Source organism: the organism of the source record quoted next, unplaced genomic scaffold (assembly GCF_019419815.1).
Source record: "Pyrus x bretschneideri cultivar Hongxiangsu unplaced genomic scaffold, Pyrus_bretschneideri_v1 Contig27, whole genome shotgun sequence".
Taxonomy (NCBI): domain Eukaryota; kingdom Viridiplantae; phylum Streptophyta; class Magnoliopsida; order Rosales; family Rosaceae; genus Pyrus; species Pyrus x bretschneideri.
Window position 1 is genome coordinate 5,513,398 of NW_025999579.1, and position 54,020 is coordinate 5,567,417.

At 37.6% G+C, this 54,020-nt stretch overlaps 7 protein-coding genes across 9 annotated transcripts; 3 read left to right on the forward strand and 4 right to left on the reverse strand.

Moving 5' to 3' along the window:
• Positions 1–3,727: 3,727 nt before the first annotated feature.
• Positions 3,728–7,367, reverse strand: LOC103950109 (lysine histidine transporter 1-like). Its single transcript, XM_009361259.3, has 7 exons — positions 6,760–7,367; positions 5,741–6,124; positions 4,639–5,032; positions 4,440–4,545; positions 4,218–4,309; positions 4,069–4,137; positions 3,728–3,973 (listed from the first exon to the last, which is right to left on the reverse strand). The coding sequence occupies exons 1-7, from the start codon at positions 6,939–6,941 to the stop codon at positions 3,875–3,877; spliced, it is 1,326 nt and encodes a 441-aa protein (XP_009359534.2). The 5' UTR covers positions 6,942–7,367; the 3' UTR covers positions 3,728–3,874.
• A 242-nt stretch (positions 7,368–7,609) lies between these two features.
• Positions 7,610–11,813, reverse strand: LOC103950050. 3 transcript variants are annotated; one of them, XM_009361202.3, is made up of 9 exons: positions 11,677–11,813; positions 10,967–11,484; positions 9,609–9,773; positions 9,391–9,489; positions 9,153–9,254; positions 8,915–9,031; positions 8,589–8,729; positions 8,191–8,478; positions 7,610–8,000 (listed from the first exon to the last, which is right to left on the reverse strand). In XM_009361202.3, the coding sequence occupies exons 2-9, from the start codon at positions 11,480–11,482 to the stop codon at positions 7,710–7,712; spliced, it is 1,719 nt and encodes a 572-aa protein (XP_009359477.2). In that variant the 5' UTR covers positions 11,483–11,484; positions 11,677–11,813; the 3' UTR covers positions 7,610–7,709. The 3 variants fall into 3 exon arrangements, with proteins under 3 accessions (XP_009359477.2, XP_048444032.1, XP_048444033.1); XM_048588075.1 differs by having other exon boundaries at positions 10,967–11,781; XM_048588076.1 differs by lacking the exon at positions 9,609–9,773 and having other exon boundaries at positions 10,967–11,784.
• A 3,601-nt stretch (positions 11,814–15,414) lies between these two features.
• On the forward strand, positions 15,415–19,565 carry LOC103950047 (protein PLASTID TRANSCRIPTIONALLY ACTIVE 10). The gene is made up of 12 exons (XM_048587688.1): positions 15,415–16,217; positions 16,481–16,540; positions 16,639–16,668; positions 16,931–17,004; positions 17,106–17,187; positions 17,281–17,354; positions 17,478–17,544; positions 17,781–17,873; positions 18,039–18,215; positions 18,301–18,351; positions 18,513–18,664; positions 18,872–19,565. Exons 1-12 carry the CDS (start codon positions 15,471–15,473, stop codon positions 19,305–19,307), a joined length of 2,043 nt encoding a protein of 680 aa, XP_048443645.1. The 5' UTR covers positions 15,415–15,470; the 3' UTR covers positions 19,308–19,565.
• Positions 19,521–22,115, reverse strand: LOC103950049 (3-oxoacyl-[acyl-carrier-protein] reductase 4). The gene is made up of 11 exons (XM_009361201.3): positions 21,831–22,115; positions 21,592–21,740; positions 21,425–21,478; positions 21,119–21,199; positions 20,980–21,025; positions 20,794–20,888; positions 20,666–20,698; positions 20,440–20,574; positions 20,212–20,305; positions 19,912–19,994; positions 19,521–19,821 (listed from the first exon to the last, which is right to left on the reverse strand). The coding sequence occupies exons 1-11, from the start codon at positions 21,988–21,990 to the stop codon at positions 19,789–19,791; spliced, it is 963 nt and encodes a 320-aa protein (XP_009359476.2). The 5' UTR covers positions 21,991–22,115; the 3' UTR covers positions 19,521–19,788.
• Positions 22,116–23,162: 1,047 nt separating this feature from the next.
• LOC103950046 (transcription factor GTE10) lies at positions 23,163–29,174 on the reverse strand. Its single transcript, XM_009361199.3, has 11 exons — positions 28,865–29,174; positions 27,093–28,453; positions 26,946–26,994; positions 26,681–26,839; positions 25,182–25,255; positions 24,939–25,008; positions 24,765–24,848; positions 24,567–24,682; positions 24,384–24,450; positions 24,128–24,258; positions 23,163–24,046 (listed from the first exon to the last, which is right to left on the reverse strand). The coding sequence occupies exons 2-11, from the start codon at positions 28,413–28,415 to the stop codon at positions 23,696–23,698; spliced, it is 2,424 nt and encodes an 807-aa protein (XP_009359474.2). The 5' UTR covers positions 28,416–28,453; positions 28,865–29,174; the 3' UTR covers positions 23,163–23,695.
• Positions 29,175–40,449: 11,275 nt separating this feature from the next.
• On the forward strand, positions 40,450–43,627 carry LOC125479002 (squamosa promoter-binding-like protein 12). The gene is made up of 5 exons (XM_048587950.1): positions 40,450–40,480; positions 40,806–40,986; positions 41,202–41,395; positions 41,494–41,968; positions 43,480–43,627. Exons 1-5 carry the CDS (start codon positions 40,450–40,452, stop codon positions 43,625–43,627), a joined length of 1,029 nt encoding a protein of 342 aa, XP_048443907.1.
• A 2,291-nt stretch (positions 43,628–45,918) lies between these two features.
• LOC103950045 lies at positions 45,919–47,174 on the forward strand. The gene has a single exon (XM_009361197.3). It carries the CDS (start codon positions 46,026–46,028, stop codon positions 46,938–46,940), a length of 915 nt encoding a protein of 304 aa, XP_009359472.2. The 5' UTR covers positions 45,919–46,025; the 3' UTR covers positions 46,941–47,174.
• Positions 47,175–54,020: the final 6,846 nt, after the last annotated feature.

The following is a 54,020-nucleotide window of genomic DNA, read 5'->3' on the forward strand; positions in this document are numbered from 1 at the left end:
ATCAATAAACCAGACTTTGATCTATTTAGTTTCATGAATCAAAAAATGATTTTCTCTTCTCTTGCAATGTAATGTTTTGTGTGTGTGTGTGTGTGTGTTTTTTTTTTTTTTCAAATGAAGAAAGATTAGGCTATATTAACTCTATAAGGCAATATTAACTCATCGGCAATGGTCGTATGCGAGGCATCTACCCCCAACGAAGGAGTGAGGACCCCAACACCCAGAAACACCCGACTCGTCCCTTTTCCACCAATTTTATTGATAATAAGTGAAAGTAAATGAAAAAGGTAGATGCAGGGGGACTATGCCAAGACCCTCAAAGACAAAAATGATCAACGAAAACGGTAATAAGGACAAAAAGAAATATCATGAGCATGAGCAGAGGCTACAAAATGGAATCGTGGACCACCAGTAATAAGTATAACTCTCTGCCCCAAAAGAAGCTAAAATATATACAACCTGATTTCCATCTCTATAAATATGTGTACACATAAATCGCATTTGACAAATCGCCAAAGACAATTCTTCTAATCCTTCATAAGAAACCACAGGACCGCATTAGGAGCCTTAAAAATCGATATTGTTATTAGACTATACGTAAGAATCGTTTTTTTTTTTTTTTTTTTTTTTTTTTTGTGAAATTGTGTTTGAACGTATGATATTTTTTTTTCAATTACAAGCGATACTATTACTCTAAGTTACACTAGACTAGAGGATAAAAAAAATGTTTAAATCCGAGACACAATAGATAGAAGATGAATATCATGTACGCTAAAATAAGCCTCCATTTCCATGTATATGAATGTATGATCTTGATTCACAGTCTGTAAAAAATCATTCTAATGGTGTATATGTCTATTTATATAAAAATTTCTTCTAAAACTGAAATATGATTATACAATAACTCACCATTATAATGATTTGATTCCGCAACAATCTATAAAAACAAGTTACATATCACATGGGATTTGCTTTAAAAATATCTTGGTACTTAGCTTTTATACTTACAGCTGCATCTAGGGTTACATGATTGGGGACATGCCTTGCATAAATCATAAGATATAGCGTCTTGTTGATAAAATAAAATGGAGAAAAATACACGGTTAAAATTCATTTAACATAAGGGTCCAAAGCAGTGGCGGAGCCAGGAATTTACAGCAATGGGGTCAAAAAATAGCTTTCAAAAATCGATCATACTTTCATTTAAAAATAAATTTCAAACTCAAATCCCAAATCCCACATACACTCATGGCTCTCACTCAAATAAAGAACAAGTAGATATGAAAATAGGTAACAAATTTCTCTAGCACTAATATGAGTAATTGCTCAAAGGAGAGCAAAAAATGAAGCAATCCGTTACTGCCTTCTCTAAATAGTGCCCCATGTTTTTCTCACTCTCTGCGTCTGCTTCTCTCTGAAAATGGTAGACCCAACTGCACTTTTTCAAATGGAAGAGCTGAATGCTCTCCCTGATGTGGCTCTCATCTCTCTCCTTTGCTCACAAATTGGAGCTGTCGACAAACAACTCTTCTCTCTTCTGCTGCTGCTCAAAACCAAAAGCCATTACAAATACCTTAATATATATTGGATGCTGCCAAAACAAAAGGCTATGCCTTCTCTCTCATTATAAAACCAAAGTTATCAGCCTTTCTTTTTCTTTATTCTTCAAAAAACCAAAGCAATACCTCTTCCCATTTTTTCTCTTCTTTGCATCAAAAGAAAGTAGTGGCCCAACAAACTTACTAGGGTCAATGAATCCCATTGCACCCACCTTGGCTCCACTAGTGGTCCAAAGGGACCAAACTTTCACAACCAGAAGATGCAGAAATCTTTGCTTTGAAATTTGAATGAAATGGACAAGTAAGAGAAGGAGAGGGCATGGTGCATGAACCCATAATTCTTAGCATGCACGGCAGAAGGGGCCATATTTTCAGAATATGGGATGTTGGCCATTCTGGGAACAAGCCATTTGGGTTGGTTAATTTGACCCTTGGATTTATATAGGCATTTTCTTTGGTTGGTGTTTAGTCCCTTCTTTCTTTAAGGTATCGTTTGGTATGTAGAAGGGACGGGACGGAACGGAATGGGACGGGATGAGACGGGATAGGACGGTACGGAATGAAGCGGGAGCAAAGATGCTCTCGGATGGAAACAAGGAGGAAGAAGAAGGAGACAGAGAGGTTATAATTTTGTGTTCCACGGATGTGGAACGAGTCGTTCCAGGGGGGGTGAGGTGGAACGAAAATTCACCCAAAACTCGTCCCGTGGAACAGCTCGTTCCACCCGTTTTAGGCGCACCAAACGTGGGACGGAACGCCTTGTCCCATGTTGTTCCGTCCCGTCCCACGTACCAAACGGTACCTAAAGGCACCAAAATACATATCAGTCACCACGAGAGAGTGTGGATGTCTTCGTTTTCCTTCATTCCTAGGACTGTTCCCTAGCTCCTTGTTAACTAAATTCAGTTGCCCTACTAACTCTATGATTTTTTTTTCTTTGTCAAACTACTCACTCAATGATTGGTTAAGCCTAATTTTTAGGTATCTGTCTTGGTTCTTTTTTATTTATTTTTATTTTTTATTTTTTATGTTGCTAAATAATGTTATTTAGACATATAAAACTGACAGAATTGACAATTCTCTAATACATGTAAATATTCCATATACAATGATAGTATCAACTTGTATTAGAAAGTTTGTCAACAAACAAGTGTAATTGTTTTCTGTGTCTATACAGTATTATTAATTATATAATCCAAAGAATATTAGATACAAAATAATACACTAGCCGGCCGCTATATGTGCTCTTGATTCCTATTTGAATGTTTTATGTTCTGGCGTGTTTTCAAAAAAAGAGTTGAATAGATTGATTATGTCGAAGGAGCAGTAGCTGTGAGAATGACAAACCGAAATTTACGAGGACTTGTAAGGAGCGTGACTACTTCCTATATAACTAATTAGCTTTATGGTGAAACTTCTGGTACCAATCAACTTAGATGGACGTGAATTGTGAACTCAGGATGTAAGCATTAAGATTAATTATACTCCTCACCGGTTATATTCTCATTAGACTCACTCCGGTTGCTTCTTGTGATCCTCCTCCTCTCCTACTGAGTGCTGACCATTACTAGTTGCATAGACAGAGAACAAACATATATATTTAATGCTGCTCCTTTTTCTTCCTGAAACTCGCATCAGACTTCTTGTCACGCTTGTACAAGTGATTGCCGTGACATAAAGACCGCAAGCTTTGCGGTATAGATCAGATATAACTCTACCAATCAAAACTAAGTTTGTTTGCTTTATTAAACTTGTATGTTGCTGCTTCACATGCTCTCAGGTTCAATTCAGACTATCAGCGCTAAAATTGATTAAAAACCAAATCCAGATTATTATTCAGGCTTCACGGCAATTGCATCAAAGTGGAATCTGAATGCAAAGCGAATTAAGTGAATATACAGAAAAATGTTTGGTATTATATGAATGTAATGCAGAGAGCAAAAGCAAAGGAAAACACCTAATTTTGACATGCATGCATGCCTCGTAACTTTAAAAAACAATCTCTCACAGTCACAGCTCGGATTCATGGACAGGAGCTTAGTAGATATTCAGCCTCCTTCGATTCGATGGTCGAAAATTATTTTTTTCTCTTCAAATAATGAATTAGATTGAATCTAAAAATTACAATTGATAGAGCTCAAAATAATATTGTTGAAGAGTTTCCCATTAACAATAAGAGAGGTTCTGTATTAAATTGCATATCCACCAAACTAACTGAATTATACAAAGCAATAAGCAGGTCCTAATATTATTAAAGAAAGTTAAATTTAAATAACACAATTTCTTGTCTCAACTCAATCTCCAGGCGCATATGTTCAAGAGTAGAATTTGAAGTTCTTGGCTTGAAGTATGAGATTCCTTAATGCGCCGATCGGAGCTAAAAGCATCAGTGACACTCCAACTATGATGCAGAACTGTCATTGCAACAAGCAGCCCGAAATTGTTAGTTTAAAAATGAAAGAATACGAAGGGAAAAAATAAACTTCGATTCCTTGAGAGCTAAGCTTACCCAATTTGCAAACCAGGAAAGGCCAAACTTCTTTGGTTTGCAGATGACAAGCCACATGATACAAGGGAGCTGCAAAACGATCAAACAAAGAAATTTTAGACATTTTAATTTGCATGGGAATTGGGATTTAGAGGTTTATGGTTCCTTACATAGTATGTTGTAGGAGCAAAAGCAAATCCTCCAAAGAAACCGAGAAGCCCGCCAAAGAAGGGGAATGTAATCCCAACGAACAAGGTGAATGCTGCATCGGCGAAATACAGAGTATCGATATTATTTACATTGTTGATCACATCTCTTACAATGGAACGACTTATATATGAAGTCATTCCAAGATTTAAGATTAGATAAACGAGCAGGAAAATGCTACTTACCAACAATCACATTACGTGTTATGAAGCGAAGGAACAAAGATGGCTTGAATTTCATCTTCTTCAACAGAAATAATTCCGCCATGTCAAACACCGGCATGGCGTAGACCTACATATATGTATTGAAAAAACTTGTTATGCAAGAAAAAACAGAAACTCAACAGATTTTTATGCAGATCATAAATTTAAAATAGTAGCGTACCTGATAACTTCCAATGACATGAACAACAACAAAGCAATTCGCAAGAACAATAAGCCAAGCAGGCTTCTCCAACGATATGAGGATGTTATCCTCGACATGGTTTCCAAACACCCAGTATCCGATGAGAGCAACAGGGAGATAGCACATTGCGACCACAATGTAAGCAAGAACCACCCCCTTCCACATGGGTTTTTTGGACGGCTTTTCGGGCGTGGAAGGAATCGTTGCTTGAATCTCCAAAACCACATTGTGGCCAGCAAAAGCAAAAGCTATATCTCCCAGAGCACTGAAGAAGTTGAACGTATTCCCTGCAGCGGTTGAAGCCCTGGGACCATACTGCACTTGTGGCTCCACCCCTTTGTGCAGAGAAGCTCCCCAAGCAATGGTAGAGTAGCTGTTGAATTGGACAAGTATTCACAGTTAAAACGACATTTACAAACCGAATTTGTAGATTAATTTGTAGGCAGATGGAATTTGAATTCTTTAGTTTTACTTTAAATGGATTAAGAGAATTTCTTATTGAAACTAGTGTTCCCTTAACATTAAGGGCTCATTTTGCATTTAACAACGATTGGATTAAAATGGATAACTCACTAGATTAGATGTACATTGGAAGAAGAAATGGATACTAACTTCAAAAAATTGTCCAAGTTAGAAGATGGATCGGTAATGAACGAAACTTATCCTTTCCAATCCCCTAAAAAAAGAGACGACTAGAAGGTGGGGATAAGTTTTCTTCACAACTACTCCATCGTCTACCATTAACTTGGAAAAGGTTTTGGGAGTAGTCATTCATTCATTTTATCCTGAGTTATTCGTTCCAATCCAATCCTTGACACCAAACTGAACCTAAGAGTACACATTGGTTTCTCCCTATCACAGGATCATGAAACCCTTCTCTCCATCTCTCTCATCAAGAGATAGAGTTGGATATATATCTTTTAAACACAGAATTGTTGTAAGCACTTCGAAAACGTTGTTCTGCATTGCTCTCCTCTTCAATTTTTTACACCGAGGAGGAGAGCAGATAGACCTTTTCGGAGTGCAAATAGCAGATCTCTAAAATAATTAAAAAATAAAATAAAGAAATATACGTACATACCTCAATGACATGACAGCAGCAGCAAGAGAAACACTAGCAATGGAATTGAGGCTAGGGAGGTGGGAGAGAACAAAGTGAACGGATGCAAAGATCATGATGAAGTAGGTGGTTTTGATAGGCTTACAGTCAGGGCACACAGTGCTGTGAATCTTCTTCAAGGAATTGCCACCTGTAATCATATACACTATGCAAGTCCCAAGTTCCACCATCAGTTGTTGGGGCACCACAATGTAAAGCCCTAGCTTTTCCCCAAAGGCATGTTGCCCTAACTCATGGTACCTATCAAACCTCTTGCCAGGTACAATTTCATGCATTTCTACCATCTGCCATAAGGTGTAGAGTGTAATTATCCATGAGAGAACCAGCACCGCTACTCCAGGGCCCCTAATACAAGAAACACATAGTAATTGATTAGATTATATTTTCTAGAACGTAAAACACTTAGAAGAGGGCTTGTAGGTTAAGCGGTTAAGAGCATTCACATCATTTGTATACAAGGGGCTATAGCTCATGTAGCATTTTCAAAAAGTAAATTACAATATATTTTAATGATATTCACCCCAAATAACCTAGTAGCTCAATGTGCCCGACCTTTTTTTGTACCTAAATTTGAATCTCTCTCCTTGTAAATAGATCGTTTAGATGAAAAAGAAAATTAATTCCCATGAATTATTCACTCATGATCTTTATTCTTAGTACTAAATTTCTATCGTTTCATGATTTCTTTAAATATTCCCTTATTCGTCTCCCAAAATTCATGTTAGCAAGCAACGACCACCCTTTAAAAATTACTGAGTCCACCCTTTCAAAATTTCCTGGCTACGCCCTTGTTTGTATAAAAATTCAAAAATTAAAAAAAAAAAAAAAAACCTATAACGGTTCACTTTTAACTTAAACACAACGTTGTCCCCGAACACAAACACAAAATCCTCACATAAAAACATTGATTGCTTATGTTTTTTCTTCCCATAGAGATAGTGAGAAAGTACGGAAACTATATATATGTATAGGTTGCTTACCATCCAAGTTGAGACATGGCATAGGGGAGGCCAAGAACACCAGCACCAACCATGGCGGTGACATTGTGGAATGCAGAATACCACCACGTGGCGTTCCTTGATTTCGTGATCGGCAGCCAGTCGTTGATATCTTGCACCTCCTTCTGCTGCTCCTCCTCTCTAATTTCTCCACTTCCTCCCATCTTTTTTTCAGCAGGAAATCAAAACTGTTAATCCCACAAATCTCCTTGATTATGCGTAAACAACAATAAATCTAATTTTTCGGATTGAATTTAAATAATTAGGTCACTAATCCAATATGATTACGTGACTGGTTACTTGGAGTTTGTATCCTAATTAAATTGAAATTGTGTATAGTGGTTCGATTTAACTAAAATGTGGAAGAAATTTCGGCCGTTCGATCAGAAAGAAAAAATCTGATATACCCTTGTGATTTTTCACTGTATTCCACAGTACAAAGTATTCAGAATTTAAAAGAAAGAGAAAACCCGCTGTGGAATCTGGAACGTATCTTTATTCAATGAGTCATTGTGTAACTGAAATTCCTCTCCCATAATCTATGATCCTGATTGTCTAGGGACACGTGTCAAGCGTTCGTGCAATCAGATCTAAATTTGATGCACGATCTCTGCCGGAGATTCGGTTTGGACAGCCACGGACGATTATTCCTAACATCCGTAACAAAGCTGAGTCAGTTGCAAGTGTACATCTCGCACTAGTCACGGATTCAGGAATCAGAGTTGTCAACCGCTAGAGATTCGTTTAATTTGAACAGCTGTTCAGACGCTTTAAGTGTATGCAGAACATGCATACACTAATCGCGTGGACGGTTCATAAAATTTGTATCAAATCCAAAGCTAAAAACACTTGGCCGATAAAAATGAAAAATCTATACAAAGTGTCACTGGTTTACTATGGAGTGACAAGCAACCTGAAAGTAAACAATTGTGCTAAAAAAGCATCCGGTTACATAGCAGGAGACCGCCGGAACTAATTCTCCGTTGTTGCTTCAACCTTTCGAAGAGTAAATCGTCATTTTTCTTGAGCTGGAGATACTCTTCCATGTCGAACTGCGAACCATTTGACCCATCAAGGGGTGACTGGCACTGGTAGCTTCTATATCCTCCAACTTTACTACCTGCATCTTCCATGTTAATTGACAGGGCGTCGACTATTCCAGGGCTCCAGCTTCCGTGGCTGCTAACAGATTGATTACTTTGATCTTGCACTTTTATCACTCCCTGAGAAATGAATTTAATGAAATTGAGATGATAAGAGAGGAGAAAATCATGAACGAAGATAAAAATAGTACGATCATGAACATCAGCCTGCAATAGTAGACAAAATGGGCTCGACAAACAAGAACTGCACATGTCAACTCTGTCCATATGCGAGACTTTATAATCGCGAGATGAGCTAATCATTTATCACCTGTGGTTCGTTCTTATTCTTGCATCCTATTGGCGTAGCATCATTACTAGTCTCCCACTGCAACCAAGGTAGAACAACCCCATCCATTGTGACAGGAAGAGGAGTAGAAAAAGCTGGACTCAGATAAGTTTCGTGCTTTGTTATTCCTCCTATACTTGAACTTGTATCGCTCCTTTCTCCGTCAACTGATGATATATCTGTGTCTTCCACATTTGAAATGAAGTCCTCAATGTATCTCTCCGCCTCCTCAGTCAGTCGCTTAGACATCCTACCTCTGTCGTTACTCCTCTGTGAAAGTGAAAAGCAGGAGTTGATAAGAAAGTAAAACAAAGAGAATTAAAAATCCCAAGAAAAACACAGTAACATGCAAATCTGCAGTGTTTCAGACAGATTGGTACCCTTCTGGTTCTTGATGATCTGTCTGCGGCAACAATGTTATTTGGCTCGGGAAGCAATTCTTTGACAATCTTAGAGAGCTCCCTACTATGTTGTTCCTCCAGTACTATTTCAGCTAATAAATCTTGTTTTCGTTTTTCTGACTGTCACATAGATGGAAAAAAAAGAAAAATATGATCAATAGTAGCCAAACTTTTTTCAAATGGCATACGGCACCCTCAGTTAACAACTTCAATAAAAACCAACAATGATCTGCCCTTTATATCTATATAATCAAGGCCACATACTCTTCCTTAACTAAACTAAGCCTTTATAGTAACATGAATACCTGTTCCAATTTGGAGGAGTAATTCTTCCTGATCGAAGAAACAGCCTGAAGTACATCTTTACTGTTAGAACGTAAATCACCAGGTGCTGAAACAGTGGATTTAGTTTTCTCGTTTGCCTGAATAAGATAAAAAGGAACCAAGGTTAGGAAGCATATGACAGGAGGACAAAACTCTAAAATCGAACATAAGGGATGAAGCAAATGTCAACAAAGATATAAAGAACGCTATAATACATACAATTTCAAGTTCTGTCCGGATCTCTTCCACAGCATGTCTAAGTTCTTTCCGCATCACTTCATAAAGTCCACTTTTAACATCATTACCAGCAGGGTGCTCTGCCTAAAGGGTGACAAGAAGGTAAAAATAAACAACCAATATAAAAGAGCTACACCGAGGTGGTTATCATAACACAAAACGACCAATGTAAAGAACTACACGGAGGTTGTTATCCTAACATAATGGTTCAAAAGTAGACCTTCTTCTCTGAATATACAGCTCGGATAGTTTTCTCAACCCCATTTTTGTTGGAATAAGCATCCCTCCCCTCATCATCGGTTAGGACCGAAGACTGGCTCTGAAAGGCCCAAAGAAATTGTCTCAAAACATAATTCACTTCTGAGAACTATTCTGACTGGAAAACACATTAAACAGCATTAAATGAAAATACCAAAAGTTAAAGAAGTTAAGACTTACTGAGTAACCATCATGGGACTTAAAATCTTTCTGGCTAAGAGATCTTCTCAAAGCTGGTCTAAAATTTGAATCTGTTGACTTACGGGACAAGGGTGTCTGGTTGTTTCCACTAACGAAGTTCCCCGACTTAACGGCGCTGCGATTGTGGGTATGATCTAGATCACTCTATCATTAAAAATACAACAAATGATCCGCAAATAAATGAGTGGAAGAATTACACTAATCCAACATAGCTAACAAGAATCGTTTAATTTAACAAGAGTAAACTGTCGATTTACCCCCAGAACTTTCACCTAGCTTTCGATTCCCCCCCCGAACTTTTCTATTGGAAAATTAAGGATTCAAACTAATTTTTTTAGCCGATTTGCCCCCTACCGTTAGTTTTTCATATATTCCATCCATATTTCTGTTAAGTGAGACCATGTGCACAACATGTCAGGGTAGTTAAGTTATTTCACTCTTAAAAATGATTAAAAAACTGAAAATAAATAAATAAAACAAAACTTTCCCTCTATTTTTGCCCTCTAATTCCTATCCTCAATTTTATTATGAGCATTATGAACATGTGAGGGTAGCTAACTTAGTCTTTTTCTTGAAGTATGTAATTATCTTGAGCATTTTTTATGAGTATTATGAACATGTTTCTTATATTAATGCACTGCTTTGGAGACAATAACACCATGAGCATTTGTCAAATTATTAACTTGTTAGAGAAAATAAAAATGGTAGTACATGCTTCAAGAAAAAGACTAACTTAGCTACTTATGAACTAACTTAGCTACTTATGAAGACAATAACACCATATGTCATTTTTCATGCATAGGAATGAGAGAGGAAAATAAAATTGAGGATAGGAATTAGCGGGAAAAAATAGACGGAAAGTTTTGTTTTTTTTATTTATTTTCAGTTTTCTAATCATTTTTAAGAGTGAAATGACTTAACTACCCTCACATGTTGTGCACATGGTCTCACTTAATAGAAATATAGATGAAATATATAAAAAACTAACGGTAGGGGCAAATCGGCTAAAAAAATTAGTTTGAGTCCTTAATTTTCCAATAGAAAAGTTCAGAGGGAAAATCGAAAATTAGATGAAAGTTTAGGGGTACATCGACAGTTTACTCATTTAACAATCCGCGATTAACAAATTATATCAATTTCTTCCATCCCAATACTCTCTTGTTCAATGGCATTATACTGTCTAAACAATCTTTAATTACACTCTAATTGTAGCTTTAATTCAAATTTGCACTAGTATAAAAAATAAGGCCATAAAGCAATAGTATCTAAACGTTTTACAATGTGCATTAAATCAAAATTCAACGGGAAACTAAAAGCATAAGCACAACAGTTCTCACCTCAGAATCGCTCATCTGATACCGGGCAACCGAAACCGATCGCCTTCGGCTTGAATTACCCTTACTTTCCGAAACTACCCTTCCTCCAGCTGAATTATTACCAGTACCGCCCCTCACATCACCACCACCGCCACCAATTCTCGGGCCGTGCCTCGACACCGACCTCCCACGCCTCAGTGAGGCACTGTCAGCAGGAGTAGCTTCGGTGCTCCGCGCAACCGAGCGGCTCCGGTCAGCAGAGGAGTCGAATAGCTCGACGGCGAGGTCGTCGAGGCTGATCTCCGGGAATCCCGAGCCTCTGACCGTGTTGACGAACCTCCCTCTGCTGGGAACCGGATTATCATCGTAATCGTCAGCCGCCGGTGTCCGCTCCGGCAACCCGCGCGAGAAGCAGCTCAGGCTGCGGGAGCGCCGGTGAGACGCCTTCCGATTAAACGAAGCCGAGTCTTCCGGCGGAGCCTTGGACGCTCCGATCGGCGTCCGCTTCGTCGTTGATTTGAACGCCGAGGTCGCCATTCCTGGTACGAATCGAACAAATCAAGAAAGCAAATATTCAATCAATTTTTACAAATTTGATGGATTCATATATGGAAGGTGAAGACTTAGGGTTTGAAGGTAAGCAATTTGAAGGCTGTCAAAGAAAACGATGGAATCAGATTGTAGAGAGAGAAAGAGTGAAGAGGAGAGGAGAGGAGAGAGAGAGAGCTCACGAGGTAGCTGAGAAAGTGATTTGTGGGGAGAGAGAGAGAGAGAGGTTTAAAGGGGGGTTGTGTAATGGAGGGGAAGATTGGCGGATAGATCGAAAATTGGGGAGAATTTGAATGACGGAGCTGTTACGATACGGACTTTGGGTTAACGGACTCACGTGGGCTGGGCCGGACATTAACTTTCCCAATCATTTAATATTTTGTCGACGGGCTTTTTGGTTTTTTAATTTATTTTTTGAATACTTATTTGATGAAGTCAATTTGTGTGTGAATTCTTCAACTTTTTTATATATTTTTACTTCGTTTACAAAATCTTTATTTTTTTTATTTCTATTTTTACTTTTTTTACAAACGATAGATTTTGTTAGATTAGATATCGACGGAATTCGAACTCATACCGTTATACAAAAATTCAACTCTTTTTCCACCATTATGATAAATGATCACTTGTTATTTATTTATGTTTGTTGGAATATTTAGTTTTGCAATCTTATGGCATATTTATTTTCATATGGGAAAGATAATTATTATAATTGTCACATCCCGGCTCGGGGCGGATCACTTCCTGGACCCGCTCCATCACCGTAGCACGATATTGTCTGCTTTAGGCTTACCATTCCCTCACAGTTTTGTTTTTGGGAACTCACGAGCAACTTTCCAGTGGGTCATCCATCATGGGATTGCTCTAGCCCTCTTCTCGCTTAACTTCAGAGTTCCTACGGAACCCGAAGCCAGTGAGCTCCCAAAATGCCTCGTGCTAGGTAGGGATGGGAATATACATATAAGGATCACTCCCCTGGACGATGTGGGATGTCACAATAATTCAAAAATAATAAATTTGATATAAGTCTAATTTTACGAGTTGTTACTGCATAGTTTTTTTTTTTTTTTTTTTTTTGGATTAGTTTCATACACTAATTATCAACATCGGTTTTTTTTTTTAATTTTCTTTTATAAATTGTAACTTATTTTTTGCTCAATTTTAAGATTAAATATAAGAATTAAATATTGTTTGTCTTTTTTTGCTGCACCTAATTCGTACGTCAATTTTTTCTTGGGACACTGTTGGATTTAATACAGTTTTCCTATTTTTCAACTTTAATTAAATTTTTTTTACTCAAAATTTTAATTTAAATATTTATATACGAAAATCTAAGCACTTTCATGGAAAATAGGTAAAAAAAAAATTCTATGTCATCATATATCATACATATACCATAAGTTGATAAAATACATCAACTCATTACTATGGTCTGGTAGTATTCATCTTCACTTGGAAGTAAGGGTCTTAGGTTCGAATCTCGTGAATGGTGAATTCGATACCAAATTAGACTACCCATTGTGTGGTTTAACGGAACTCTCCCTCCCCTTAGTATACAAATATCGATGTACTAAAAAAAAAAAAAAAAGTTGATAAATACATTTAACCTACAATAGAGGTATCTACAAGAATAGATAAAAATTAATCTACCTAGTTTAAAAGGAAAAAAAAATTGATAAAATACATTTAACCTATGATAGATGTATCTACGAGAATAGATAAAAATTATTCTACCCAGTTTAAAAGGAATTCGTCTTCCATACATTTATTAATTCATACTAGTATATATGTTGATATATATATTACCTACAACATAGATTAGTTAACACAATTAATCTGTGATTGAGGTAGCAGAAAAAAAAAGGAAACTAGTTGTAAGTCCAATTTTGTGTGCTCTTATTAGGAATAGTCTTTTTTTTTTTGTTATTTACTGAAATAGGTCCGAATACTTTACATTTGTCTTAATGAGCCAGCTTTTTCTTTCTAAATATTAATTTTCATTTCTAATATTGTCCTTATGATTTAAATTTGTATGATCTTAATCGGTTTTTTAAAAGGAATTATTTGTTGTTTCTAAGGTTCTTTTGAAATTTCAAAAATGGAGCCTTCGTGCATTTGTAACCTGCACACATAACATATTTCGAACAAATAAAGAAACTACAAAATACCTATCAAAAAGGTATATGAAATGAACTTGTCGGTGTGAGATTTCTTACACGAAGAAATAACTCCACAAATTTTTTGATTGTCCGCCCGTTCATTGAATCCCTTGTCAAGAAGCGTTCGTGAATGTCATTTTTTCCAAAACTTCGTTATAGTGAGGGGTACCTACAAAAGGTACTCCGACACTCAAGTCAGTTAATTGAATCTGTATTCTCTAGTCAATGGGTTTTGATCGCATACCTTGTTCTCTGACTCCTCTCCCTTTTTATAGGGCTCAAATGCTTGGGAAACAAGTTCCACTACCTCATCCCTTGCATTGCATTGTAAGGTTGAAAACACACTGCATTGTATTCTTGGATCGACTCCATGTGCTCGTGAACTCGTTTTATTTAAGTTGATCTCTTTGTTTCGGCTTTGTTTTATTTGTTCTAACTTTTGGTAGGGCTTCATCTGAGTATCGTCTAGGCCCTGCATCACCTTTTGAGGTATAACTTATGATCATAATTGTTTAGTTTTAGGTTGCATTTTCTAAGATTATTCATGCAAAAAATCAGCAAAACCAAAAAATGTTTTAGCCAATGCTTATTCATTGAGAAAAGTTATTGCATATTGGAAGAATATATAACGGACAGTGCTTTATTTTACAATTTTTTTTAATTCAAGTGATGTTCAACGCTAATCTACACCAAAGGGAAATGAGGATTTAAACCTGAAACGCAGTGGGTTGAAGAGGAACACCCTAATTGTGTTTTATTTCACATTTTGTTGATTGAACTTCCTATTTGAATTATTTTTTCAAAGATAAATCTTTAAAGACAATTTGAAAGGATGATTCAATTTATGAGCCCACCTCTAAAACTCTTCTTATCGAAGAGCGAAAATAACTCCAGCCACTTCTCCCTTCTCTCTCGCACAGAACTCCTCAAAACCCCCTACTCTTCCCGCCAACTCCTTCCTTTGTTTGGGCGCTAAGCATCAACCCCCTTGCTCTTCCTCTTTTTCCTTCTCCTCTTTAGTATTTATGCTACATATGGTTGTCAGATTGTGAGGTCACGACTTTTATTTCCGGTGTCCTCTGCCGCTTCCCCGTGTTCTTCACCGTATTTTGCCCTTGACATTTCTAACCCCCAGCCTACAACCACCCTCCCTCAACCCCCAACACCCTTTCTCTTCCATCTTGTTCATTTGCTTCTCATTCTCACATTCCATTCCCTTCATCATCCTTTACTCAAAGCCAATTGCGTCCCATTTGCTTTGGCCCTCGCTTCTATATCCCTTCACGGGTCAGCACCCGACCGGCATGCGAAAAAAATCCGGACCAATCGCGTTGTGGCTTTCCCCAAAGCGAGGGTGTTTTAGATGCCACTTAGCCCCATCTCCTTCCCTTTTGTTTTGGTTTTTGGATCTACTTGTAGGGGCATGTGATCATGATTTAGATCTAGAGGCTCATTTACGGGGCGTAACTTTGGTGGTTAAATTTGGTTGAGGATAATTTATTGTTGTAGGTTGAAAAGTTTTGTGCTACGATATTTTAGTCAAAATTAACGTGGAGTTGGATTTCTTAGTGCAGCTGCTCTTGTAGCTGTCGGCAAAGTGGTTGCGGCAGTTGCGTCATTCTGCTTGATCGGGTTTAAGGTTATGATTGTTGTAACTTGTAATATGTTTTCATTTAAAAAAATTATTTGGTTTCTCAAAAAATAAAAGGTAATTGCCTTATCCACTCGCCAAAATCCAAAAATAAAACACGACTCTCACTCCGAGCTGCTACACTCTCACATGCACTCCCTTCTCGGTCGCTCTCACCCTCACAGCAATGCAGGTCCTCCAAACCCCTCACCAGTTCTTCACCTTCCCTAAAACCCTATACCCTAAATTCTCCAATCCCCACCCCAAGCACCTCCACCACCACCAAAATCACCACCTTCCATGGCGTCCCCTTCTCTTCAAGTCCAAGGCCTTCAGCACCGACGAGTTCCCCGTCGACGAGACCTTCCTCGAGAACTTCGGCCCCAAAGACAAAGAAACCGAAGACGAGGCCCGGAAGCGCAACTGGGTCGAGCGCGGCTGGGCCCCCTGGGAGGAGATACTCTCGCCGGAGGCCGATTTCGCGCGAAAAAGCTTGAACGAGGGCGAGGAAGTGGCTCTTCAGTCCCCGGAGGCGATTGAAGCCTTCAGGATGCTCCGACCCAGTTACCGGAAGAAGAAAATGGAGGAAATGGGCCTGACGGAAGACGACTACTACCGCGAACAGTTTAAAATCAAAGGAGATATACCGGAGCCGTTGAAGACGGTTTGGGCGGCTCCGCTGGTCGTCAGACTGATTCCTCCGAGGGATTGGCCGCCGAGGGGGTGGGAGGTGGATAAGAAGGAGCTGGAGTATATAAGGGAGGCGCATAAGTTGCAGGCGGTGAGGGTGCGATTAGATGAATTGGAGAGTAACAAGACGACTGCGACGATGGAGACTGATGATTTGTGTTTGGATAGGTATAAGGTGTTCTTGAAGCAGTATAAGGAGTGGGTCGCTGCGAATAAGGATCGATTGGAAGAGGAATCCTATAAGGTCTGCAAAGATTAAACCCTTTTTTGTTTAATCTTTGTGTGTTTTTTTGGTTAATTTGGTATTGTTAATTTGTTTCCCTTTTGCATTATTAGCTCGTCTATTGGCTAATTCTGACTTGGTTTCAAGCACATTTGATTTGAGTATAACGTTTGGAAATTTGGGTGAAAAAAGGATAATAGTTGGATTGAATAAATTGAACTAAGTTCGATATTTACTAATTAGTTGAATTTGGCCATAAATTCTGCATTTTTTATGACATACAGTATGACCAAGATTACCATCCCGGTAGGAGGAAGAGAGGCAAGGACTACAAAGAGGGCATGGTATGATGGATTTTAATTTTTTATTGTATCTCCCGCCCTGTCAGCCCTGGCTCTGAATTACCCAAATTTTCTGACATGGTCTTCATTTTTCTGTGCAGTATGAACTTCCATTTTATTATCCCGGACAAGTAAGTTGTTATGAATATTGTTTTGACTTTATTTGTTGTGATTCTGGAAATGAACTTTTAAATCTCACCAAAGAATGCTAAGAACTTGAGATGGTCATCCTCGCAGCATGATTATGTTACGGTTACACAGAACATGCTATGTTGTATGGCACTTTCATTATTAGATTCGTTTGTTGAGAATTCTCAAAAGAACTGTAAATGAAGTGTCTTTGGTAGCAAGAAATATAATGGTTGATGATACAATGGAAAATGTGTATTGCAGATTTGTGAAGGGAAAGTGACAGCCGTCGCTCTATATCAAGGAGCATTTGTCGACATTGGAGGTGTACATGATGGGTGATTATCGATCCCTATGCTTCCTGTTAGAGTTACTGAAAGTATTTTTGTCACTGAACGTTTTTTGTTCATTGCGTTCATGTGTGTTGATGTCTTGCCAGGTGGGTCCCGATTAAAAATAATGATTGGTACTGGATCCGACATCACATAAAAGTTGGTATGCCTGTCATTGTTGAAATCCTGGTGAGTTCTGTGCTTCAGTTTCTTTCTATTGTTTGTTTACTTTCTATCATATTTCTTGTGGATCTTTTCTCTCACTAAATTTCTCTTTTGCAGGCAAAGAGAGATCCTTACCGCTTCCGATTTCCCATTGAAATGCGTTTTGTTTATCCAAATATAGACCACCTGATGTATGTACTTCTACTAACAGACTTTCAGTCCTCCCCTTCGTTTGATTAAGTATGCTCCTAGGTTTAAATTCTGTTCAGGCTGTTTTGCTTTTTGATATCTCATATTTCCGTCCACTTTTCCAGATTTAACAGATTTGACTTTTCGCCAATATTTCATCGTGATGAAGATACTAATCCAGATGAATTGCGGGTGTGTGATTTTCCTTTAAGTTTCATTTTTTCCACCTCTCCCCTGGCCCCTGTTATTATGCCTATCATTAGCTTATTGTTGCAACTGGGGATCCACAGTTTCACAATTTCAATCACATCTTTAGTTTTTTTACCTTCAGTCATTTCATACAGTTCAGTGCTCTATGAAGCATTTAGTCATAGTATTTAATATCAGCACATGCTTATGCTTTTGCTCCGGTCTGTTTCACTTTTCAGCGTGATTGTGGAAGGCCTCCTATCCCCAGGAAGGATCCGAAAGACAATCCAGTAGAGGAACCTTTATTGTCGAATCACCCTTATGTTGATAAGGTAAATCTTTAGTATCTGAAATGTTGTTATGTTATATCTAAAATGCCATACTCTTTGTTTATGTATATGGATATTCTTTGTTTGTCTTGAGTCCTTCAAATCAAAATTGACCTTTCACTATCACCATCATGCTACTCATTGACTAGCGTTATTGTCTTGATGCAGTTGTGGCAGATACATGTTGCTGAGCAAATGATTTTGAATGATTTGGAGGCTAATCCTGATAAATACAAAGGCAAAAAACTGTCAGAGTTATCTGATCCTGAAGATTACGATGAAAAAAACAATGTTGAATATACAACAGCCCAGTACAAGAAAACTGTAATACCGAAAGTGATTCTGGTAAATGATTCTCCAGTTACATTGCAGTGTGTTCTATGAATATATGATATGACATTTACTGATTGTTCTTCATTTTTGTACGCAGAAAACTAGCGTTAAAGAACTTGATTTGGAGGCTGCATTTGCTGAGCGCCAGGTCAGCTGTTCCGTTGCCTGTTAGATTCATATTCTTGAGTATTACATTTGCTCAAAGCACTATATTGACTGTTGCGTTTCTTTTTGCTTTGCGATATATAAGTTGGCTGAGGAAAAGAACACTCACACTTTATTTATTTGTTCTTTTATGTTTGCCTGCAGCTACGTAATGCAGTAAAGAAGGAAGCGGAAGAGAGAGGAGAGGAATACAAAGTTACCAATATGAGGCGGAATGATGAAATGGATGAGTATGACTTTCTACATTGGCGCCGATCCTTCGAGGAAAGAGAAGCGTTGATCAGAGACATAAGCTGGTATGGCCATCAGTGTTATATTTTTGTACTTTTTGTAGAAATGTAGAGTCTGGTTTTTAATCCATAATATCACCAATGCAATTAAACATTAAAGTGGTAATCCCGCAATGTCGTTGACTATGCATCATATTCACTTCCTACTGGGCTGTGGCTAATTTGTATTGCTTATCCTGAAACTAAGCAATAACTGTGTGACTTGCTGTGCAGCCGTAAAGCTCTTGGTTTACCACTTGAAGAGCCGGGAAGGTTTGTGGAATCCAGTTACTTTGGGAAGGATCAATATGACCCGCAAAACCCCCTGTATCGGTACGACTACTGGGGAGAACCAAAGAACTCAGAGAAGAGCAAGCAAGAGCGGCTGACGGATGCTCATAACAAAGCAATTGTGGGAAAGAGCAATGTTTGGTATGAAATGTCGTATGACGATTGCATCAAGCAACGGATGGAAAGAGAAGCCAAGGGTATAAAACCAAGACAAATCGAAGAAGAAGAGACGAGCTTAAATGACGATGATGAAGATGATGACGACGATGACTTTGATTTCAGCTTCTTACACGACTCCAATGTTGATTTGTCGGACCAGCCTCTTGTTAACGGGACTGAGTCTGCAAGCATATCGGATGAAGGCATGTTCGAGGATTAAGGCTCTAAGATGGCTCAGATGGAACGAAGTTATCCGTACAGCAGTTGGTAGAAAAGTGAGGAGCAGAAGATTTACGCACGGTGAGTCCCATTTTTGTTGCTAGGAGCCAGCATAGATATAGCTTCTCTTTCTCTCGAGGAATTAGGGACGACCATCCATATCTGTTCATTTCCTACGACCCAGAATGTAAAATTAAAGGAGAATGTAAACGACTAGGGGAAGAAATAACAGAAGCTTCACTATGTTATGAACCACAAATTTTACTAACTCTTTACGCGATTTGGATGGAAAACACTACACGTACAAAGAGTGATCAGCGAAAACAATCTTCGTTAAAAATATTAAGTAGCAAAATCCTTTCTACTTTTCTATTCAATTCCTCGTTGAAACTAGTAGCCGCCAAGATTGGAAGGTAAAGAAAAGCCTCTGAAACTTTCAGTAAGACGAAGCTCGTAGGGGTGCCGGACCCGGACCCAGCCTCTCACATCACCATCCCTCCATCGATGGTTAAGACCTACAACGGACGAGCAGAAAAACTAGATCAATAATGTGCCCTTTTCGTATCCGTCCAAGGAAAAGTACCAGATCTTAAAGAAAACATTACCTGTCCAGTAATGTAGCTGGCAGCGGGATTAAGTGCCAAGAATTCCACCAGTCCAGCCACTTCTTCAGGCTGACCATATCGCCCTGAAAGAATCGTAGAATTGATACGTAATTCATCTAATTTATGTCATAATCTTCAAAATTAAGAATTTAAGATTAGCTGAACAAGGGAAGAAGAGTCAATCAAATTTCAATCATCTGTCCCATGAATCAATGAAATTTCTCTCTTATCTAAATGACGAGTAATTTAAGTTTTATATTAATGCTTAAATAACTGGTAGCCAACTGATTGTGTTCTCACCTAAGGGGATGCTCCCCAAGATCTTCTTTTCTATGTCTTCTCCAAGCTTGGAAGTCATATCAGATGCGATAAAACCAGGGGCAACAGCATTGACCTAGGAGAAAAGAAAGATTTAGACAGAAATTCTTTCGGGCCCAAAGTGTAAGACTGCAATATGACAGAAATTTAAAATCTATCTGCTTGCATGTTTAACGTCTTGAAGATTGAACTGCATAACCACTGACATACATTAATGTTCCTGCTCGAATATTCCTTTGCAACACTCTTCGTGAAGCCAATGACTCCAGCCTTTGCAGCACTGTAGTTGGCTTGTCCAACATTGCCAACAAGACCAACAACAGATGCTATATTGATTATCCTTCCCTGCAATATGATGAATAACTAAGTGGATCTAAAAGCAAATAGGATTTTTCAAATTGAAACGACACAAGAAGGGAAGAACGTACGTGCTTACCTTTCTCTGTTTCATCATAATTTTTGCCGCAGCCTGCAGAAAGCACAAATAACCTTGCTCAGAAATCAGACAAATGTAAGCTTGAACAACTAGAATTACTGGATAAACAAATTCCCCCGAACACTCACCTGTGTGCATAGAAACACACCAGTAAGATTCAAATCAATAACCTCCTGCCATTGGGATTTTTTCATTCTCATCAATAAGCCATCCCGTGTAATTCCTGAAAAGGATCGTAGACCAGTCAGTTGAAATCAAAAGGAAAGACGAGACATGGACTCTAAAATACAGCAAGCAAAGTGAAGCTGACTAACCTGCATTATTTACCAAGACATCAACCGTTCCCCACGCATCAACCACCTATATTCATTTGATTCAAATGACATCATGTTGCAAGAAGTAACTTCAACCAAAAAACACGTAGCTTGCCCAAAAAAGAGCACATTAACTTACGGTCTTAATCATTGTTGTGACATCTTCTTCCTTTGAAACATCACCCCCAAATGTTAGAGCTTGACCACCAGATGCCTCAATCTACAGCATTTAATTAAACCACCATAAAATTTGTTAACAATGCGACCCTTAACCAAACATTTCAACTACGAAGCAGTCAGCAATCGGTATATAATCAAGTCATAAAGTTGCTAAAATTGCTGACATTCAATCACACATTTCAAGTACGAAGTGTTCTCTACACCTACTTGAGTCATAAAACATAGTATGAAATTACGAATACAGGCATTTACAAAGGCACCATACCTCCTTAGAAACTTGTTCAGCTTCCTTGGATGATCTTGCGTAGTTTACCAACACCTGTAATCATTGAAATGTCGATTATGAACGATGAATATGATCACGATCATGATGATGAATGGTTATATGATGAACGATGATGATAATGATGAACGGTAAAGATGATGAGAGACCTTACAACCAGACTTGCCGAGGGCGAGAGCAACCGCCTTGCCGATTCCTCTAGAAGCTCCGGTGACGATAACCACCGGAGCCTCCACCTTCGGATTCTGAGACACAGCAGCGCTAGACTGCTCAACGTCCGCCACCTGTGCCCTAATTCCTGCAATTTCATCACATGTCCGTTAAAACATCGCCAAATTGTTCCGATACAAACTTCAATCACAATAACATGAAAATGAGATTGGAGTACCAGAGCCAGAGGAGAAAGACAAGGAGCTCGAAAACATGGCCGGAGAGGCGTGGCGCAGTCGGAGCCCGCCGAGACGCGGATAGGAGCTTCGCGGGTGGGAGAATTGGCGGGAGAGTCGCGCCGGAGCTCCGACGCTGTTGAATGCGATCGAGGCCGCCATTGAGAGTCGGACAATGGCTGGCGCGAAAGAAGAAGGAGAGGCGAGTATGGTCGCCAGAAGATTGAATCAATCGGAGTTCAGACTTCAGAGAGAGAGAGAGAGGGAGAGAGAGAGGAGTGAGCAATGCGTACCTGAAGACGACGTCGTTTTTATTTCTTCTAACGGAAGAGAATTATCGAACTTAAACTGACTGACTTAATGGCATGTTTACGGATCCGTAATCGATATGAAAATATGAAATTGAATTCCGATTACGTAGTACTTCGGTGTTTACTAAACATGAAGGAATAAAAAAAGTAATGGAGCCCACACAAATTTTGGAATTCAATTCCTTGTATTGATGGAATTGGATTTCCTAGATATAGATGGTGGTAATCCAATTCCTGCGTGTTTGGGCAATCGAAATGATGCTTTTGTTCCCTTTATGCCCTCATGTACTTTTTTTATTTCTAAGAATATTCTTTATAAACCCATTAAAGTATATAAAATATTTGATTTGGGACAAGAGCATTTTAGTAATCATACTGGTTTATATTCCGATTCTACTGAATTAGTAAATAGCTTTTATGGAATTCTATTCCGATTCCAGAACATTTAAGTAAACAACTTCAACAAGAATCCAATTATGACTTCTCCTTATTCCAACTCCTCCTTAATTCAATTCCTTCTATTTTCATTACCATTACGTAAACACGCCAAATGTATTGAAGTGAGAGTTGTTTGACAACTATTTCACTTTCCAACTTTTTGTGTTAAACTGCAAGGAAAACTGGGGATTCCATGATCGTGTTCGTTCATCGTACTGTCAGAAATCATTTAAATTTTAAAATTTAAAATTAAATATAAACAGCACTTAACGAAAACTGACCGAAAATCAAATTAAACCCATGTTTAGACAATTCGAGAAAGTAGCTTTCAGATCTGATTTTCGATTTCTATTTTAGTACCGTGTTCAACATTGCGGTGGAGGCGGAGGTGGCGGCGATCACTGCCCCCAGCGTCAACATTTGAGATGCTAGAAACCGGGCGAAAAGAGGTAAAGTGGAAGCGACGGTGGCAGCAATGGCGGCGGGAGTGATGGTGGAGATGAACGTAACGGGGGTGGCGGCTTAATAGATTTTAGAAATACAGGTAGGATGCCAAAATACATGGATGAAAGAAGAGAAAAAACGAAACCAAAATCTTCCAACCCATTTCTAAAATCCAAATCTGCCATTTCCTTCCTAAAAATTCCCAACAAAACAAGACATCTTTTTTCCCCAGTAAAAAAGGGGGAGAATGCCAAAATGGTCCGAGGAGAATGATATTTTACAATTCTAAGCCGATCCTTCTACCCAAAAATTAAACTTTTCTTTTTACACACAAAAATTTGGATTTCCCCTGATTTATACATCCCCAGCTATGGGTAAATTTGGATCGAATCGTGTTATGTTCGAATTCCACCCTTCATTTCCCTTGGAGAATGTATGAAGAAAAGAAAATCATTTCACATAACACAAGCTGGAAAACCCGAAACCCAGAACTCAATTTGTGTTGCTGGCAATTGTTCTCCAGCTAAGTCGATCTTCTTCCCCCTTTCAGGAAAGAGATGATACTGTGGCCAACAAATCCAAATAAAAGCATCCCAAGTCACTGCCACACAGCGCCTCAGAACCTCCATTTTTCTGTTCCTCGGTTGGTACAATAACGTGAAGAGAAAAACAGATCAATCGATCTGTCCTTCTTCAACATCTTTTGCTTCAACATCATTTGATGGTTCTGGTTCTGGTTCCCTTTCCGGTTCAGGTTCAGGTTCAGGTTCTGGTTCTGGGGCACTCTGGGGAGGTTCAATTTCTTCTTCTATATCATCGTCTGTCTTCATGAACAAACCAAGTTGCTCCAAGGGATTACTACTTCCCTGTAGTTTAAAACTACCAAGCCGGGCAAGCTCATCCTGAATATGCTCCAGGGTGGTCTCCTCCGTGAAAATTGGCACATGTTCATCAACAACTGCCCGAAACATTTCTAGATCTTCTAGAAACTGACTATTCTCATTAATTTCAACAGTCCTTTCCATCTGCACAAACCCAATTATCAGCAGCAGTTTAATTAAGAGAAGATTTGTACAATTCTTCCACCAACATAATGATATTCTTACCATTTGCAGTGCCTGACGTGCGGCTTCTCTTTCTAGTTCCCTCTGCCTTTTCGCTTCGGCTGCAGCTTCGGCTTCAGCCTTCTTTCGAGCCTCTTCTGCGGCTTTGGCTTCAGCTTGTAAGCGTGCTTTCTCTAATGATGCACAAAGTAAAATTGAATATTTAAAACAATTGCAAAACTGTTGACCACCTTGATTTCTGGTGCACGAAATGCAGACCTAATCTCAGATAAGATAACTAAAGTTTTGAAAGCCAGACCTTCTTTTTGCCGCTTTTCAAGTTCCTCTCTTTCAATTCGCAATTTCTCGGGATCCAGCTTTTCACCCTGAACCGTAAATATTAGATGAGAACTGACCGCATCTCAAATGAAAATAACACAAACAAAATTTTGGATGCATACATCAAGGAAAAATGCACCCAGCGTGGAAAATGGAAACCAACCTTTTCTAGTGCCTTCTCTCGGGCTTTTAGTATTGTGTCAGCAAATCTATTCCTCAATAAAGCTGCACGGTAGAGCTTATCGGGGGAGACTTGCCTCTCAGTTGGAGCACTCTCCCCTACGATGTTACAGCATGACTTGTAAGATGGTACCCCAAAATTACGAGCAGAAAAGTTTTCTTGACGATTATTCATGCTTACCCTCTCTATGTCCAGCCTCCTCAACAGGGTTTAATTTAGACGGGGTGTCCTGCTCTAGTTGTGGGCCCACCCCATTTATTGAATCTACACAAAATTCATGACAACTGCTTTTAGAGAACTCCTTAACTACCTATTTCAATAATAGAAAAAATGCAACATAAATCCACAACTCACTATTTTGAATTTCTGAATCCCCAATATCGCTTCTCTTTTGGTCTGAATTTGCTCCAGTACCTAGATTTTCCTGCCAAATGAAGATGTCAGAAATTTTTCCACAGCTCACAAACAAACAGTAGAGAATGGGGAAGTGACGGAGTACCATACTAACTAAATGCTTAGTAAAGTCACATATATTACAATAAATATCCAAGGCAGAAGAACCAGTTTACCAACACATTTAAAAATATTACAGTATACCTTTCCTCCACCAAAAGAATCTGGAGCTTTAGCATCATCAGATTCACTTTCTGAAGAACTGCCAGAATCAGAATCTGTGAAGAAATTCTATCTTGTCAGCAACAAACACCCGAAGTTGTAGGAATGGGGATGATTTATATTTGGAATAATATGCTGGAACCTATGGAAACATTGTGATAACACAAAGCATCTTATAGTTTCATAGGAGGCTAGACAAATGTTCCTGAAGTCACTCCTGTGGCTCATCAAAACAAGGCCAGCTAGGAAGATCACCAGTAAAACAATATATTTTGATTCATACCTCATAAATATCGTAAGTCTTGTAAAGCAACTCATATCTTGTATTTGTAGCTTTGAACATTGAGTGAATGTGCATGCATGCTTATGTGAACATTTATTTTAAAATCGCAAAAAAGTTAAAAATGGAAAAGTCCTCAAATACAAACTTTTTTGTACGCTTCAAATTATAGTATCACTGAATTGAAGATATAAACTAACAGGTGAAACTAATGAGGTTACAACAAATCCACCCCATGATATACCATATTGCCCTGAATTTGAGTTTAGCATCATTGTAAACTTTTAACATATACATGTTTTCAGTTTAAAAGACACTTTTATATTGTAAACATACTAATTTCTCTATCCAGAGGACCATATCATAAAATTATTCAGACAGCTTAATCAAATATCTCCAACAACACATTTATTATCGCTATCAAGACTTTTCCATGAAGCCCCGGTCACTAAATGAAGTCAACTATACACTCAAAGAGCGAAACACCTATTTCTTAACTAGAAGGATATAACTTCGGTTACCCTTGTTTCCATTTTAAAGTGGACATAGTTCTAACAAACTACAAACCTTTTTAAAGTGGACATAATTCTAACAAACTACAAAACAAGAAACCAGCATTTCAAATGCGATGAATGTAGTATGGTTAAATCACAAATACATAAGAACTTAATTTTATTTGTGTTTTCATTTTTTTACCTTAGTACTAACTCTCACTATATATCAGGAGTGCTACCAATCCACCCACATGTCCTATTTCCCAACCACATATTCATAAGATATGGATAAAAGATGGTTGGGAATAGGAGCACTCAGATACCATTTTTCCTTAACCATGTTCCATAGATCACTATGGCAAGGCAAAACAAACCATTCAAGGAAGCAGGATAGCTAAAGACAGTCGAAACTACTTTCTTGGTTTAGGAAGACAGTGATAACGATCAGACTGCAACCTATTCAATGGTCAAGTGAGATGCGATAACAATCACAGATTGCAATGTTAGTCTCACACTGCACAACAAACATCATGTGTGTGTGAGTATAAGAGTGAGAGAAAGAGACAGACGGTATTTAGTACAGTAACAATGTTCCCATCAACGCAACTTTAAAAGAATGCAAGAAGATCCTAAGACCAACAAACTCCACAATCAGAACATTGAAAACAACTAAACCACATTTATGAGAAGTGCGGAGAAAGACAAACCACTAGATGAAGAGCCTGAATCACTGCTGGAGCTACTTGCGCTACTGCATTTACTGTTTCTGTGAGCTGCATCTTTCTCTATCTCTACTGGAGGAAAGCTTGAAACAGGAGCGTCATTCCCACCAAGGATATCCACATCCTCATCAACTGGATCATTGCCTGAGTACATAATGTGATGCCATTTCCACTGTTAGAAATAAGTTTGCGCAAGAAGTTTTTTTGAACAGTAACATTTAAAAATTCAGAGCTGTTAATGCAAATGAACCTTTGCAGGGTTGCATTGATGAGTTGCTAAATCCCGACTCGTTAATAATCTGCAGAAACCAAGGGTAATAAGAAATCCATGCAAAAGTTGGGTTGAGAAACTATTGAAAGCATCACATATTAAAATATAATTAAAAGATGAACATACCTCCATTTCACAAGGTTCAACTTTCTCCTGCCTTTTCTGTTTCTCCAAAAGATGGTCATCCATAAGCTTCCGTAAGGCGAACAAGGTATCATCACTAAGGGCATCAAGGTCGATCTCAATCTCATCCTCGTCAGTTTGCCCTTCACTACTGCTATGCTCTTTTAAGAAATTAACAATATTTTCAGGCAATTCTCCCAGCAAATCATCCAGCTCCTGAGTGAGTTTAACCTTCTCCTCAACAGTCAAGATGCATTTAAAAGATTCAGACCTGAGAGCAGTATCAACAGGTGTACTTTTCTTCTTTTTTGAGGGTGGCAAGAAGGCAGTATTGGTTTCTTCACAAACAGCCGGTCTTGCTCTTGAAGGCAAAGACTGCATACCAGTTGTTCCTGGAAGCTTCTTCTGTATGGCTTTCCATCTCTGCTCAAAATATTTACTGAGGGTCTCGGCCATAATGTGATACTCATTTCCAGGTGGGTTGTAAGTCAAAGCATTTGAGAAAGTAAGCCGCACATCAGCAGCAAACTCTAATGGAGAAGAGTACATGCCTGAATTCAACTTGCTCTTCACAGTGCCCAAATCCATTGGATGCTTAATGACTGTAAAATAATCTGGTATGTTCAACTTCACCACGTCAACTGGATTCTCAAAAACCCAACCAAACTGATGTTTAATTAAGCGGGTTAGCAATTGTTCGCATTGTTTCATCAACATAGCATTTGAATTGGTGGCTGGAGCCAATGGCCTTGATGGCTCCAAAGGTCCCGACATGCTTTTTTTCGTGCGGCCACCATTACGCCCAGGAGGAGCCTTTCTCTTACCTTGAGGCGCAGAAAATGCGGATGATGTTTGATATCCATCGTGTGGAGGTTTCTTTTTCCCATCACTGCAACTCCGAATATCACTAGATGGGGATAGTACAGCAACACTGGAACTCATAGTAGCAATTCTCTTCTGAAGAACCCGTACCTGTTCAAGTTCCAATTGCAGCCTCAATCCCAAATCCTTCCTTTCAGACAGCGACATCCGTGACAACGGCAATACTTGCATTGGCACCCCATAACCATCATAACCATCCACATTCAAACTAATGGATTTCCTTTTAGGCCCACATGAATCCTCCGAAGCTGTCATTTCTGTGTCTACGCGTCCTGAGCTTCCAAACCCCTCCGATTCAGCCAAGGTCTCAACAGCATGCCGGTAATCTGGAACAAAACCGGACAACTGCCCTTTAGAGTACTTCCGCGACTTTCCCATCATCTGCGAAAGAAAACACTTCCTTTCTTTCTGTCCAGTGAATTCTATTGGAACAGTTGGTGCCATAAGATACACTCCCAATTACTGCACATATCAGCTGTAGCCTGTAGCAATTAGGTTTAGTACCTCAATGTTAAATCCAATGACCCCCAAAATACAAAAATGTCCAAATTTTCGCCTTCGGGTTTAAAAAACCTAGAACCCAAAATTTCCCAATTAACCAAATTGTTGGTACTATATATTTTCTGTTGTCAAAGGCCAAAAAATTTCAGGTTATTTGATGTCCAAGCAAATGCTCGAAATTCAAAATTCGCAGTTGTATAAGTTGCCAATATGCAAATCAACAAACAATTTCCCACAATAATCTGAAAATCTAAGCAAATGGGAATGTTCAAACACTCGGATCCGACCCACTAACCCCAAAAGAAAGCAGCTTTTTTTTTCCGATTGCTCAGATCGAAAGCTCCCTTCAAGAAATAAATGCAAGGAAGGATAAAAGGATTTCAAACACTTACACGAGCAAAACCTATACTCGGGTCTCTCTCTCTCTATAAACCCCCAAAGCTGACAACCCTAGACCGCAAATGATTAGGGAAAAACCGGAAGCTAAAGCCCCCTTGCTCAAATTGAATGCATTTGGTCAAACAAAACCCTAGATTCTCCTTCGAAGGATCCCCAATTCAAAACCTGGATCTCGTCGCGGGAGCCGTTTAGGCGCTCGCCTCAGAAACCCTAGAAAGTTTTTCGTCGGGTAGAGAGAGAAAGGGAGAGAGGAGAGAGAAAGGAAGAAAAAACAGAAGAGAGAGTGGGTTGAGATCTAAAAGCCTTGGATGTATGGGTTCTCCCTCTCGCTCGACGCCAATATTTAAAGGCCCGCGAGGCCTCATTGCCCGCCGCTAAAAAAAGAATCTTAGCCGTTGATCACCCACTTGGACGATCCAACGGTCACATATTGAATAAATTCGCACACGCAAGGTTCAGATCTGACGGCTTTGTCTTACCCTGTACATCGTATTGATTAATTAAACACCCCGCAGCCCAGAAGCCCATTAAAAAACGCAATTATTCAGAATGCAATCATAGCTCACTCTCGCGAGTAGAATAACAACTCACACTCGCCTTTCATTGGCTAAAAGTCTTCTAGAAATTCGGAATCGGACACGTGGCAATATCTACGAGCGAGTAGTGATGTAATTATGTAGAGTTGTGAGCATTGTTTTGGAGAAAATAGGAAAGTTACAGACGGTGTCGACCACGTGTGGTATTTTGACTTTATACCGCCGGATGACGTGGTAGATTCGGACTTCCAGCTAAGCGTTTCTAGATCACTGCGGTGGATGCAACAGTTAAGTTCGGCAACGTCTGGGAGTTGGGCCCGAATTGGATTTGGATGAAGCTCTCAATGGACTTGTGTTAAATGGGCTAATAATGGGTTAAATCTATTTTACAAACCAAATAGGATTTTTTGTGTTTTGTTATAAGCAATGTTTAAAATATCGATACAGGTGGAAATATCGTTACGAAAATTTATAGAAATATCAATAGATATATTGAAATAGGATGTTTTTGACGAATATTATGAAATTTTTCAATGGGGTAGGTATCAGCTCATTCAAATTTGGTCGAAATCAAAGAAAACTTTCTACAAGAAATTCAAAAGTTCAAAATCTGCAATAGATTCCTGCAAAATTTTTGTATTGAATCGGTAGCTATCATCAATATTAATTTATTTTCCTATATCTCGCTGATATAGCTCCTTGATTTTACGAATATTTTGATGGAAATAATCAATATCGATAATTTTGTGGATATTTTAAACACTGATTATAAGTGATATTGAGAGGTGGGCAATGGAATGCAAAACTTTGCATAGATGGATGAATTGATGTAAAGATTAGAAATAAACCAAATTTTTTTTTTCTTACTAATTCGTTACTTGTCATGTAATTATAACTGATTCTAATAATTGAGGTAACAAGTACGTATTAATTGCCACAAAATAAGGTCAAGCTCAGTTAATATGTGTCAACGATCATTAGGCTTGTTGACGATAAGCTTACATATTGTTACAGAAGATATTGAGTTCAAATTTCATGTATGAAATTAATTGGATAAAAATATAAACACTCATTGGGAACGTGCTCTGCGTGTTTGGGTTGCCCACATTACAATTCATAACTTTCAACCCCGCAACTACTTTGGGCTCCTTGAAACTGAATGAATAATTTGGGCCGGGCCTTCTAGGGTGCATAGCAAGATGGTGCATATCTTTATGGGCTGGGCCTTCTTGGGTGCATAGGAAGATGGTGCATACCTTTATGGGCTTTGCTCTGACAGTGTTTAATGGATCCATCAAACCTAGTTTTTCAAATTTCTCTAAATTAATACTCCTTTTTATCCAATTTCATTAAAAAAAGAAAACTTTTGAAGAGTTTTAAACAAAAAAAAAAAAAAAAAAAAAACCTAAGGTCCATGTCGCCTTCTAACACTAGGCACTCATTTCTAATTTATATATCTCTATTAATTATTCAAATCCTCTTTATCAATTAAAAGAGGGTGAAAATACTAGTCTTCTATCATAAAGAGAATTTCAGGCGGTTAAAGTAACTCTCTCCAACCTTTTCTATATATCCTTAGAAGTAGGGCCAAAAAAATGACGGGCAATAATATAATTTTACAAGTCCAAATTTTACTGTTTTTTATTGAAGCCTCACTTACAGGTGATGTTAAAATACCTTCAATATTGAAAAAATAAAAATAAAAAAAATAAAAAACCCCAAAAACAAAAACCTTCCACTCCCCCCCATATTCTCTCTCTCCCCCTCTCCTTCTCATTTTCTTAAAAAATGTGTAGGCAAATGCTAATATAACTAAATGAGAGGAGGGTCTGTTAACCTCTTTTTGAAAATACCAATCATATTTTCATTTTTAATTTTTTATACTTACCTACAATAAACCACATTTATATAAATCAAAAGTAAGACAGTAATTATACTGATTTAAACAATACTAGCCTCCTGTTACATGCGTTTTTTAATTTAAAATTTCAGTTTATTTCAGTTTAAGATCTAATTACATATTCTTTAATAAAAATATTCAAAAACAAAGGAAGAATGATTACAAATTCTTTATTTCTAGTTTTGTTCCAGATTAACAGATGTATGAAAGTGTTCCTGAATTATGACTTTAGGTACTAGACTGAGACAAAAAAGAAACTTCAAATGTTGAAAATAAAAAAACTTTAACCCTAAAACAGGTTTCCATTTTACTCGCCAAGGTTTTGCCTTGGGATAAAAACTTTACCCGACAACAAAAGCTTTGCCTGTCAAACTCTAATTGTCAGGCAAAAACGTATGAAGAAACCAAAACGTTCACTTTTTTTGCTCAACGAATTATCATTCTCGGGCAAAATTTCATCGGACAAATAATAATTGGTAGTGGTGATCACAATATAGCATATGGTCAAAAAATACTCCAAGAGATCATAGTAATTTACACGTTTCTTCTGTAAAGGCTTGCAATGTTGCATTTATTAATAATTCGTTGAACAAATGATAATTTCTGATGGTGATTACGATATAAAATATGGATGGTCATAAAATATTCCAAAGGATCATAGTTAATTTACACGTTTCTTCTGTTGACCCAAACGGATTCCGAGACCGCATCCCTTTTGCAAGATTAGGTAAAACCAAGTCACCGTTCCTGCAAACTTAGCATAGATAACATGGCCTTGACCCAAATACCAAAGCCTAGCTAGCATACGTGTTACTCTACTTTCAAACTTAAGCTAAAACCCAAATCATTTAGGTTATTGAGAATGCGGTTTACAAAATACTTTACCTTTAGTTAATCAAATATTTAACTTTTGAAGTTTCTAGGACGGCAGTGATGTGCTGAAAGCTGATTGATATTGCGGCTGAAATCATGGCTGGTGGCCTACAGACTTACTAATTAGGGCAAAGCAAAAGCAGACGGTGATTCACTACTGTGCTTTTTGTGTTTTGTCCCCTTAAAGAATAATGATGCATTTGTTTGCACTCGTTAATCTTCACTGGCCTAGATAAGATTAAAGATTAGTTCAATACCGTGTTTATTACTCACACGGACTAGCTTTAATGGTACTAGCCGAGATACGCGTCGACTAAGGCCATCTCCAACCGAGGGCTAGCCAGAAGGCTCGTTTTAACCTTCTGACCCTCCAAGATTCTCCAATATTAATATTTTAATTAACAGTACATGACCATATTTGCATCGATCTCCAACCGAAGGCCAGAGGGCTCGTTTTAGCCTTGCCACAAAAAATCGTCTCCAACCGAAGCTCAAAGGGTCATAGGGTCAAACATAATTTATTATTTAAATTTAAAAACTACAGCAACTTAAATTCAAATCTAGCAACTTAAATTTAAAAACTACAACGATAACTAATCCAAAAAAATTAGAATTTAAATTTAATGAATGATTTATGTATTTATAAGAAAAAAATTAGAATTTTTAAGAATTTAAAAAAAAAAAATTGGTCCAAAAAAATTTGAATACAACAGCTAGTTAACTACTCAGTGTATTCAAATATTTTTTTAAGCAATCATGTCAGTTATAACCGACAAGAATACATTTAATTTTTAATATATATATATTCCTGTCGGTTATAACCGACAGAAAAACTATTTTTCTGATCAGTCCCGGGCTGGCTGGCTGCTTGCAACCAGCCCTCCAACCCTCTTCAATTTCATGAGACCCTTTCAGATTCCATAACCTTCTGACCTAACTTTTAATTGAAGACGATTTTCGAGCTATTTTCGAACGTGAACTTCGTTGGAAATGGCCTCACTAGAAGTTCTTAGCCAGACCCCTGCAAACCCACCGAGATTGCCAACACCTTTGTCTTCTTGCGTCTGTTCCTGCACTTCTCATCCTCTCTCCCCCTTCCTCTATCTCTTTGCACTGACAACCCCGACTTGGATCGATGTCGGCACCACCCACTCCTCTTTGCCGAGGTGACAGAACACTCCTTGGGTGGTGGATCAATCAGAGAATGGAGAGTTTATTTGATTATTGCGATCGATTGAGGGCTGGGGTCGCCGACCGCGGCCCGAACGATGGGACCTTCGAAGGCTGGGTTTGAAGACTGAGTTCGAAGACCGACGGCTGCACGAAGGTGACGAAGATGGATCTGTAGCACCATCAATTGGATTTGTCGATTTGTGGTTGTGGCGACTGTGTCGTTCAATTTGGGGCGCAATACAATTTTTGGGCTCACATTTCAGAACCTCAGATAGCGATGGACAAAATGATTACAATACAATTTTTCACCCTTTTTTTTTTTTTTTTTTTTCATTGGGTGGCTTTGTGAGAAATTTATTATTATGTTTTAATTCTGAAAAATTGTTTGGTTTTGGTTTGAAATGGGCAGGTAGAGAATAGTGGATTTAGTTAATTTCAATTTTCCTTCTATATTGAATCTAGGTTGGTTAGTTTATCATATCGAATTCATTTGTTGTGATTGTTCAAATAGGTTTATTTTTCATTGATTGTCATTATCTTGCTTTTTAGTTCGATATTGCACAGTTTAGTCTAATTTAAGCCAGTCCAACTTAGTTCCTGAAGTTAGTACAATCTAAAACAATGTGCAACAAACGCATCCTTAGGGTTTCTTGGATATCAATGTAAGCAGCCTATCTATTCATGGTAAGCAACTTTTGGAGCACTTTCCTTTTCGTTTGTTTATATTTCTTCTTCTGGTCGAGCTTTCAGTATCAAAGGAAAAAACATGGGGCACGTCCATTTGCATTAAGATTATCTTAATCCTTCTTATATTATATCAATATAATCTATATCTATACACACACACACACACACACACACATATATATATATATATATATATATATATATATGTATAGAAATGCTTTGTCTTTATGACCGTGGTAGGAATTGGCTTTCAACAGATAGAAATGCTTTGTCATACAGGAGAATCTAGAGTTGTAGATTTTATGAATTAGGAAAAGTTATATACGTGACGTTTATATTTACACGTGTGTTTTTAATCTATATATTATAATAGAGGTGACGATATAGTTGATATTTTTCAAGGCCTACGCTCAATACAATTTTTATAAACATATACTTGTATTGTAATAATTGGTGATTGAGAATACACGTAACAGTGTAACAGTAACAGTAACAGTGAAAAATTTCTTTAAGGATTAAAGTATATATTTTAACACAAATGCATTAAATCTGTTGATAGGTATGGGTTTATATTTAATTATGGCAACAAATCTACTGGGTTGCGTGATAAATAGATCAAAAGCAGATACAAATTCAGGACCAGCCTAATTAAATATCCGCTAAATGATTAAACTAATTGGGTGCGTTTGCTTGCAAAGTCGTAGGGTGCCGTGGAATTGGACTGTGCCATTGTAGATAATGGACAAATATATATTGGTATGAATTTTGTAGAAAAATGTACTGCTCATGCCCCATCTTTGTCAATATTTTTGTCTCATGTATGTATGCTTTTGTGAAGAAAATGATTAGAGACACTGATCATACAGACCACTGTATATTAATTACAAGATTACATAGATCAAGAAGTTCCAATAGTAATGAGTTAGAACTACGGATTTCAGGTCCATATTTTATACGGCACGTCTTGAGTTAAATTTTCTAGCTATGGTAAATCATAAGATGGTGGCTAAGAGGAGGGCTTAAATGCCTCTGTGAGCTTTGCTAGCTCCAAAAAGCTAAACTGACGTAGCGAAACCACCTGCTAGTTCTTTTTTTTTTAAAAGAAAAAAAAAATCAGCTAGTAATAAACTAGATATTAAGGTGTAGGGGTTTATTACCATAGAGTACCGTTTATGCCAACGTTTTATCTAGAAGCCAATCGTTAACAAAGGTCACCACCATACGACGTGTTGATGGTTGAGTTTAATTCAACTCGTTATACGAATCTTAAAAAATAAATTCATTAAAAACATATAATGTGTGTACATTTCTCGGTACTTGACAGAAGTCGTAATCACTTTAGTTGAAAGATATGCCACGAAATGAATCTAGTCGATCAATCATTCTCGATTGTCTCTCAATAACCACGATCAGTAAGTAAACAATTAGTTAATTAAGCACATCTCAAAACATTATCTTGCTAGATCCCATTGCGTACTTGCACATCTATACACAAAACTATATATATGTCATTTTCATCTAACTATATATGATAGCTAAGCTGATATCGAAATGCTTATTCAGCAGACAAATAAATAGTTTCGAACCACCAAGCCGATCGATTTGATCAAATATTTGTTTATTAATTAATGTTATTGTGGACGTGCATGTATAGTTGTTCCCCAGCACATGAGTCGTGACGCTGATTTATATATTTATATATTCATACCTACTTAAGAAATATTTTATATATTCATACATAAATTAGGAAATATGTCACTGTTGGTCTCCTCAATTAATCAGTTTGCATGCAAAGTCCTGATATTTCTCTACAATCTATCTACAAGTCTTCCCATAAACGTGACATGCTTGGAACACGTACACTCAATTTCATATGAATTATTTTCAGAATATTCAACTATTTTGGCTTATTTTCTTTTTTTTTTTGGTGTGTGTGTGTGTGTGTGTATGTGGGTGTTATATTTACCTAAAATAATTAGTACATTCATGTAAATTTACTCAATAATTGTACGTCTGTGATACATCAATGATGACAGAGGCAGATGCACACTAGGACTTGGATGATCCCAGGATTATTTGGAGTTCAAAAAATATATATGCGAAATTCTTCCGAGAACCCTCCGAATGTTTTGTGCATACTTATTAAGTTAAGTGTTTTATGTAATACCTGCTAGGCATATCACGACAGGTTGCGTGGACAACACTCGACAACAAGTGTTCAAAGAATTTTTTTGCGTGCTTCGCCCTCTGTTTCTATTTAAAAAACTTGGACCTTTAACACTGGGACCACTCAAGATTCGAATCATGAATCCACCACTAAGTCGCGATGTTTAAAAAATGGACAAATTCAACTAAAGAAGATATGGACAATCATCACGGAGTGGTCTAGTGTGAGGATGAGTTTCAAGTCTGTATTCCACATGGCACATCCTGACTTCAATTCATGGCGATATCGAATACATAATGGTGCCCTGGAGAACTCTAAAATGTCTCTGTGAGTTTTCTTAGCTCAAAAAAAATGAATTATTGTGGTATAGCATAAAAAAAAATTAAAATAAAAAATAAAAAAGAACTAAAGAAGACATGGACCACACTGAGCACATGCATGGCCCCAATTTACTTTAATCGTCATCACCTTCTATAGGATAAGTTGCAGTCATAAACAATGAGAGCATCCACTAATAATTCATTGAAGACTAGAGAAGTAGCCTAAATGATTCGGGACTAAAATATAAAACGTTATTTATAGGACATGGCATTCGAATTACATTCCTCTTCTAATAATAAGAAGATAAAAAACTACTAAAGATAGATAGCTATATAGTCTCCCAAACGCTGTTTAACTAAAAGTCTTGACAAACGAACAAGATTGTTGAACACCCGAAAGTACTCGAAAACAACTCTTGCTATATCTTGTCTACTTTTCCACCACTCCATTCAAACATACTCACAATTTGGATAAGATAAATCAAAGACTTATAGGGAGCTTGACTCAGGATCAACAAGATAAATGTTGGCCATGCCGAAATTATTGAACGATTTGTCTCTAAGGCTCTTCACAATCAAATGACAAACCTGTAAGTTTAAGCAAAGCTTGGAAGGTTTAAGTACTTTTCAAGGGATTCAAGAAAAAGCCAAGTCTCTCCTACTAAACATTGGACATCTGGCATAATTACAAGCCTAATTCTGTGCTTATCGGCTAGTAGAAATAATTGACGTGAACTGGCCCTAACTCTATTGGGTTGGCTAGGTCGTTCGTTCAACGAGGAAGGGAATCTTGCTTTCCTAATTAATCTAGCTTTTCAAGTGTTAATTATATTGATCCGATGTTCAAATAAAGAAGTGGATCACACACTTTGCGAAGGATGGTGCGCACGCACGAGATAGCACATTGGTCTTCTAATTGTCTCACGTACCTTAGAGTGCAAAAGATCTAGGAGATAGCTTTTCACCTTCATCCTATGTTTGATTCTAATATAAGTGGGGGTGAATTATGCCTCTAACATTTGTCCCAATTAGAACAATGTTGTGGGAAGAAAGTGTCACAACTATAAAGTTAAAAAGCATCATGTTCTTGTCAAAATTAAGTAGTAAACGTTGCACGCATAAAAAATATGAGTGGCATATTTAGAATTTATGAAGTAAAGTAACAAGATATGAATAAACGTAGGAACAACATTAACAAGATTATTTACATAACAATCCATACTAGTGCTACCAATGGAAAGGTTATACTTAGATCAAATAGGAGAAAACAATAATGATAGGCATACCAATTACATGTTTTCTTGAAATCACTTTAATTTTGATGTTCATCTTATTGATATATATTATAACTTATCAAATATATACACCACTATGACATACATTTAAATGTATCAAATAACAGCAAGGCCGGCTTGAGAATTGATGTATATTCGAATCATAAAAGCAATAGTCAATGATATGCTCATATTGGTGATGCTATTATTGCTACAATCAAGGAAGTAATCTAAATACACTTTTAAAAAGATTAGAAATGATCCGAATTATTGCTATAATCAAGGAAGTAGTCCAAATACACTTTCAAAAAGATTAGAAGTGGTCCGAAATGTATGCATTGATAGTTTATCTTCTTTTTTTCTTTTTGAAGCACCACATTCACAATAACTTTTATGCATTATTCACGTCTTATATTTCAATTTAACATGACTTAATTTATCATTTTCCATCAGATTAATGAGGTCATCTTTAGATTCTTAGCACCCAACGAAAATCTCAAGAGTGAAAATACACTTGTGGTTCATTTTTGTTGCCATTGTTTGGTTGGATTTGCGTCATTTCAATCAATCACTATCAATCTATGCCACATTCCAACCTTAGAAACTTACAAAATAACTGAAAACCCCATATTACCCCCATATTTCTCCTGAAAACAACATAAAGAATCAAGTTAAGCACTTGCGTTGGGCTAACCTTGATATTTTGTTTGTTTTAGGTTTAAAGGTAGATTGGGTTGCCTCTCGATGGATCTCTTATTGGTTTAAATCAGAGTTTCAACAAAACAATTTCAGTATTGTTCATTTTTAACGAAAAATTACATTTAAAATTTTTTTTATTACTATTTACTACAAATTTATTTATCATTTTTTAATAAAACTAAATTTTTTGAAGACTTTTAGTTAGTTTTCATTAAACCAAACCACAAGTACGTTGTGATAAGACGCACCGCTCCAACAAGTCATGGTCACTTTCCAAATTCGTCTCACAAAATGCCAGGGTATTTAAGTCAAATCAGCTTTTATTTTCTCCAATCACCCTTCCTATCATCCAACCACGGAGACAAAACAAGACAACAGAAAAAAATCCAACGTCCAAGATTTGATCACACATCCACATCGTCACTTGACCGTCCACCTGGCTGGTACTTTCAATGCCAATTGTAGAAACCCTAAATGCATGGGGCGTCGTGTCCACCTTCTCGAAGCCGCACTCAGTCACCAAAATTACTCTCTTTTGGCCTTTACACATCTCTCTCTCCCATTGGTTCTTCAACGTGGCCCACACAATTTTTATTTATAAAGTTATTTTTTAATGTGATCGGTATACGGAATAATACTCTACTTCTTACTGTATAAATGATAAGATATGTATGTTAAATAGTTAATAACTTAAAAAATAAAATTTTTTGTCACTTACATAAAAACACGTGATATACCATCAGTGTTCCGATCACAATGAAAAATTTTTTTACCAAATGGAGAGACTATCTACTTAAATTATTTTAATAGATCACAAAATGGGGCGACCGATAGTTGGATTCTTCTCTAAATCATTAAAGAAGGAACCCGATTATCATTCACCACATTATGTGATCTAGAATATAAGGTATGAAAACATAGTCTCTCAAGCACTTCCTACTTGATACTTACCATTGTACTTAAATTATAACTCATAACTCATTAATTTATTGTTACTAAACCTTATCAACTTTGTATTTTCATCAACATTATAATCAACTTTGTATTTTCATCAACATTATAACACGAGTAATACATCTAGATGTGTATTTACAAAAGAGTTATTTACAGATACACTTTATGAAGTTTCTCGAATTTTCACAAAACCTCCTCAAGTTCCAACGAAACACAAACACCTTGGTTTGGTTTAAAACCCCATCCAAAAAAACCTTAATTGATAAATTTATGTAAAGGAAAAAAAATACCCCAAACAAAATCGATTTTTTCGGTTTACCGAGAATCATGAAAACTGAAAAGAAAAGTTCGGTATTCGGTTAACCCATTTTTGTCTCGTTCACCGCCCAGCTTCTTAGTCCACTGCCCCATGACGCTAGCCATTTTAACAGATTTGTCGTCGATTCCCATCTAAAGCAGGTGGTGTCCACGACCTTTCAATCAAATGCCCCAATTCGATTTTCAAAGCTAAAATCAAAATATCACCAGAACTAGGGCTGGGCAAACGGGTCCTGGACCCGCGGGTAGGGGCGGGTACCCGTTGTTTGGGGCGGGTAAGGGCCGGGTCCAAAATTTCTAAACACAAAACGGGGCGGGGCGGTTCGGGTATACCATATTGACGGGGCGGGGCGGATCTTGAAATAGAAGTGGACGGGCCCCCGGCCCGGCCCGTTTCTAGAATGAATAATAGAAGAAATTGTTTCCTCTTCCTAGTCTTCTCGAACTCTCCTCCCGACTCCTCTCATTTCACTCAGACCTCTCTCCTCCTAACTCTCTCCGATCATCCTAGCTCCATACACCACCGCTACCATCATCATTCAGACCTCTCTCATCCTGATTTGCTTCTATCTTCCTCCCTCCGTCCGCTGCCATCATCATCAAGCTTCGATCTATTTTCCTGACTCACTCTCTGGAAATCAGTTTCTCTCCCTCTGACAAACTTAAGGGGACGAACAATGAAGTCGAACAACTCGTGTACCCAGCAAGGTAAATATTTTCTTCTGCTTCCTTTCATTTGCTGCGATTTTCACATGGATCTTGCTTGTTTTTTGGTTGTGATTTGATTGAAATGGTCATCTGGGTCTGTTTTTATTTGATTTTTGGAGCTGGGTTTTTGTTCTTTTGGGATTTAGTTTGGTTTCTCTGTTGAAATGTGTTGGGGGTGAGTTGGATTTGCAGTGAGTGAGTTCTCTGGGTTTACATTTTTATGTTCAAAATGAAATTAGGGTTTTCTAGATTTAGGGGTTTTGTTGAGTTCTTAAATTAAGGTGAAATTGTGTGTGTGATGTTCTTGTTTTTGGTGGGGTTTTAGTGGGAATTTGGGAATTTGGGACTACTTCAAACCGTGCAGTTTGTCAGGTGGAGGACTGTAAGACTGATCTTAGCAATGCCAAGGATTATCACCGGAGGCATAAGGTCTGTGATATGCATTCTAAGGCAACTGAAGCGCTGGTTGGAAGTGTTTTGCAGCGGTTCTGTCAACAGTGTAGCAGGTTGGTTCCATCCTATTGTTATTCATTATTTGGTTGAAACATTTCCCTGATTTTCTTGAATTAACTTGAAATACAGAGTTTGGTTGTGTAAATTTTTTTGTCATGCGTTTGTTTGTTGTCCGTGGCTGTTCATCAATCTTCTTTTGGTATTGTTGAGTTCTGCAGAAGTTTTCTTTTGTTGAATTAAATGTAACGGGGTTAACACTCATGGACAGGTTTCTTTTGTTCATCAATCTTCTTCAAGAGTTTGATGAAGGGAAGAGAAGTTGCCGTAGGCGTTTGGCTGGCCATAATAGGAGGAGAAGAAAAGCACATCCTGATACTGCAGTTAATGGAGGCTCTTTAAACAATGAAAGCGGAAGCAGTTATTTATTGATTAGCTTGCTGAGAATACTCTCAAATATGCACTGTAAGTACTTGCCTTATTCATTGTACACTTCTGTCTTAGTGAAGCATTCTATCTCAGACTTATTTGAATCCACATATTATGCCATATATAAATTGCAGCTAGTAGTTCTGATCAAACAAAGGATCAGGATGTCGTATCTCATTTGTTGAGGAGCTTAGCCAATGTTGCTGGTACGGCTGATGGAAGAAACATATCTACATTGCTGCAGGGATCTCAAGGTTTATTTGACAGTGGGACATCTGTCCAGACTGCACTAAAGGTTCTAGATATGAATGCTGGTGTTAATACTGAGGACCCTTTAAGGTCTAAAGGACACTGTCCGATACTACCTGCGTCAAGAGACAGTTCTGAATCCAAATCAGTTACACCGGAAGCTGCAAGTAGAAGGTTCCAGTTAAATGACATTGATTTAAACAATACATACGATGATTCACAGGACTATGTAGAGAACCTAGGGAATTCTCATGTTCCTGCAAGTCCAGGCACTGCATCTCTTGGTTTTCCTTCATGGATGCAGCGTGATTCTCATAAATCAAGCCCACCTCAGACAAGCGGGAATTCAGACTTAACTTTGTATTTAGTTCTGTACAATTTTTTTTTTCTTTCAAACAACTAAAAAAAAAAAAAAAGAAAAAAAAAGGGACCCGTGGACCCGGCCCGAACCGGCCCGTTCCAATCGGGCCGGGTAATGTCCGGTTCTTATATTAAAAAATGTAATCCTCGGCCCGGCCCGGCCCGTTCTCTTTGAACTTAGGTCCGGTCCGGTCCCTTCAAAATTGGGCCCGGCCCGGCCCGTGCCCAGCCCTAACCAGAACCCAAATCTTAGCCTAGTTTGATACTGAGATGATTCTGAAAAAAAAAAAGGCTATAAAAAAAGCTGGGAGCATTTTTATGTTTGGTAAATATTCAGCTTCAGTTTTTTTCACAGTTTTGGATGAAAAAAAAGCCAAAAACACAAAGCTGCAAAAACCAGCTTTGAAAAACCAGCTTTTTTTTCACATTTGTTTTACATAAAAGTTTATTAAACACTATAATACTTTTTTTTTTTTTTTTTTCAAAAGCACTTTTACAAAAAAGTTTACCAAACACTCTGCTGTTTTATTTCATAACTGCTTATTCTCACAGCACAACAGAAGTAATTTTTTTTTCAAAGTACAACAATAACAAATCAGCCCTCAGTTATATGCATCTTATCTTGAATATTGGAGTGAGAGCACACATATTGTGTTGATGGCGAGATGATAGGGGAGTTGATTGTGGGGAATGATGCTGGATAGGAGAAACAGAAAGTGTCAAAGAGAGAGACAGAGAGGTTCGGGATGGTTATGATTACATATAGGTAAGACTTAAAAAAAAAAACAAAATTTGGTTGTGTGAAATTACATTTCTGTTTCATATTTCTTATTCATGTTATGTTTTAATTAGATGGTTAAAGTGGTAATTTTATAGAATTTTGATTGACAATGTGTGTTTTATTAATTAGTAGAGATAAATAAATAAAAACTTATGTATATTATTAACTTCGGTTTGGTATTACCAAACATACAACGATGAGGTCCCAATTCACCAAACTTTCAGGATGTTTTCGGTTTATGGTTACTGAATGGTTATAAGTTTTTTTTTTGGGGGGTCGGTTTCAGTATGGTTCGGATGCGTTCCTTTTTTTGGTTTTTTCTTTTTTTTCCAGCCTTACAAACACTTCCTGACGTTTCAAAATCTTTTCACAAACCCACTTACTATGGCAAAAAACCCTACCAGACGTGAAAAAATGGTGGAAATACCAAAAATAGAAACCCTTGACCCAAAAAAAAAAAAAAAGAAACCCCTAATGTGCCAAGCATCTAAGAATTTGTAGTTACTTTTTTTTTTTCTTCTTTCCCTTCTTGTGTTAAAATCAACAGTGTTTTCTCAATTAAAAAAATCAACAGCAAGGATAAAACACACAATCGCAAGAAAATTGAAAATTCAATGGGCAAACAACGTGGTATGATTCTCTAGCTTTCTTCTAATTTTCTCTTTTCCTCTTATGCTTGTGAGCTTTGAAAAATTGAATTCTTCTTTTCTTCTTTTTTTCGCCAACTCAGAAGGGTCGCGCCCGTTGGTCTCCTGGCGTGGAAGGACTGGCGAATGGACTCAGCCGTGATCGCTGTCGTAGTTGAAGATTCCGATGAAATCTTAATGATGGAATTTATAAAAGAAAAAGAGGCAAATTCAATTTCCTGTAATTGTTAGAAAAAAGAGAGACATGATTATTAATTTGATTTATTTCAATTATGAAGATTGAAATGAGTATGTTGGAAACATAGAAGGATTCTCTACCCTCCTAATCTTTTTACTCTTCCATGTTCTCTTATTTAAACGGTCACAGTTAAATCACGTCAACATCTTATATTTATTTTTTAATAGAGATAATAAGACAAAGAATAATGTGTGAAATGAAGAAATAAAAAGAGATGGAAATAGAAGAGTAGAAAGTCTTGCACCGTTGGAAACGCCCTCCCTTCCTTTGTCCTCTCTTTCACATGCAGGAAAATCGGAACTAGTTGTTTAAAATAATGGATAAAACACAAAAGATAAATAGAAAGACATATGTCATAACAAGAACGAACCGCTGTATCTGTTAAGGGACAAAATTATGGGTTTTAGTTTGGAGAAACGATAGAATTTGTGAAACAATGCATAAACCCAGAAAAACAAATGAATATATATATATATATATATATATATATATATATAAAATAGATTTTCCTTTTAAAATAATTTTTCAAATATACCATTGTGTTTGATCTTGTCTAATATGCTGAGTTGCCAAAGCATGGCCTGTCTGCTTCATTCAGTATTGAGATTGTTGTTATTCTATTTCGTAGCACAATATTTATAAAGAGAGCAGTAGAGAACATATTATTCCTAATTGGGATAGCTATGAGGGTACTTTTCATATTAAAATTATTTTATACTAATGTCAACGTCAGATTAATGAAATCTTAACGAGTTTGTGAAAAGATTTTGAAACGTTAGGGTAATTTGTGTCACATTTGAAACAGAAGGGGTTTTGTAAAAACTAGAAAAATCTTAAGAGGTGTAGATGTAATTAATCCCTATAAGTACTATTATTTATGTCTTCAACTTGTATTATAACATGCGAAATATTATATTTTTTTAAATTATAAAAAATAACCAAGGAAAACGTAATACTCATTTCACTAGAATATTAGACTAATACTATTTTTTATTATTATTTCATTAGTATTGTTAGGTAGACTAAATTTATAAAAATTTGCAAGCTAAATGCATGTCACTAATAAGAAATAAGTACGTTAATCAACAACACAATAATAATCCAGCCATCAACTTCTATGTACAAAATTTTCTATGGGTAATACTAGGAAGACTAAATTTGTAGGCACTTGTTAATTAAATGACATGGAAGTTGATGCTTGGATTATGACTTAAACATTGGTAACCTTGGACATTCTATTGGCGACTTATCATTTAGTTTGCAAATTTTGTCTATAAAATTAGTCTCTCTCATATAAATTTAGTCTCTCTACCATTACTAATTTTGTCTACACATTTAATCTTTTTAAGTAAACACCAATAAAAATAAGCACGCTAATCAACATTTAATTAAATAAAAATTTACTTAATTTACAAAGAATAATGTTATTCATACCATGTTTTTGTACCACAATTTCATATTACTTTAGGTGACATCTGATGTGGACAACTACATCATTTGAATTAATCAGATTTTTAAATTTGGTTCATTATTTAATAAACTAATAATTAAGAAAAACTAGTTAATTAAATCAATAGTGTGGTATACAATGCCTCTTTCTCCTTTATTTCCTTGAGTTTTGCTAATTTGTCAAATGATATGGCTATTCACATCAGATATCATCTAAGATTAGGTAAAAATGTTACTCATTTACAAAACAATAATGTTATTCTTACTACAATTTTATATCACATTTATTTACTATCTTAGATGACAGATGAGATGGATAGCCACATCATCTAAATTAATTAGCATTTAATCAAAATGTTAATCAATAATTAATAAAAAAATTGTTAATTAAATGATGATTGTGGTATACGAGGAGTCTTCGTCTTCCACCTAAAATTATTTAAATGTTTTAATTAATAAAAAGATTGTTGATTAAATGATGATTGTGGTATACGAGGAGTCTCCATCTTCCACCTAAAATTATTTAAGTGTTTTAATTAATAAAAAATTGAAATTAAATGATGTAGCTTGTCTAACTTATCTGTCACCCAAGATGATAGAGAAATATAATATAAAATTATGGTAATAATAACATTACTCGTTACAAAACTTTGTCCTATCATTACCCTTACCCTTCTTTCACTGACAAATTTGTCGTTCACGTGGCCCCGCCACACCGTAACGCCACGTCTCAGCTCCCATCCAATCACCTGCCCGTGCTTTTTGGGTAACTATTGACACACGTGTCTTCATCCATACGTGTCTACCTCCTCGCTGTTATAAATCCCACCACCTCCATTCTTCAGCAATCGGCGTTTGAGTGCAAGAAAATAAGAGAACCCTGACGCGTTAGAAAGAAAAACACTGGAGTTATAGCCAAAACGAAGAGAAGAGAGAAGAGATATGGACGGAAGAGGCGGCTGTTGCATAGCGAGGTACGGATATGGTAGCGGCGGAGAATATGACATGTCGAAGGTGGACAGGATAATGTTAAAGTTCAGACCGATCGCGCCGAAGCCGGTCAACGGAGGAGGATCAACACCGGAGAAGGGTGACTTGTACGTTAAGAGTGGGAGGGGGAGAGGGAAAAGATCACGGTCTGTGAAGTCAGGGCGCAAAGCGGTAGTTGACCCAAATGACAAAAATAAAAATAAAAGAAGGAGATCGTCGAAGGCGGAGGAGGAAAAGACGGTTGTGACGCTGCCTCTGTTGCCGGAGACTCCGGAACCAAAGGAGTCTTCTGAGGAGAGAGAAAGGAACTCCTGCTCGAGTTACTCATCCACCACGTGGATGAGTTTCGATAATAATAATTCTACTTCTACGACTTCTCCGACAAGTCGTATAAGTAAGGTGGTGGCGGCGAAGGTGGTTGGGAAATCGTGCGTGACGGTGGACTGCGTGACGGATACGTGGGTGGAAGGGGAGGGGCTAGGGTGTACGGACGGGGAGAGGAGGATGAACCTGGAGAGGGACACGTGTCCAGGGTTTATTTCCGACGGGACGGGGAGGGTGGTGTGGACGAATGGGGCGTACCGGAGCATGGTGGGGCAAAGGGAGGGGGAGATGATGGTGTGGCTGGTGATGAACGAGAAGGCAGCGAGGGCGGTGGGAGCGATGAGTAATTATACGGCGGCGTTCACGTGCAGGGTGAGGGTGCAGTACAGTGGGTGTGGTGGTGGGACGTCGGCAGGGGATTGGAGCTCGTTGACGCTGCCGTGTGACGTTTGGAGGATGTTGGGTGGTGGGTTTGCGTGGAGGCTGGATGTAAAGGCAGCTCTTTCTTTGGGTGGTTGTAGTAATTTTATCAGTGCCGTATGAGTAAGTGACAGAGAGATCAACTAATTAATTAAAGTTTGCTTTGCGTTTTAATTAGTTACTTTCAATTAATAATTGTGAATATTTTGGGCACTTGACATTTTGAAATCCTTACTCTAAGCTCTCTGTGATCTGGGCGTTTTTTCGTTAAATCGAACATGTAGTGGGAAGCGAATTTGAATGTTCGAATATCATGTATCTTGTTCTTCATGCAATCAAAGAACATCATCTTGTGCACATTTGGTGTTGGATTTTGGTTTTGATTTCTGTTTACAGTTTATTAATTATGTTGTTGCACGTTACATGAATGGATTGTAAGGAAAGACTAATTAAGTTTGGACTAGGCGTTGGGTTTGATTTGGAGGGAGAGAGAAAGCGTTATGAGAATTCTTAGATGCTACTGGAAGTAACATTGATGTCGTGTATAGTGTCTTGGTAAAAACTCGTATAAGAAATACCCCTGTTAAGAGATATGCAATTAACATGGGTGTTAAGAGATGTAAATACGAGGATGTGCCTCCGGTTACAATATAATCTCTCGTTTTGTCAAATAGAACATGTAGTTGGAAACAAATTTGAATGTTTGAGTAGGTTTGGTTTGAGTTGAGAGGTATAGATTCTAACATACACGTAGATAGATTTTACGTGTATTAATTTCCTATTCTCTTAACACGATTAGTTACAGGTGTTAAGAGATGTGAATATAAATGTTTTTAATTACACAGCGGAATATCTGTTGTCTCCCCATGTCTCAATCTGCTTCTTCTCTCATGACACAATGAAGAGATGTAAACACAAAGATGTGGTTTCACAGTGGAATCTCTCGTCACTCTTCGTATCTCATTCTTCTACTCTCTTGACACAATGATGTGATATAGGTAAAAAGATGTTTATTGATCACTCAATAGAATCTCTCGTCTTCTCGTATCTCAATTTATTTCTCTCGTGATACAATAAATACACGTGTTAGACACAATGATGATATATAAGTAAAAAGATGTTTATCGATCACTCAATAGAATCTCTCGTCTTCTCGTGTCTCAATTTATTTCTCTCGTGACGTAATAAATACACGTGTTAAAAGATGTAGATTTGAAGTTGTTTCTGATTATGTTGTATAATTTCTCGTGTTGGCAAAACGATGTTATAGATTATACAGTAAAATCTCTCGTCTCCTCGTGTCTCAATCTCCCATTTTCATAATAAGTACACGTGTTAAAAGACGTAGGGGTAAAGAATCTATCGTGGTTGTCATGTGTGTTGTAGAAAAAGCTGTTGCTTTAATCTGTTGAGGTTGGAGAGAGAGGGAGGGAGGGAGGCGAGAGAGAGAGAAAAAGAGAAGTAGCATGTGGCTGGTTGGGAGGACAGGTGGAGGGGATTGAGTTGTATGTATATGTGTTTACTTTGACAGGTTTGAGCAAATCTTTGAATGATCTGTTGGAATTGAAAGTCGATCCGTTCATCCTCTCTCTTTCTTTATTGCACCACGTACCCTTCTTTCTTCTCTGCATGCAAACCCCACACAGGTGGAGGTGTCGTGTTGCACAAAGACATAGTACTGTAGTGATTGGTCCAACACGAATATATTATGAACCTTCGAGACTCTTGCCCAATCGACCATGGGAGTCGTATAATCCAACACAACCGAAAATTCAGAAATCTTGAGGAAATTAAACTTTTTAGAATTTTTTTAAAAGTAAATTTTTTTTATAAACTCTATATTACTTCGTATTTTGCATAAGAATTATCGTTAAATTATGATATGGTAGAGATTTTATAAAAGTTTTACTTTTGAGAGTCTAGAAAGTCTACGAAGATCTCCTTAACATTTCTGATCTTTCAGTTGTGCTGGAATATGCCTCCCGTTTTCAAAGAAAAACTTGTTTAGGACCTAACTTACCAATTGACTTCATTGAGTGGCATTGCAATCCACTCAAAGCTCGCTACGTGACAAGTCTCAAATGTAATCTTTTATCATTTTTTATATTTAAAATTCTCCTAATTATTTTTTCCTACTAATTAATATATATCATGAATCAATCTAAAGTTTCCTTTTTTTTATTGTTTTATTAACACTCAAGATATTGTCAAACACATGCCACATAAAAAATTATTATTAAATAACTTGTTTACTCTTGTGTGAATGACTATTTGAGCCCTATAAAATTTTTAAAAAATAAATAAAAATATGAATACACCCCAAGATCATTTTTTGAATGTATTCTAATATTATTATTCTTCAGCCTTTCGCATGAGATAAAAGTTTTAGTAGCTTCAGAAGGGAGCCTTGTTTTTTGATTGGCGGACTGGTGGTGTGAAAGCATGCAAATTCTAAATAGGCTCAATCATTCGATTTTAAATTCCAGATGTAATTCTACATAGGGTTTGCTAATTCAAATTTTTTTTTTCTTTTTTTTTGGCTAGATGGCTTTGCTAATTTATCATGCTCAGTGTGTTGAACAGCTCGTGTGTGTGTGTGTGTGTGTGTGTGTGTGTATTCAGTCATTTGAATTTCTGTTAAAAAAAGTAAGGTTTGAAACTTTATAATGGCATCAAGAGTAAGAAGAAATGACAAAATTTAATCATTAACTTTCAGTTTGTAAATTGTAGACTTTGCAGTGTCAAGAAAAGCCATAATCTATAACTTCGTCCCTTTCAAGCTTGTTTAGTTTTCTGCAAAGTACGATCTTCATTTTCCTTGCAAATTTTTTTGAAACAGAGGAATACAGAACGAAATTTAGTCCACACACTTGGCTTTCGATTCTTTATATTACACACTTTACCTTTCTTCTCATCTTTACAATTCTATTTCCTTTCAAAGCACTTTTATTTTAAGCACTCGTAATTTATTTTTTCGCAATTTAATTAAATTTAATCTCTTTTACATGTGATTTCTTTTAATTTAACATTTTTCATCTTCACCTCAACCCATACATTTTATCAGTTGGTGGTTCGCTCAAACCTTGAATACGAGGTAGAGAAAGCACTCAAGCCGATAAGGGGTTCCTTGCTTGGCTACACATCATTTGATTATAATCAAATCCAAGGTGCAAACACAGTCACATTCACATCTTTTCTACGTTGACCAATCTAGGCCACATGGTAGCACACTCGCACATCAAACTAAAAGTCCCTCTTCTTTTTTTTTTTCTTTTTTTTATATCCAGTTTTTCCTTTCAATTTGGCAAATGTTTGAAGTACTTCATCCTTGATTATGTGAACATAAGTTATTACATCGTTTGCACTAAGCACTTCCTACAAGAACAAAAACTATATACAACATTTGGAAACTATGTAGATTGTAGATTGCTGAGGACGTGATCCTGCAGGCTCCATGTCAGTGTGATAGTCACCCCGAAAAAATTACTCATCCATTTTCACAGAAGTACTTTTGGATTGCATGAAGTCAACACAGATATATTAGATCTTATACTTCCAATGATTTCCAATTAATAACACAATTCCAATGGTCCATTAAGTCACTCATCATAAATCGATAAAATGATCAATTCCAGTTATTGGAGAACAATTTTTATTAATTTGGCCTAGTAAACATAGAAAAGTAGATGATGAAGATGTGAATGTAATCAGAGCCTCGTTAATCCCTTTGGGTAGTGTAGCACAATGCGATTGTAGGCATCCAGAGTGAGAAAATCATCAAGTATTTGAGAAGTGCATTGCCTGGTGAAAATCCTGCGAACCTCCTTATACATTCCCTTCTTAAACTTCTCCTTCCCAACCTCTCTCTCAATCCTCTCCATTTCTTCCTCCACCCCTCTTCCAAACAGCTCCTTCTCAACCCTCACTCCGATCCCGTCTCTGTCCGACTCCACCCCATACTTGATCCACTGCCAGCTTATTTCCGCCGTGGCAGCATCCTCCATGAGGTTGTAGAGTGGCACTGAGCCCGTCCCGGTGAGCCATGCTGTCACGTACTGGATCCCTACCCGGGTGTTGAGCCAGAGACCTTCTAGGGTTCGGACTCCCCGAGGCCTCTAGAGGAGGTCTTATTCTAATATGGTGGATTCATCTTCTCTTCTCATGGATTGATTTGATTAGGGTTGTTGGGTGGCATGTTGTTTGTGAAGATATCCATGCAGGCTGGGATTAACCCTGGGTGAGCTGCCCATGTTCCATCATGTCCTGCTTTTACATCTCCAATGCTGCTTCATTTGCTTTTGGATCATCTCTGATTGGAATCTGAGTTGCCTGCTCAATTCAAAAATTGGATAAATGAAATTCATTTCATATTTATCATCTCTAATTAACAAGTTCTCAATCTCCCAAGTTCTTTATACCCATGTTTACATGAATATGCAAGAAAAATCCCTATTTTCTTCATGAAGTTTGGCATATGTAGATGTTGGCGTATTTACGTTGGTTAGAGCCGAGATGCTCCTCCATCTCCACAAACCCAACAAGGCACCACCACCCCGCGCACCCACCCACCCCACCCCCCCCCACCCCCACCCCCCCCCCAAAAAAAAAAACCCGCGCCCATGCAGTTTTAATGAGAATCGCTTGTGTGAAAAAAGAAGTTTCCCGTGGTTAGATGTCAGCCATCTCTTTACACACAAGTTCGAATATCTTACTAGAAACCAAGCTTCTCCTGAGATGGTTTAGTCGTTAGTCATGGCAGTATGATCCATTTCTTTACACCCAAATTCGAATCCCTGCTCATACCAATTTTTAATGAGTTTTGGAGTTAGGTTTAATTGAAAAAGGCGAAGGCTCTGATAAGACTTTTTGCTTGGGATTGATCATATTTTATTTTCTTTTGACAAACGATAGCCATAGTAGGTTTACTTTGATGAACTACCTATACCATTGGTTATGAACGTTTAATTCGAAAGTTGAAACGGGGAGACACCAAACGGGCAAATAAGTCGTACAAATAACATGTTTTGTGCACTTTCTTGTCTTTTTAGCGTCCATGTGGTTCTATGTTTGATTAAAAATCGGAGAATGCTCTAATCTACTGCTGTTAATTGGAGAACACTCTAATTGAACAGAACAGTGGTAGATTATAACATTTCCCTTCAAAATTTATAACCACTGTTTGTACATATTTTCGAACAGATTTCCCATAAGAATCCTACAATACGCATATTAATCAGACACCTAGTTTGTCATAAATATAGCAGTGAACAAAGAACTTCGTCCAATATGCGTGTATGTGGTGCACAAAATTTGTAAATGGCTGCAAACTAGACATGTGACAGAAATGCTCATAGTTATAGGCACATTAACAAATAATGAAGAAGAGTTGCATACCCATGCTGCCCATGGCATGCACGCCGCGCCTATGGCAAGTCCGGATGAGGAGGTCAGAGTAGCTGCTCATGAAATGTTGTCATGCCAACCAGAACACGGTCTGGCAAGAGACGGTCGGAGTGAGCCTGGAAGGTTTTGACATAGCTGAAAATGTAATCCCATCTTCCACAGTTAAGTCAACAGAGTGGTCCCTCGGCTCATAAAGGATCTCATTCATTTGAAACACAGCTGGAAGTGTTTCAATCAGCATAGTTGCCCTGATGCTTCCTCTCTCTATCCCTGCCATCTTCTCTGCCCTCTCAAACACACAGTTCCATATCTTAGCTTCCCTGCAAAACTTATGCAGCTTCTGTCACACCACTATATCATTTGGTCACAATACTAAATAATCCGGCTAATATTCATGCAACTTTTGAATAAAATAAAAATTCCCTGATTCTCATTATGAAGTTTTCTTATAGAAGTTGAGGTTTTAGGCAAACCTGTACTGTGGAGAGAAACTTATCTACAACAACTGTAAGAAAATCTTATGTTAATCACATACTGCTATGGCCTCATTTGGCAGTTTGGACTGTACTGACTATTTCTATCAGATAGGATAAATAGCCACCTGATAGTACTGACTAAATTAGTCGGGCGAATGGTGCAATATCGGACTAATGACCGTATTATTTATACTGTGTTTGGTATTTTATCGAATAGGAGGAATCAAACTTAAAATAAAATTAAAAGAAAACTGAAATCATCTCTTTGGTTCCCAAATCTCTTTGCTGCACCCCCCAAACTCCCTCCCTCTCTCTTCTTCTTCTTCCCCAACTGCAGAAGAATCCCAAATAATTGTTCCCCAGATCTCTCTACCGCACCCCCCAAACTCCCTCCTTGTCTCTCCTTTCTACTTCTTCCTCGATTGCAGAAGAATCCCAAATAAATTCAAACAGCCAGTTGCAGAAGAATCCCAAATTGAAATCATCTCTCTGTCGCACCATGTTTCTTTGCAAGACCCAGTTGTAGGAGAGGACGGCGAGTAGGCAATGAGGAAGGCCACAAGGAAAGGATGACTAGGAAGGCGACGAGGACTAGGAGAGCAGAGATGGCGAGAGAAAGCGAAGACGAGAGAAGGCAACGGGGAGGACGGTGATGGTGAGAGAAGGTGACGGGAAGGACGATGATGCTGAGAAAAGGCGAGAGAGAGGAGAGCAAAATCGACTAATAATCCGAGCCTTTTGGTTGGTTTTATTAAGCAGGCATATACTGTGTTAAATAAGCAGACCGGTTAAATTAATATGGCGCTTGTTTAGTACAAGTGAACGCCAAACACCCGAGTCCGTATAACTAGTTCTATCCAATCCTTTATTCGATCTGCCAAACAGGGCCTATGTGTTTTAACTTTTCTCATATAGCAACGGCGCTTGGCTTGAGATATCGTCACAGTGACATTTTCATTACAGAAACTCCTTTTTCTTCCCAGCACACAGCAAAATATGGAATTCACTTCACCAATGTTCAAATTACGTCATGTGCCATGAAATTCTAATATGAAATAACATAAATTTTGGCATACGAATTACATTCTTCTGGCGCAAAAATGATTGATCGAAGCATCTTTAACATGTTTGAACAAATTAATAAGTTATATAATTAGTAATTACTTACCTTGAATTCTCCATTTTAGGGAGATAGAAGAAAGTCCTAACCCAGCATCTTGGGTTTGCCTGAATGCATGAGCTATACTGACCATAAAAACTTTGGCTCCAGAATTGAGAGCATTGATGATCATCTTCCTCTCAATAGGCCCTGTAATCTCCACCT

Coding starts and splice junctions, on each gene's coding strand:
- LOC103950109 (XM_009361259.3), bottom strand. CDS start 6,941: ATGGGAGGAAGTGGAGAAATTAGAGAGGAGGAGCAGCAGAAGGAGGTG. Junction 6,125..6,759: donor GCCATGTCTCAACTTGGATG/GTAAGCAACCTA, acceptor TTCTTGTATTAG/GGGCCCTGGAGTAGCGGTGC. Junction 4,138..4,217: donor TTGCTCCTACAACATACTAT/GTAAGGAACCAT, acceptor ATCGTTTTGCAG/CTCCCTTGTATCATGTGGCT.
- LOC103950050 (XM_009361202.3), bottom strand. CDS start 11,482: ATGGCGACCTCGGCGTTCAAATCAACGACGAAGCGGACGCCGATCGGA. Junction 9,490..9,608: donor AGTCCCATGATGGTTACTCA/GTAAGTCTTAAC, acceptor TGGGCCTTTCAG/AGCCAGTCTTCGGTCCTAAC. Junction 8,730..8,914: donor ACTCCTCCAAATTGGAACAG/GTATTCATGTTA, acceptor TCTATGTGACAG/TCAGAAAAACGAAAACAAGA.
- LOC103950047 (XM_048587688.1), top strand. CDS start 15,471: ATGCAGGTCCTCCAAACCCCTCACCAGTTCTTCACCTTCCCTAAAACC. Junction 17,545..17,780: donor CTAATCCAGATGAATTGCGG/GTGTGTGATTTT, acceptor TTCACTTTTCAG/CGTGATTGTGGAAGGCCTCC. Junction 17,874..18,038: donor ATCACCCTTATGTTGATAAG/GTAAATCTTTAG, acceptor GTCTTGATGCAG/TTGTGGCAGATACATGTTGC.
- LOC103950049 (XM_009361201.3), bottom strand. CDS start 21,990: ATGGCGGCCTCGATCGCATTCAACAGCGTCGGAGCTCCGGCGCGACTC. Junction 21,200..21,424: donor CTGAACAAGTTTCTAAGGAG/GTATGGTGCCTT, acceptor TAAATGCTGTAG/ATTGAGGCATCTGGTGGTCA. Junction 19,822..19,911: donor CCAGCTACATTACTGGACAG/GTAATGTTTTCT, acceptor CGTCCGTTGTAG/GTCTTAACCATCGATGGAGG.
- LOC103950046 (XM_009361199.3), bottom strand. CDS start 28,415: ATGGCACCAACTGTTCCAATAGAATTCACTGGACAGAAAGAAAGGAAG. Junction 26,840..26,945: donor ATCAATGCAACCCTGCAAAG/GTTCATTTGCAT, acceptor TTATGTACTCAG/GCAATGATCCAGTTGATGAG. Junction 25,256..26,680: donor TTCAGGCTCTTCATCTAGTG/GTTTGTCTTTCT, acceptor ATTTCTTCACAG/ATTCTGATTCTGGCAGTTCT.
- LOC125479002 (XM_048587950.1), top strand. CDS start 40,450: ATGAAGTCGAACAACTCGTGTACCCAGCAAG. Junction 40,987..41,201: donor TTCTGTCAACAGTGTAGCAG/GTTGGTTCCATC, acceptor ACTCATGGACAG/GTTTCTTTTGTTCATCAATC. Junction 41,396..41,493: donor AATACTCTCAAATATGCACT/GTAAGTACTTGC, acceptor TATAAATTGCAG/CTAGTAGTTCTGATCAAACA.
- LOC103950045 (XM_009361197.3), top strand. CDS start 46,026: ATGGACGGAAGAGGCGGCTGTTGCATAGCGAGGTACGGATATGGTAGC.